Below are 63,899 nucleotides of genomic sequence, written 5' to 3' on the forward strand. Positions count from 1 at the left end.
TAGATACACAGAAGAAAAAGGAGACCCTCGTTGGTCGTTTAGAACGAGGGCGGTAGAGACTCTCCGTCTATCGGGCGCCAGCGACGGGCTATTAGAAATAACAGGCGCATCCGTGTATGTGTGTGTACCTGTAAAGTGGAGGATGAATGGGATGAAAATGGGTGATGAAAAGTTGGACGACTAGATTGGTTAAATTAGGGGAGGCAACAGATTTGTAGAACTTCCCCGGGGTGAATGACAGGTGATTTCTTCAGCCTACGCGGGGAAAAAGTTGGAGAAAAATTACTAAACAAATCAAGTAAGCGTGGAGCGGAATCCATTTCTGCACTGAGAAAAAAATGTTTCAAAAATTAGTGTGCTACTGACAAATGCTGGGACATAACAGGGGGTCATCGAAAAATTCGAATGTGGCACCCCAATTTTTAAAGGGACTTGCGCCACTACTTCGCGCGATGCCCGTAAAACTTAGCGTGCCACAGACGAATTCTCTGGTGACCCCCTGTTATGTCCCAGTATTAGTGAGTGGCACACTAATTTTTGGAGGGACTCTCATGGAATTATGATGTATTTTTCTCTCCGTGTAGGTCTTTTTCACCCTATATCGAAGCAAAAAGTGCGAGGCGAATAGTGAATTTTTCCCCTCCGTATGGAGTAATCCTTCACACATGTGTAGGAGTTTTTTTGTGACAGATAACTATTTTTCTGTACTGTTTCTCACGATTCCCCGTGCGAGAATTGGTATTGCATACTTCCCAAACTCGAAAACTTGAAAATCACTACAAAAAAATCTTGTCCCGGGTTGTTACGATCGGGTTTTTTTACTCTTGTGGTTGGCCAGTCCTCGCCTTTGGTTCGGTCGCCAACATAACACGAGTAAAAAACCCCATCTCAACAGCCCGGAAAAATGCTATTTTCTACCCAACGCGCGGTAGGGTGAACAGGCCCATTGCTGGACGGTTAAGGGAAATTCGAGTTTCGTGGTAGGATCTAAAATAAAAGAATCACCTAAATGGGGATATGATGGCTTCCATACCTTCACGAATGTTTTAATTAGCAGAAAAAGATTGTTTGACGTGAAAATAATAAAACAAAGAATATTTAAATTAAGGAATAGTTGAACGCAGCCGAAACCCCTAATTCCTGGACAACTGAGCCACATTTCTTTTTATCTATTAAATGTCGATCAGTAGAAAAAATAGTTGATCACATGATTATACACGAGTAATATTATTGAAAAGTGAAATAATCAGTATAATTTTCATTCCCAGAAACTAACCCCCGTCCAGAAATTGATCTGTTTACCCCATACGGCAAAATTTCACTTTCGTCCGTCCAATCGGACGTCCTTCATATCGGAGCCCGGAAGAAATATCCTGACGGTGCGAAAAATTTTACTGCATAGGGAACAATAATTTTTGCATCGCTAGATGGTTTTATTTACCGAAGGAATCATAAAATATCGTCCGCAAAAAGTATTTTTTATTGAATTGCAATTTTCCTCCGCAATTACCCGTCGTAAGGTAAAATTTACCGGGATTTTCTAAATAATTTTTATCCAAATTTACTCTCCGTATACGGACCATCGTCATAAGGATGAAACGGCCCCAGACATTATCATTGCTCAGATACACCCCCTTGAGACGAGGATGACTAAACCATATCGATTTCGCCCAAGCATCGTAGAAAATATAGCACCCTTATTCGCATTGGCCTCCTCCTTCGAGTCCCGGATGGCGCCGGAGTCGAAGGAGAAGAATACGCATTTCTTTTATGGATCGTATCTCCTCTCAACCATTTTATTATTCTCTATTCAGTAACGAATTCATATTTTTTCATTCTCGTTCTTTATCTAAAGATAGAAGGAGGAATCCATTGAACAACAAACAAACGCATCGTTCTCACTTCAATTTTTTTATCCACACTTCAGCACGTGCATAAATCGAAAGATAACTACATATTGTGCAGTCGGATTTAGTGAAGGATAGAGAGAGGAGTGAGGTAAAAAATAAAGGAACCGGAGGGAAACAAAAAGAAAAAAATGGGAACGGTTTAATTATCATCCTCGGGCGAACATATTTGCGCTCATACGACAGTACAGCGAGGAATTTTCTCTTCCACCTTCTCCTACACCCCTGGATAACGTGCGCACGCAGCCCGGCAGAATGATGACGTAATAGTCTTCTATGGCCATAAGGGAAGAATATGAGATGGGGAGAGAGGCGAGCTTTCATTGCGCATACTCCATTTACAGTTTCCAGGTCTGACGTCATTGAATCGTCACCGTAACCCAGGAGGGGTCGATCGTATAACAGGGGTGGATGGTACTGGGCCGGTGGGTTATTGCAATGTCAAATTCGATAATAGTAATAAGTAAAAAAAAAGGTAATAACAATCGACAGGTGTTATTAAGTAATGTTTGTTATCAAATTTTATTGTAGGAATACTGACACAGGAATGTTGTTCTATTCAGGGGAATGAAAGCAGTTGCTCAATAGGAATTCAAGCGAAACGAAACCTAACATTTCAGAGGTGTTAGGTTAATAATTGAGTTGAATTATCAAAATATTATGACAAGTCCCACGGAGTCACTGAAATTGCACATTTTCATGAGGAATTCCTAAACAGATGTTTTCACACTCGGTCTGTGTCGTACAAAAATAAATATTGAGAATAAGTGTGGTATCTATTTTTACAAGAGGTATTTACAACAGTTTGAATGATCTCTCTAATGGGAATTGGATTTAGCACTAGAAACCCCTAAAAGTTAAATCTATTGACACGCCTGAAAATTAACCCAGCACCGATAATCCACGCAATCGTTCTCACAATATTTCCCTCTTTATGATGTAATAAAATACAGTGGATTTGAAAAATCAATAGAAATCGTTGAAAGGTAATTGAAAAAACGTGAAACAATTAAATGCCTGTGGCACCTTCGCTCCTATATCGATAGCTCCTCCATTGAACGGCGGGAAAATTCGTACAAAAGATTTCAACTTGTGAATCCACAATGTTGATGTTTCCATAATTAGCTTTCGCTCGATAGCCAGCCTCAGGTGCTGTCACGCGCATGTACCAGTCCCGAAGGCGCGCACGTGGCGGCTCACTCACTCGTTTGTCTCACTCCGACACACGCGTTTCTTCGGAGCCGACGCGCACGACTCCGTCGTCCATATAACTCTTAAATCACGTTCATCGATCGACTCTGCGAGCCGATCGCATTCAGAAGGGGAAAATTCCCAAAAAGCAAGGCACCAAACGTCTAGCGAATTCACGGGGAGAAAAATGCCTCGCCCATACCCGCACCTCGAACCTCTTTTCACACATTTCATACTCTCGCAGTGGTTCTAGCGCCTCTTCTGCTAACCTATCTATCCATCCATCATCTTTCAATGTGTCTGCGAGGGCATGTGCACGGATGTACATATATCGGTCAGGGGCGCGGTTTTCAACTCTTATCGAGATACGCGGCAGCGTATCGGCCAAGAAAAGTTTTGACTCCGATTGTACAAAACATCAGGCCGATCGCTGCCGTGTATCTATACACGAAGCAACTACCCCCTCCACTACCTCCGAATCATATCCATTAAATAAAATACAAACGTGACGAGCTACATGAAAAATACTCTTAGTTACATTATATAAATTGGCCACAAGCTTCTCATTGATGTAACTATTTTTTTGTTCGAAGCAATATTTAAAAAAATACGCGCATAGCAACGGGTTCATATGCACATTCTCGCATTTCACATCAACTCCTGTCATTTTTTTGTTACGGAGTTGGTAGCAGTGCAATACAACCACACGCACCAAGGAGGGAAGCCCGGGAATTTACAAATTGAATATGGTGCACGAATGATGAATTCCACAGATATTTTTCATTCGAGTTTCGTGCACAAATGAATTCTCGAAGAAGCAAATTCAGTCGGAAAATCTTGAATAAATAATTAAAAGTCGGTGCAAATAACGACTGTGGAATAGAACTATTTGTTTTACTTCGATTGTTAATTGGAAAGATGATTTATCGTGTGAAAAATAAATGAGCCGAATTGAATTGAAAATGAAAAAATTTACAGGATATAAAAACGATTCCTTGTTTATTTTGAAAAAAAATTATGAAATCTCCCTAAAAAAACAAAAACACATGTTTTTGTAAAAAAACTGCGCCAAGAAAAAGTTTTGTTTGGTTCTTACTGGAAAGTAGAAATTTTTGAAAAATACAAAGGAATGAAAAAGAAAGCCAAGTCAGCAATGTCGAATAAACGAAAATAATGCACAATCAGATTTCTATAAGAGAAATAGTTTCAAATCGAATGAGGATTTAAAAAAAATTCTTGATGAAATAAAAAATTAGTAGAAGGAGGACCAACGTTCTTGGCGCGGAGTTTTTCAACTCATTATCTAGTATCAATCTAATTCTCCATCTTCTGATCCGCGCCAAGGACGTTGGTCCTCCTACTAATTTTTTATTTCATCAAGAATTTTTTTAAACCCTCATTCGATTTGAAACTATTTCTCTTATAGAAATCTGATTGTGCATTATTTTCGTTTATTCGACATTGCTGACTTGGCTTGCTTTTTCATTCCTTTGTATTTTTCAAAAATCACACTTCTTACTCTCCAATGGTGAAAAAATACGTTTGCACTTGTTATTTTTTAATCTCGTTTTTCTTGTTTCCTTTTGATTCATTTGGCATTTTCTTTTCTTTCAACTCGTTTAGCCGGCTCTCACCGTCTTCCTTTTATTTTTCCTCGCCTGCCTGGGTAATTTCGAATTGACAGGAGAGACAAATGACTTCTTCCCTCGTTGAGGCAGATAAGCGGTCCAATGGCCTATTTTATTTTCAGAATCGATTTTGACGTCATCGACCGTCCGATTGCACAAATGCTTGGGTAATGTGAATTCCCTCGACGATGATATTACGAGGAATGGGTTATTGTGTGGATGAATAATACTGTAGCCTTTCACTTGATACACAGACAGGAATAATTATCAAATTTTCAATGCGTCACTTTTGAGAGTGAGATAACGCTTGGTCCTTCTCGGTTTTTCATTTATTATTTACGGTATACTGTTGAAAATTACCAACCCATTTTCAGGTTTTTATAGGAAATTTATTGGAATGGAACTGAATTTGCCAGAGCCATTGAATATTCATGCTCAACTGTTCAAGGAACTGAACTCTCCCGCTATTTTGCGACATTAGTTACCTGGAAGAATGAGTATTGACGCTGAATATTTTAAAAGATCGGGAAAATCCATTCATCAAGGGTATAAATATTATATCCTGTTCTTAGAATTGAGTATGAAAGAATGAAGTAATGAAATCATCGAAAAACTTGGTATTCGAGGAACAATTGAGCTCTAACTTGGTAACCTTATAACAGAATCGCCGGAAGGACATTTTCATTTCATAATGACTATTAAATAGTACGCGTGACAGATCTACATACAAATAACGCTACACGACTCTAGTTCTACCCATACACTGATAGAACGGATTAGTTATTGTTAACGAATGGGTTTTGGTTGGAGGTTAAGGTCTATTCGGTCTCACCAAATGTTCATTCGTTAATAGTTAACGAATCTCGTTTAGAATAAATGAATCATTCTATCAGTGTACAGTCGTCAATATAATTGCTGTTATACTAGCATTAACTGAGTAGGGTTTGTCATTGCAGCTGAGAGTTTTGCTAAATTGTCACTGGTCATAATTCCCGATTCTGTTAAAACTATTGAGTAGAATAGAAATTATAATAAATGAAAGAGCGTGAAATTTTGAGTCGAAAGTTTCTGTTTAACTTGTGCCGTTGGACAAAAAACTGTTGAAAATCTTTGGCGAAAATTTCTACCACATTATAGTTACAATCAAATTTTATGAGAAAATCAATGGAAAGTATAAATTTCAGTTCAATTACCATCATAATTAATAGGAATCAAGAAAATTCAGGTAAACATATTGAAATCAGGTAAATATACTGAATATTCATTTTTTGATTGGAAATTGGAGTAAGCAGGGAAATTTTTCTCTTCATGCTGCTCAAAAATATGAAATTTCATTAAATTTTCAATCAAATCTGAAATTTAATCATTTTTGTTTCCGCATGGAAGTCTTGTTTTTGACCGATTTTTCAATTTTTTAATTTTGATTGCAAATGGTCTAGAATGTTATGAAACATGAAGAAATGATGTTTTTAGTGTCATGTCTGTATGAATGTATCCGACAACGTGGGTTTTTGGTGATTGATTTTTCGAAAATTCGACATAAATTCGGTGGAATTTGTAGATAAAAATCTAAAATTTGGGCGCATTGTAGCTATTACTGAGCTCAACTTTGGGGCGCTGTTTCAGCCCGATCGGTCCAGTAGTTCCAGAAATGTAACAACTTGTTTAAATTTCGCTTTTCCTCAATATCTTAAAAACCACAGCGCCGATTAAAAGTTTTTTTTTTTCAAAATACTTGTCTCGATGGCCTCTATGTACATCAATCAGAATATATAAACTCTTTAATACACAGTTTGAAGATATTGCGGTTTTTCCGTTTTTCATGAAATATTTGTACGTACGATAGCTTCAGAAAAACAGGAAATAGCAAGTTGAAATTTGGAACAGTCCTAGCTCTTATAATACTAGAACTTGGTATTTTGGATGAGCACAATCGGCCGAGGGGTTCCTGATATACACGAAGAGAAAAGTCGAGGAAAAATTCTAGATCAGCACGGAAATTTGGCTGTAACTTAATCAATTTTTGCAAAGAAGCACGAGAAAAATTCTAGACCTGGCACTAGAAAATTTCCCGGTGTGTCAATTTTGTGGGGAATTTCCGTAGAAAATTGTGGGAAAAACTTGATTAATTCTTGGTAACATTAGAAATTTTATTGTGCAGTTGGAGAATTTTTCTAGTGCTAGCACTGGAATTTTTGCCATTCTTCCTATACTCGTACGTGTCCGCGCGACATCTGCAACGTTCAGCTCGCCGAAGTGAGTCGAACAGCTGCACTCGGGAGTCCCGAGTGGAGACTTATAAATGGCGTCTTCAACGTCGGGTAACGTTAGCGCGTGTTCTGTAGAGTTATGTGACAATCAGGGATTATCGGGCTTATTTTTCTCTGAATGTGTGATTAACCATATCAAATTTATGGGAAAAAAGTGTGAAACAACCGGTCGTAGAAATTGTTGAAAATTACTGACATTATTCAGTGATGACGTTTTAAGATAATGTAATTCCCTGTAATCGTGCAACAAATGCAATAAACAAAATCTATAAAAATAATTCGTTGGCTTAAGGCTCATTTTTGTTGATACTGTAGTACATTAATTTGAATAACGTTGATGTTATTAATGAATAATTAAGGGGAAAAAAAATTGTGGCCGGGGAAATTTTTTTTGTCTGTCGAGTAATTTTTCGTTTGCCGATAAAGAAGATTTCGTGATGAAACGTCAAATTTTCTAGTACCGAAGGGGAAATTTTCATGTGCTGGCACATTGCGCCTCAATTCTAGTTCAGCACTAGAATTTTTCCCGGAATTTCCCCACAAAAATTCTCTGGCTTTTCTCTCCGTGTATGCAACCTTTTGTGTAAATATGTTTCTTCAAATATCTTACGAACTACTTGACGGATGGCAATTTTTTTTTCAAAATACTCGTCTCGCCAGCTTCCATCTAGAACAATTAAAAAATATATATATGGAACTTTCCATGTCAACTCAGCCACCCTGAATTTTTTTGGCTCTCAGAATCCTGAATTGACATGCTCACAGTCAGTCATCAGACATGCTCACAGTCAATTTTTGTTCCTTCAACATCAATTGTTTGTTTTACAATATGTGTCAAAAGTTCAAATTTTTTTAAAATCATATCTCGCGAACTAATTGACGTATTTTAATTAATAAAGAACGATTTTTTTCGTTTTTTCATCTACTATTCGAAAAAAATAGGCCAGTACTGTGAGGACAAGTAATGACCCTTTTTCGGAGGTTTTAATTTTTCAAATTCCACTGTTACACAGGGGCCAGTCGAAAATCAATTGATTCTCTTTTTTCTTGATAAATAATAATAATCCCCAATTTTTTCGCGACATTTTGAAATGTGATATGGATATAGAAATGAGAAAAAAAAATTTTTGCATAAAAAAAATTTTTTTTCGACATTAACGGCTATAATTAGTAAAATCACATTGTCAATTCATCACTTATACTTGTATGGTGAATCATCCACATAACCAATGATATAATTACGTTGCAGGCCTAAAAATAGGAGGAGCATAATTGTTTTAACATTATTTTGAATAATGAACATTGAGTTTGGGGAAGAATGCTATCCAAAACCCATAAATTTTCTCATCAGATCCCTACTCTGTTAGAGAAAAAAATGAAATTTCAGGTTTCACTGAAAATTCAGTGAAATTCCAGAATTTTAACCACCACAAAGACGAAAATTCCTGAATTTATTTGAAATTTCATGATTTTTTCCCCATAAATCGCATTCAGTGTTAATGTCCTGAAAATTCATGTATATATTTACCGGAATTTCCTGATTTGCCACTCATTTTCAGGGGAAAATGCAATTGAAATTCATAGTTTACAGAAATTCCTTGAAATTTCAGTTAAAATTAAATTTGCTAAAAATTTTGGGAAAGTATATCGGAAATTTCAGATAGAAATTTTTAATAGTGATGTTAGCGATGTTAATAATTAAATACCGATGTTGATAAATTCTTAAGTCGTTATGAAGATGTCATAGAAATCGAAACCCTGCAATAGCTCAGTCAACAGGGCGAAGAACTCGCAATTCGTTCAGTCGGGTTCGACTGAACGTGTGTCCAATTTTTCCACTGTACTATGGATTCAGCCAGCGTCAACTCTCGCCCTTGATGAGCGTAAAGAAATGAAAAATAATACGACACGCAGCCAGGAAAATTAAACGTCTGATTGTTCTTGGAAGAAGACTTTGTATTTGTCGTACACTTTCAATCGGATTGCGATATTTCACAAATTATCAATACAATATAATTCGCTGTCATGAGGGATGAAAGGGGGAGGAGCAGGTAAGCGGTCTGAAAAAGTACAGATTTCGTGGAATTGTGTTTCCATACAACCTCCAAGGGTTACAATGAGTACGAATCTAATTAGTTGTCCTGAGACTCTTACTCCTGCAACATCATCCCTCATTCTCAGTTCAGTGTGTTAAATTTCCTCTAGAAACTGAATGAATCGTTATTCTCCTTCAGTTGTTCGTCAGTTTGGATCGAGGTATGTAATCTGTCTGTCTGTAATGTGCCAGTGGAGAAGTTATAAAATAGGAGGAGTTCATATTTATTTTTCAATGGATAATAAATAATCATACTCACAAGTACATTCATGAAAGAATGTGTACATACAATCGTTGTTGTGGACTTGTTGAGCGCTTAATATAGAGTCACCACATGTTCGTCTGAAATCACTCCCTTCTGAAATAAATGGACTATTTATGAGAATGTCGGAATAGATTCAATGGTCTTCATTACTAATTCCATATTGATGGCTTCATTAATCTAATATTAATCTATCCATAGGACTGATCAACTCATTTTGTTCATAAGATGCCCCATGCCGAAAGATGTGCTAATCCAATGCGCGCCCCTGGAGAGAGAGAGGTCATTTCGGAATACTTACGGAAAAAATTTTCATCCTTGCCGGCGAATGCACGACTGTATATCAACTGTACAAAGCTGCCACTTATATTCCTAGCCCATTCCCCCCCTAATTTTCATCCACACATCGAAGCCTTCCCTCCGATATCTGATTCAACAGTGGCTGGAAGCTCCGATGATTCTTCCGGGTAATCTTCAAATCTTACACCATTCGTGGCGGACATTTCTATCGGTAACATCACAAACAGTTCATTTAGATCTGGTAATTCTTTCCATTCAGTTGATCCTAATAATAATGGATTCAACGAAGCGTTCGATGACCCAATGGAAATCGACGATTTCTCAGTAGATGAAGATTCAGACAATGAAGTGAGCAGCAGAACAGTAGAACATTCACGTTCTCCTCGAGAAGTTGAGCTGGAAGAAATGTTGAATGGCCTGAAAGAAAAATTAAAGAGTACGGAGGGATACGCTGAACGTCCACAAATTTTGACAGTCACTTCATTATCATTGAATACTCGGAAAGTGAGTGAAGAATTTGGAGCCACGAGACACATAGCTCAGAGAGCGAAAAAATTGAGAGAAATGAGGAGTATTGTCTTCGGCCATCGCGAAAACAGGAAAATAATTACCCGATGAAACTATTGAGCAAGTCCACACGTTTTACGAGAATAACAGTCGAATTATGCCAAGAATCAAAGATAAAGTATCCGTTAGAATCAACGACGAGAAGAAAATTATGCAGAAAAGGCTGGTATTTGAAAATGTGGCAGATCTGCACCAACAATATGAAACTTCTCATCCGGAATCTCCTGTGGGATTCAGTAAGTTTGCGGAGTTGAGACCGACACATTGTGTATTGGTAGGAACGAGTGGTACGCACGTTGTCTGCGTCTGTACGTACCACCAAAACTGCAAATTGATGTTGGATGCCATCAATATTTCCACTCTCACAGAAGATTCAATTTCTCCTCTTACGAACTACAAAGATTGTCTCACGAAGCTCATGTGTTCCAATCCAATGCCTGCGTGCTATTTAGATGAATGCCAAAACTGTCCGGAAGTTGATGTGCTATCACTTGAATTGAAAAAATTACTTTGTAACTACACTGGTAGAACGGATTAGTTATTGTTAACGAATGGATTTTGGTTGGAGGTTAGGGTCTATTCGGTCCCACCAAATGTTCATTCGTTAATAGTTAACGAATGTACTAACGAATGTACATTTGAGGAGCCTTGTTTGACTCACACCTAGTGGTCGGTTTCGCTGGGCGAAAGATCACTTCAAAGATCTTGATGTTTTTTTTTTTGAGCGATCGGCTATGAAAATCGAAGATTTTCAAGTCGTTTTTTCTTTCTCGAAATCGATGTTTATCAATTTAAGTGGTATTAAAACTATTATATTCTACTTATTTAAATTTGACAATGGAGTTACGTTATCCATTGAGTAAAAATATATGATACAGGAGTAAGTGGTGAGTTTCATATATGATTTGCATAATTATAGCCGTTAATGTAAAAAAAAAAGAATTTTTTATGAAAAAATTTTTTTTTCTCATCTCTATATCGATATCACATTTCAAAATATCCCGAAAAAATTGGGAATTATTATTATCTATTGAGAAAAAAAGAATTAATTGATTTTCGACTGGCCCCTGCGTAACAGTGGAATTTGAAAAATTCAAACCTCTGAAAATAGATTATTACTTGCCCTCGCAGTACTGGTGTATTTTTTTCATATAGTACATGAGAAAACGAAAAAAATCGTTTTTTATTTATTAAAATCCGTCAATTTGTTCGTGAGATATGATTTTTCAAAAATCTGAGCTTTTGACACATGTTGTAGACAAGCAATTTATATTAAAGAAATGAAAATTTAGGGAAAGCATGTACTTATCTAGTACTTGACTGCGAGCATGTCAATTCAGGATTCTGAGAACCCGGAGAATTCAGGGTGGCTGAGTTGACATGGAATGTCCCATATACAGGGTGTCCCATTTGAAACAATGCACCCAAATATCTTCTAAGGGGGGTAAGTGACAGGAAATTTTCAGGGACATAAGTTGTAGAGTTCCGAGGAGGACATTTGATGCATGCATTTTTTTGAGCTTTCACGATCATACTTGCAAGCTGCAAGCACAAGCTTTTTCTTAAATGGCAATCGCATTTTTTACCCTGATGAAACTTGTTCTCCTTGATAAGTAGTTTTCAAATACCTCATCATTCATGTGAACTCCTTCGATTTTACTCGGAGAATGCGACGAAAATGAGTTCTGTTATCAAACTGAAGATTCACACACCCTTGACGCGTCTTGGCGGAGATAATTGTTCTGCTAATCCATTTACCAACCGTAGTTATGGAATGTAAACAATAACAAAGAATTCCCCATTACCTCGAGGATTCTGCTATTCGAAACAGTTTCAATTCAACCAGAATCGAGTTAGTATCCCCTGTAATTTCATTGAACACATCACGATGTATTCAGCGAGTGAAATTGTCGATATTTTACTCGTATTAGGAGAGTGCCGCGGAGTCTATCGAGCCGCTGCCCAGACATATCGAGAACGGTACCCTAATCGCCGACGTCATCCCACAGATGCAGTAATTCGGAACATTGAAAGGAATTGTAGGAGAGGACGAACTTTTCGACGACAACAACCACAACAACAAGGTATTAATCCTGATGATCCACGAGCTGTTGCCATTCTCGCTATGATTCACATGAATTAACACATCAGTTTGAGAGAAATTGACCGAGATTTAGGTGTACCACGGAGCACAGTACAAAGAATTCTGCGATCTGGCCGCTACCATCCGTATCACATAACGTTGACTGAAGCATTGTCCGCGCAAGACAGACGGAATCGTGTTGACTTTTGTAACTGGGACTTGCAAAGACTGAATGAAGATCCGAATTTTTTCCAGTACGTTCTTTTCAGTGACGAGGCAACCTTCCAGAGTAGTGCTTCGTTCAATCGACACAATTGTCATTGTTGGTCGAGAGAAAATCCTCACTGGACTCAACACATTGATCATCAGCATCGTTGGAAAGTGAACGTGTGGTGCGGTGTGGTGCAAGTGATACTTGCTCCATACTTTTTTTATGGTAATGTTACCGGACAAAGCTACCTGGAATTCTTGCGTAATCAGTTGCCAGCGCTGATGGAGAACGTGAACTTGCAGACAAGACAGAGAATGTGGTTTCAGCAGGATGGCGCTCCCCTAGTGGAAAAACCTAAGGCAGAGGCGTAACACAGCTGATCAGAATTTCGGATCGGACTTGATCAGTTTCTGATCAAGACCTGAACAGAATTTCCACTCGGGTATGAGTCAATTTGAGAGTGAAATTCGTAAGTGTCCTGGTAGCTCAGATGGTAAGAGCACCCGACGCGACATTGGGAGGTCCCGGGTTCGATTCCCGGCTAGGAAGTTACTNGTATCAGGGAGGCTATTGCAAGCATTACGCCCCAAGTTCTTCGAAGGGTTGTTGGAAATTTCCGCCGCCGAATTGAGTTGTGCTTGCAAGTTAACGGTGGGAACATTGAACAACTCATGAACTCATGAGCGCATGAACTTCCACACATGTTTGCGCTATTTTTCCTCCTTTTTTTTAGCGCAAGGGATGCGAGCAGACTTTACCTCCACGTGGTACATCCTGGGTCACGCTAAAAAAGTCTGAATCTTTAGTTTGATAACAAAACTCATTTTCGTCGCATTCTCCGAGTAAAATTGAAGGAGTTCACATGAATGATGAGGTATTTGAAAACAACTCATCAAGGAAAACAAGTTTCATTGGGGTAAAAAATGCGATTGCCATTTAAAAAAAAGCTCCTTATGCTTGCAGCTTGCAAAAATGCATGCATCAAATGTCCTCCTCGGAACCCTACAACTTATGTCCCTGAAAATTTCCTGTCACTTGCCCCCCTTAGAAAATATTTGGGTGCATTGTTTCAAATGGGACACCCTGTATATCCATTTATACAAAGCTTCTGAGATATTCCCCTTTTTTTGTTTTTAAAATTGTTTCTTATACGCACGATATTTTCAGAAAAAATGAAAATAGCAAATTGAAATTTGGTATCATCATAGCTCTTACAGTGTTGAAGGTTGGTATTCTAGATGGACTCAATCGGCCGAGCTGTTTCGGAGATATTTAATTTTTTGTATAAATCTATTTCATTAAAAGATTGAATATCTTCTTGTAGACACGCTGTAGCATGTGGTTACGGTTGTATGCCTGACATAAGAACAGGGAATTGCTACGAATCCATTCGGAAACCTACTATCAATGGAATTGGTAGAAAAAAAAAAGAAATAGACTAATAACGCAAAAAGTAACGGTTACATGCCTTTTGTCGGATAGGCTCGAACCCCTGCTTGTTCTGCTTCCGAATGGAAGTATTGTATTCATCAAATCCAAAAGTTCTAAATTCTTGTGGCAGGATAAGTAATTTTGCCCTCAGGAGTTCGAATATGTGTGCGTAACTGATCGTTTTTCAATAATAACTTTAAAAATAATTTTGTTAATAAATTCAATTGTAATTAAAAATATTCTTCCCTATGTCGTCTTGACTGAGTTCGGTCGTAGGATTGATTGCATCATCTTTTGTTGAAAATTTTTATTTTGAAACCAATATTCAGGGAAAAGTAAAAAAATTTAACGTTGGGACAATGTTGGCTGCCAACGTTGGGGCTATGTTGAATTCAATGAATTATTGAATTCAATTTCAAATACGCCGTCATAGCGATTCCATTCGGAAGTAAATTGCTAATTTATTATCACAAATTTACGGACTATCTAGTGACGAAAGGAATTTCCCACTTGTTTTCCTATTAAATTGAATTCAATGTCATTCTCCCCAAAATTATTAATCAACTGTTCACCAAATATCAATTTCTTTCTAACAGTGTAGTTAGTAAAGGTAATTGTAGATCGCTTTTCAAGAACGTCATCAGCGTCTTGATTAAATCTATTGTTACAATCAAACTCATTTTCGCAATAATTCAAATTTTATACCAAAGAAGGATGATGGCGAGGGGAAGGGGAGGAAGGGATTGGTTCCGACCTATTTAGCCGATCTCAATCAACTCGAAAGGTGCTGACATCCATTTCGGAAGAACCTCCCCCCCCCCAAACGTTCCTGTTCCTGTCTTCCAATCTCTACTCCTTTGCATTTCTGGTCTAACGTCACTGTCATCTTCTAACTTCATCAATTAATAACTCGTCAACTACTTTCAATTCAGAATTTCACCCCTTTCCATCCCTCCGAATTTCTATCAAGAGTTTTGGGACGCTCCGTATAATACAGTGGACTCTCCTTTATTTTCCCATTCCATAATTCCCACTCTACTCCCCTCGAGGCCTGCTTCTCCTCAAAATCCTTCCCCCACTACTCATTTATCGTTTATTCTCCTCTGTGACGTCATGCGGTGCAGAGTGCGCAGTAGGTCACAGAAGGTTATGTTGGTTTCCTCCCACTGCCACGATCCTCCCATTATTCCCAGCTTTCCCTTCTCTAATGTCGCCTAAACTGGCAGAATGGGGGTCTCTCCTTTACTCGCATGTCGCATGAAATGGTTTCAAGGACATCCCCCGAGCTGTATAGAGGTAAGGCTACAGTTTTTATTTGACAACCTATGTACACTGAGAAACAATTACTATTGACAAAAATTAGATTAATTCCCACCGCTCCAATTATCATTAATACATCGCCACCGGGCCATTATACGGTCAATATCAGCAATATTAATATAATAAGGTGAACAAAGGAGAAAAACCCTCATTTTTTCAACCCTTATTTTCCGTTATATCTGCGCGGAAAGTTCGATTTTCCTCCCCAAATGACGGGTAGAAAGTGGCTTTTTTCATTCCTCGTCTTTCTACTGCTTTAGAAGATCCTCGAAATGACATAACCCACAATCCTCCCTTTCATTTACAGAGCAAAATCGAACATAACCGTGCAGTTATGACGGAAAATATCGTGTGCACCGAGGAAGGAAAATAACCGTGTTTACCGCGAAATGTCCTGTTTTCCTCCCTTGCAAGGGAGCAAAACACCATGGTGCACAAAATATTCTCTTGTGAATTTATAGAATCATGAAATCTCCTGGTATAATATATTGTGCACTAAGCGCGGAAAATCATGTTTTGTTTTCACCTGAGGGGCACATGCTATTTCTTAACACGCCTGCAAAAAAAAGTTTGTATTTTGCTTTCGGATTAGCGGGAGGAAAGTGAATACTTTCCGCTGAAGCAACATTCCACTCTAGAACGGAAAGTACTCACTTTCCGCCCGCTTATCAGGGATTAAAGTACGATCTTTCTGTGCAGGTGTGTGAAAAAATGATTTTGTGCTCATACTGAGAGAAGGAAGTCTTTCAAGAGGATGAGATACTTTTCTCCCGAAAAAATTTGCGTTATATCTCAAATTTAATGGATTTTGAGAATTCACATTTCCCCGATCTCATCACACATCATCTCCAACTGAGGAATTCTTGTTTTGATTGGACGACGAACACTTTTACTATCAATTCAAGTGTATAGAAAATTGATTTCAAGTGTTGTGCTCTTCCTGCAAGATTATATATAATCAAAGTCCTCATGAAAAAAAAATTCTAGATATAACGCAAACTACGTGAATTTATGGAAAGGGCATCATTTTCAATCTTGAGAACGTTTAAAAATGTTCTCGGGACGAGAGAATCTCAGCCTTTTGGAAATCTCCTCTCAGTCTGAGAACGAAATTATTTATCAGAAAATTTCACGATTCTTAAAATTAACAAGAAAATATTTTTCACCGTGGCTATTCGCAGTACCATGCCGAGTCGAAATTTTACCGGGTCTCCCAACGTAGTTTCAAGGTCCACTGGTGGGTTTAGGACGTTGAAAATATGTTGTCCAGTGTACAGGCTCAAATGCACCGATTCAACCTACTTTCGACGTAAATACCGTCTCTTTTTTCCATTTTTTCCAGATTGCACGTTGAAATTAGGTTGAAACTAAACGTATCAATGTTCCTCCACCGTACATTCTTTCCTTCCTTCCTCCTCCCTACCCTCTTCACACTACTAGTTCCAATCTAACATCGATTAATTGATAAAATTTTGCATAAATTAATCGGTGGAAGAATAGCAAAAATATAAATATTATTAACTCGGTGATACAAAAATGGGAAAAAAAGAAAAAAACGGATCGGTCTATTGGTTCTCGCGAGGGGCCATTCATTTGTGAAATCAGTGTGTCACTTAGGACTGAAATCGTATGAAATCAGTTGAAATCACGTGAAATCAGTGAAACCCTGTGATTTCATCGATGTCAGGGGATTTCAATTGAAATCACTTGCAATCGGTGAAATCTCATGAAATGAGCAACTCATGAATCCCTTTCGAATATGTAAAAGAAAAAGAAATTTTCGACTCATTTGTGACGTATTCTTCTACGTATGCCAATTTACGTGTATTATTTTTAGATAAAATTTCTCGAACTACAATCAATGACTATTCATGATTGTGTAGCCATTGGTCACTATCGCCAAATAATTTTCTCCCTGTGGTTACCAAGAAAGATTTAGAAATGATTGAAAAGATATATAAAGAAGTTATCAAATGTTTCTAATTGCAAAGTCCGTTCATTACTAATCATAGTGGAGACTTCATTTCGTTTAGTTGAATGTATAAAATTTACGTTGTTCTCTATTTTATTGAATAAATAGATAATTTATCGAATGAATGAAAAAATAATTATTTGATGCTTATGACTTCAGCTTGATGGTTTCGTTCCTACATTCAGCCTCTTTTTAACTTTCATGCTTAAGCTTTCTTGCATTAATATGATGCATTTATTTCCCTGAGGGTTCTATCTTTAGTCCCACTTACTCCACTAAATAGATGAAGTCAAAAATTTGAAATCACTTGAAATCGTCTGAAATCGCGAAATCACGTGAAATCAGCAATCACTGTGTCATCGGATTTCCAAATGAAAGGCCCCTTGGGTTCTCGAGATATTCCTGCTTGTAGTTCTGCCGTGTTCCCTTTCGGTCACCCATCCTTTTTCTGGTTTTACTCGCTACTGCTCAAGCTCAGTGATTGCAGAATATCCCGGTATGCTTCTGAGCTGTACAGTTGCTTGTGGCGAGTTGTATTTTTTTCGGGTTTGTAAGCAACTGATAAGAAGAAAAAAAGGAAAAAACGGAAAGAAAGTAGGCAATAGAGTAATACAGGAAATTAAGAGGAAAGGAGCAGGGGGAGGAGATGAGAGGGATTAGAGTCCATATAGGTCTAAGCGTCTAAGGGTCGGACCCTTCATATAAAAGTCAGTGAGTGTAAAGATCCGATAAGTGTAAGAGTTAGTTGAGTCTGAAGGATCACGCGAATCTAAGGGTCAGTTGAACCTAAGGGTCAAAAGATTACGAAGGGTCAGGTGAATGTAAGGGTCAGTTCAGTAAGGGTCAGATAAGTAAAAGGCTCAGTTGAGTTTAAGGATCAGTTGTGTTCAAGTGTCAGTTGAGTTTAAGGGTCAATTGAGTTTAAGGGTCAAATGAATCTAAGGGTCAGATGAGTATAAGGATCAGATGAGTATGAGGGCCAGATGGGTTTTTTTTTATCAATAAGCGTAAAACCTTCAGCATAGAACCAGATGGATATAAGGGTCAGACGAGTCCGAAGAATCACACGAATCTGAGGGTCAAAAGGGTACGAAGGGTCAGGTGAATATAAGGGTCAGTTGAGTATGGGTCAGAAAAGTAGAAGTCTCAGTTGAGTTTAAAGGTTAGATGCGACTCAGTGATAGTTGAATTTAAGCGAATATTTTTTTGTATCAAGTAAACCTTCTTTGTCACAAGTAGTTTTTTTTCTCAGTGTACATATTAAGAGATTACATGCCCAGGTCTATAAAGTATTTGTGGACGTCCGCATGAAAAGGGACCACTTTGTCGATATGGAGTTATGTATACTCTGATAATATTTATAACATTCCGCACATTTTGAGCCCAAAATTATCCTCATAGGGTGAAAAATGCCGTCGCCGGAGCAGATGAAAAAAACACTTTAACATGAGTGTAAATGGGAGTTGCTGAGACAAAAACGTGAATATCTCGGAAACTAGAATTGACAAAGTGGTCCCTTTTCATGTGGACGTCCACATTTAACGAAAAATGCGACTCTAATCCTAACCGAATGCGAGGAATAGTCATATGAATTGTAAATTGTACATTTACCAACGAGTGGGTTGGAATATTTCACTTTTAACGATATCAGGAAGTTCGGGAATGATTTTTTTCGTCCTTAGATAAATCTCTCATTGGGTATTTTTAGAACCCCACAAAACCCCTAATTTATTGTAGAATATTTGAATTTCTAATTTGTATTGACTTTGTTCGTGTTTTTATTCCACGTAATGATGGTACTACAAAAATTCTGAAGAATGAATCAAGTTTCTTCTTGACAGGTCCTAGTAATGCCTAGATGAAAAAAGTTGCGGAAAAAGTACCCTGGAAATACATAAAAATTACGGTATTTGACGTAATGCTTGGTAGAAATCACTGTTCTCCACGCTAATTTTTATGGAGTGTTACGTCAAAATTATGTTTCGATCCATAAAAGTTCCTGAAAAGAGATAATTCATTCTTCGCTCCACATTTTCTCCGTGTTTTTAAGTAAAAATTTCCGAAAGAGAAATTCTCCTCACTGTACGTTTTTTCACGTATTTTTCGCTGAAGTTTTTTCTGACTGTGCTTTATCGTATGGATTTTTTCCATGATTATATTGAAATTGATGAGCCTGATTGTGGAGGGAGTTAGGATCCACGTGAATATTCACTGCATCATAAAAATTTCCTCCAATTTTTTGGTTATCCCAAGTAAATATTATGAAGATGAGACTAGCTTAATATTCGCCAGTAAAAGATTCAATTTAAGGGATTTTTAAGGGTGTGGAAGTCAACTAATAGTCTGTACGAGTGTTTTTCGAGTGTGAAAAAGTTTGTACTTGACTTAAAACTATTTGTACACCCCTAGATTCGCCTAAATCGAAGCTTCCACTAGTTTCAGCTTCATGTAAAAACTTTTTCTTGAGATCGTCAAGGGAACCGACATCGGCATAATCATAAATTTTAAATAAAATGAAATATTAACTTTGTTAAAAACACGCCCCTCTCCCTATCTAAGGGTTTTTTTACAATAGAATTAAATTTTAATTGAAATTTTTAATAAGTCAATTGTTAATATTACTAATAAATTTTTTAATTAATCATCAATTCAGTACCGAAGCGGTAAAACGGTTTATGTCAACTTTAGCTATTTGCCAGTTTTCGATGAATATCTCAGAATCTAAGAGAGATACCATTGACCATTTCTATAGCACGCAATTCGCTCTACAAAAAAGGTCATTGCAAAAATTTCGTTATCTCCCTTAGATTTGGAGATGTTGCTGAACAACTCAGATGAGAACTCACTCGATTTAAACCATTTTACCGCTTTGTTACGAAATTAAATATTGGACTTCCGAATTATTTTATCAATCAATAATTGAGTTCGGAAGATTGACGATTACTTGGCTAATCGAAAATCCCTCTTATGAAATTTAGCAATATTTACTCAATAGTCAATTGACAATTCCATATTGTCAATTATTCAATTCGTAGTCAATTGAAAATTTTAATTATCAATTATTTTGTAATGTTTCGAATTTAATTATTGTAAGCTGTAACTTCCCATAATATTACTAAACTAATGATTGATGCCAATCCATGCAAGGGGATTTCTCCTTTACATATCATCCTAAAACCATCAGATAAAATTCGAAAAAAACGAGTAAATAAATAAACGCGAGAGTGAAAATGGGCTTAAGCCCTCCTCAAGTCTTGGTGACCATGGGACGGATTCTGTGGTTTGCGACCTCTTTCTGAACGCGGTTTACCGCCTCCTCGCGAACCTCTGACCTACATCCATTTTAACTCTGACGGAAAGAATACATCGATCCATAGTTCTCCAACGGTGTCATTATTTCTTCTAGTTTTCAATGAATTCGACTAAATTAAAAATCCAGGAGCCTGTGACGCATTCGCACCCTCCCACATTCTCCCCAACCCTCTGCTGTTTGCTCATACTCTCCCGGTACCATTCAAGTTGAGAGGTCACGAGAGGAGGTGATATTCGAGTAGACAAGGTGAAAAATTCAAAAGTCAGGAACTACAGGAGTCAAGAGACCACAGGGTTAATGACGAAAACTTGACTGATTGGTGGACCAGAACTCAGCAACTTGCACGAGTCTTTCCACTCTCCAACCCATCTCTAATTACTTCCTGAAATTTGTTTATTACCACTGGGTAGAGGATGAATTCAGTACTAATCTCGTTGTCATCGGATATATATTGGCAAAACGCTGGGGATCATTCTCCCCTCCCCTCAATTTTTTTTCTTTTTTCTCATCGCTCTTCTCCATTCTTCATTCCGCTGACTCACGAGGTAAACATCACCACCACTATTAATGTTTTTTCTACCCTCACGACGATTTGAAATCCCCAGGGGCCGCAACCCAATGATACTCCCCTCGCCAATAAACAAAATATGAGATAAGAGTAGTACGGTCAGAATAATAACAAAATAATTCTAGTACATTATAAAACGTACTAGAATTATTAAATTGCTTGCCTTTCGTCAACGTCGACCGTGAGAATTTTTATTCTATTTTCAACCTCCACTGGCCTCGGAAATGGGGCGCGAAGGGGCAACGGCTAATTAGAACGGCAGGATAGAAATCCAATATGCCGAAGAGAGCGCCCTCTGACGCATAACGTTTAGTTAATCCAATATCTGTAAATGGCAGCAGCGTCGGTGGTTTCCCCTCTCATGTATTTTATGATATCTTTTATTTGCACTATCAGGGTGAGTTTTCGCTCGTAGCGGACAGTCCGCAAATGACAGCGACTCGTCCGCTAAATTCAGCTACATACTCGAGCGGAAGGCGCCAAAATTCGAACATTGCTTTGTTTATCATGAACATCAGTAGACATTTCCTCCCAAAACCCCAAATTTTCAGCATAATTGAATATGCACTCCGCCTAGTCTGTAATTTCTCATTGAATGTGGGTCCAATTATTGAACTTACATTGATGAATTATCCAATTTTCAAATTTTGGCGCCTTTCGGTTAGATGTGTCTCGCTTTAGCAAATCGCGTCGCTGTCATTTGCGAGGACTGTCCGCTAAAGTCAGCGAGACACATCTAACCGAAAGGCGCCAAAATTTGAAAATTGGATAATTCATCAATGTGAGCTCAATAATTGGACCCACATTCAATGAGAAATTACAGACTAGGCGGAGTGCATNAATTCGAACATTGCTTTGTTTATCATGAACATCAGTAGACATTTCCTCCCAAAACCCCAAATTTTCAGCATAATTGAATATGCACTCCGCCTAGTCTGTAATTTCTCATTGAATGTGGGTCCAATTATTGAACTTACATTGATGAATTATCCAATTTTCAAATTTTGGCGCCTTTCGGTTAGATGTGTCTCGCTTTAGCAAATCGCGTCGCTGTCATTTGCGAGGACTGTCCGCTAAAGTCAGCGAGACACATCTAACCGAAAGGCGCCAAAATTTGAAAATTGGATAATTCATCAATGTGAGCTCAATAATTGGATCCAAATTCAATGAGAAATTACAGACTAGGCGGAGTGCATTTTCAATTATGCTGAAAATTTGGGGTTTTGGGATGAAATGTCTACTGATGTTCATGATAAACAAAGCAATGTTCGAATTTTGGCGCCTTCCGTTCGAGTATGTCGCTAAATTTAGCGGACGAGTCGCTGCCATTTGCGGACTGTCCGCTACGAGTGAAAACCCACCCTCAGTCTGTCATCCCCCTGTTACGATCTTACATTTCCGAAGATATTTTATATGCAATGTAACCGGAGGGTGTAAAAGCACGAACGAGAAAAAAGATTTCGCATTGAGCAGTTATGGTGCATTAGCCTGAGGTGGAAAAAAATCTGAAGAGAATGACTGATAAATAAAAACAAAAAATCCACCTCGAGAGGTGGAGAGAAAGGAAAAACACGTGGAATTACGAGAGCACTCGGTTCGTCAATGATACCCGGGAGGCAGCACTCCAACCCCTGATACCACAGACGAGCTGCTGGTGAAACCACAAATGCCAGAAACTTTTTTTCCTCTATTCATTGAAAATACATAGAATTCCTTCGACTCTTCAACCAATTTTCATTGATCTGTCGTAATTAGTTCATCTTGTCTATCTCGTGACCTTGATGATGAGTTTATTTCCACTTGAACTGACACATTACAACTCTGTGAAGAGTGCGAACGTGTTGAGAGGAGAACAAAAGGGGAAGATAGAGGAACAGAAAATGCCTAAAAAAATGAAGAGGAGAGGATGCATAACGAAGGGCGTTTAAGTGCACATAGGAAGTTTAAACTCTGCAGAAAAGGGTATGGACATTGATGGGCTCATGAGTGCGGCCGCCGGGGGGAGAGGTTGAAGGCGACCTTGTGGTGTGTGTCAACGGGCATAAGCAACAACCACCTTATGTCTACGGTACAGGGAAATCACTGTTTAATAATTTGTTGGTTAGATCGATCGTTTCCACGGTCACGGTCAACTATTTCCGTAACTACGGTATTTCCGACGATGATTCTTCACTCTTTCATCTTCGCCCCTCCATTTATTTTTTCTTCTCATCTGGTTAAACCGACACCCTCACGAACAACGAGACAAGTGACTTGGTGGAATTAAAGCCAAGTCATGAATTCGAAATGTTGAATTACAGTGAAAGTAACAAGCGACAAGTTTACAGAGGTGGGTTTATACCGCCATGAGAGTGTTATGAAACACGAGTGTTTCCTCGGTGATTCATTATGTAAGGTATCATGTAGGCATAAGTAAGGAAACCTGGATGATTAACCTGAACTAACATGCACTGTTCACCACGATATTAATGGATAAATTTATACTAGGTGAAATAAATAATTGATTGTTTAGATTATTCTTGACAGCGTTGTAATTCACTTCTTGTATGATCGTAAAAAAGTATTCCATTATCATTTTGTTGATTCACCTAACGAACAATTGGCCTCTATCAATTTCATCATTTTTTCGAAGTAATTAAGACTCATATTTTACGATTAGAGTGCAAACAATTGTGAATGGTACTTCGGACTCCCAAGAATGAAGACTAATATCTCTGCGTACTGAACTTTATCTGCCCCTGGACTGTCTCTACCCCGGGGTTGTCCCCTCCCCCTCGCTCGTTGCTACTAGTGGAAATAGGAAAATCAGTCACACAGATACACCAGTGTTATGCGGCCCAAAAGTTTCTAACGGCCGGCAGCGATGACGGAGGCTAGCTAAAAATAGAGATAGGCACATAACAGTGCACAGAAGGCATTGAAGCACCGGCCAGCAGATATTCCTTTTTTCTTCTTTTATCATAAAAAAACAACAACACCACCACCACCAGCCAACGCCAGTTGCTCATGCTCGATGGATTTTCGAAAGAAATTGATCCCACCAGACACGCCCATGTGTTTATCTGACGTGTATTTTTATTACATTATTTTCTTTTCATCTTTTTTTCTCTTCTTTATTGGCATGCACATGTGAAAATGTATCAGTAGACAGAAACGAGAATAGCACAATCCCGTTACACTATACGTGAATATTTCGTTTGATGCACCGGCTCGACTAACACGTGTCTACCCGTGCCTTCGCCCGATCCCACAATTACTTTTTCTACTGGTTTCCCTCGACCTTATTCTCTCTCTTGTAACTCTTTCGTTGGAGAAGGAAAAAAACGAGGCAAAGGGCAAAAATTTATGACACGAATTTATTCGCTACAACACGAGTTATCTCCCTCTCGCCGTTGAAAATCTCCTAAAGGATGAAAAAAGAACTAAAACGTCGATAATGTTGAAAGATGAAAGATGAAAAGAGGGAAATAGGGGAATTGTAAATTCAAAGTCAAGGTCACCTCTTTCTGAACGAATAAAATACCAAAATAGGGCAGAAAGGAGAGGAAGAAAATTGATAAAAATCCAACAATTACCAAAATCCCCCCATATTTGTTGCTCCTCTAGGGTGTTGCGTGCAGCTTATCATCAGCCAACTGAAATAATATTAATTTTTTTCTTCTCTTTTTCTTCAAGAGGTCAAACCCCACATGATAACAACCCGTAATCAGTCTTGTACAAGTGACCAGGTTGGCAGACATAGTAGACCAAACTGTTTGATAACACATTGTGGAATAAGATTGAAATAATAAAAGAAAAATGTAATGAGCTCGGCGGGAAAATTCAAATGGTAGATTGAGTGGGCACGGGGGGATAAAGGGATGATAATTTGACCACTGGAGTGTAAAATACTTGTAGTAATTTTTAGTATCCTTACGAAGCGTGCGCTCTAGTTCGGGGGGTGTGTGTTTGTAAAGGCAAAGGGCATACACAACACTTTGCGTGGTGGTCGTGGTGGTATTGATCGGGATAAGCACAGAGTGGCAAAATGGGAACTAGCTACTAGCCGGGTTGCCGCTATAGATATGGTTCAAAAGGAGGAGTGAGAGAGGGAAAAAGAGAGGATGGAAGGGGTAGAGGATATGTGTGCAGGAGCTGAAGGTGCCTCGGTTTTTGTACGTGTGTGTGTGTGTGTGTGTGTGACGAGTTGGCAAAGGGAGGGGCAAAGAGGGGGAGGAAATGAAAACGGAACAGGATAAATGTAACAAACACAGTAACGACAGTGGCAGCACAGGCTACAGTGGGACGTTGAGCAAAAATTTCAACACATATGCATGAAAATTTTTGAGATAAAGTATGTGTATGTCGATGGGTGGAAAAAATCGGTGGATTGTATTCGATGGAAGAGGCAAAGAGGAAGGAGAAGGTATTGCTGCGCATGCGGGAACATGCTATTTAGCGTGCGCTTAGTGCCAAATCCCATTCCCGCTAGCTAACGACGGTCTTCCCGGCTACTTGGGCTGTTTTTTTTTGTACTCTGTTCCAGGGACATTGACATGTCAATAGTCGGGGGCGAGTCGAGGGTTCCATGTCGATTGATGTAGGATTGCACTTATGCGGTTTCGGGGGTCATTGAGGCATTCGATTTCATTTGAGTTTGGGAGGATTTACTTACGGTGACAATGCACAGACACCTGCCGGTTACATCCACAATGGTCCAACTCCTGTAATCTTCGTACTCTCGACGACAGCCGGTGGTAACCGCTTCTGGGACACTGGTGCGCCGTCTCAGGTGATGAAATAATAATTCAACGATCAGCTTTAAGCGCCCTGAGTTTAATGGTTTGCGAAAAGCATGGCACTTTTTCTTGGGTTGGAATTTAAGTACCAGTGACAGGGGTGGATGAATGATTCAAGTGGAAACTTCACGTTTTTCTTCTCTGTTTTTTTTTGAATTTTATTCCCCGAATTTTTGTTTTTACCCTCTTTTGCTCCCTTTAATTTCCACCCCTGCGGCTGACCCGGTCACGCGCACCCGCGCCCACTCCCCCGAGGTATTTCCACCAGGACGACGTAACTTGGCACTTCCGAGTGTCGCGCCCGTTTTTCCAGATACTAAATTTATCGTTAAAATAAATGTAATTGGGGGAAGAATTGGATGATGTTGAACAACTTCTTTTTATAATGCGGCATAAATACTTGGCTATTGTTGATAGTGATAATCTCCACGCCGGGTCAATAATCACCGAGCACAACTTAATTTTACACACTGCCAAATCACCGGCAGTCATAGATATCCCCGTCGTTGCACTAAACACACACGCCCTGACTTTTCCTATTACAATTAATAAGTGATTATCATTACACTGATGATCATTATTTTAACTATAATTACAATCCATCAAACGTCGCACTAGTTTGAATGATTAATTAGAAATGTGCGAAACGATGATTATTAGCCAGTTCCCACTGTAAATTTATTTAAAATACAATCACCGCCACAAACTCGGTCCGCAGTCTCCCTCTGGCCTCGTGCGCACTCTCCTCATTGAGAATAGACACTGAGGTAGAATATAGACTGCGGAGAGCCGAACGTCACTGGAGTATGGATGGCACGAGGAGGGCTAGATGGTTAACGGGAGTGAAGAGGAAGGGGTTGAGTTGGGAGCGACGAGCGAGGCCAGGCGAGGCGCTCACTCCAAAAGCTAGGATTGAATGTTCAAATATCTGTAAGATGGCGGTGCAAACGTATTCACGATTATTTTTTGCTCAAATGTAGAGAATCGTGGGTAGTGAGCTCACGGGTATTGGTAGCCCATATTTATTGACCCTCATGACAGAAACTACCCTTTTCCCACTCGTCTGAGCCAACAGCAAAGACAAAATCCTACTGTATACACGGCTTTTTCTATTCAGTATTCACTACATAGCCTGGCATTTTCTCCTCTGATAGACCTCTTCTCTTGGCTTTCGTAGAAAATTTCTATTTCTACCCTCATTTTCTCGTCTGTTGCATTTGCGGATCTTCTCATATCGACGAAATCCCACCTCGACCCCGATTTCACGCGCGACAGCCTGGGCTAATCCACACGCGTATTCATATATACTTGTAGCGTGAATACAAGCGTGTTTTCGTTATATAACTCATGATTGGGAGGGTTTTTTTTCAATCCGTGTGTTTATTTCTTGGGAATCTTTTTGAGATCATTTTTAGGCGGGCGTAAATCATTGATTCTTTTCAATTTGGAAGACCTAGAGACTGACGTGGGATGGGGCAGATAAAAAAGTTACATTTGCTGGATGTTTCGGTGTTTATAGCTCGTCTTCATTTAGATTTCTTTTCTCCGTGATTTAGGTTTTTTTTTCCGTAGCATGACGCGTTCGTCTTGGTGTACGATGACGTGTAGGTAATCATCATCAGTGGACTAATACGGTTAGAGATGACGAAACGATGGACTTTATTTTGTTTGTGGAATGGTAATTGCGTCCCATAGGGACTGATATCATTTTCAAAAGGAGATTATTCCAAAGGAGAAGGGGATAGTAGGTGAAATGTGAGAATTAGAATTAGAGAGTATAGGTTGAAAAAGAACGTTCACTCATCATATTCAATATTGTACAGAAGCAACAAAAGAATATAAGATTTTTATATAAAATATACCGCCACTGTCTTTTATTTTTCCTACCATTTTCTCTACTTCCTTCAGTATGACAGAATTGTGAGAACGATCGTATTGCGCGATCTTCATTAATCCCGAAACCGTACGATAGAGACTCTTCCTGTTTTTTTTTTATTATACCACTGAATCTCATGAATTTATCGAATGTTTCTGTTTCCAGATTTAATGATCCGTTCCTGTGTGTACTACTGGGCCTTTTCAAAGCTTTTAAATACAGTTAAATTTAACAATAGCGTTCAACTGCCCCATGAATCACTGAACAAAATTGTACAGTGTTGCAAGCACGTGAGGCGGATTATTTACATGTCGATTGTGTTGATTATATTCTGGTATATTCCATCCATAACAGAATATATGATGAATTCAACGCAGGAATTAGCAATGCGGATTATTAGTGTAACTGTGGATTTCAAAATATCCAGAATAAATTCATCACATATGAACATTATCACCCACTGCCCAGTAGTAGTAATACCTATGGAGCTTCATCACGGTATTTCACACAAATAGAATGATTTTTTTCAATCGAACAACACAGAGAAAAAAAGTTTCTACCTGCCTAACCCACCCACGGTACTGAATCCAAGAAACTCGTGGTTCCAGAAGGCATGATAGGGTAAACAGGTCAATTTCCTGACGGGGGTTAGTTTCTGAACAATGTCAACTTCTATTGAATATTCCATAAATAATAAAATGAAAATTGTACTGATTATTTCATCTTTTAATAACATTACTCGTGTATAATCATTTAATCAATTATTCTTTCTATTGATCGACATTTAATGAATAAAAAAAATACGGCCCTGTCGTCCAGAAATTAGGGGTTTCGGCTGCATTCGACTATTTCTTAGTTTAATTATTCTTTGTTTTGTTACTCTCACATCGAATAATTTTTTTCTGCTAATTAAAACATTCTTGAAGGTATGGAAGCCATTATATGCCTATTTAGATGATTGTTTTATTTCAGATCCTAACACGAAACTTGAATTTCCCTTAACCGTCCAGCAATTGGCCTGTTCACTCTACTGAGATTCAGAAACTGTTTACTTTCAGTGAGAAACGTCCTTAAAGCCAGACCCGTTGGGTACACTGACTTCGAGTATTTTGGGGTTTTGGAAATAAGAACCTTGGGGCATTTAGATTTACATCTTTATATTTTCCAATTATCTTCATTAATTATGGTGTGATATCACAACTTAGACAACGCCCTCCTCTTTTTAATTGCATAACGTAACATCATAATAGAGTCATCTTTCCAACGGTTCTTATTTCAAAAACCCACAGTACTGGATTTCAGAACCAAGAGTGCCTGGAAACAAGAGAAATGTGCCTTAATTCAAAATGACTGAGAACTAGAGCATTTTTCTCCGACTCTCAGGAAGAATTCTTTTAAAATAAAGGAGAATTTCACTGAAATCCAGAACTTTTATTCCCTAGATGTTAGTATCACAGAGTAGTGAAATCCAGCAATTGTTTCTGATAACCAGAAAGTTTTTCTCTAAGCGAGAGTGGGGCAAAATGAAACAGTTAAAAAAAAAATGACGCAATTCAAGAAAAAAATTTTTTTTTTATTAAATACTTTTTTTCTGTTAACTTTCCTTTATTTTTGGGAGTACTGATGAGAACAATAATTTTCCATTCAGTAGAATGGAAATTTTTTTAGAAGTTTTGATGGGCGAAGATTTTGTCAATGGATTATTCGATTGAAATTTAGCATTACATTTTCATTTTTGCCCCTCTGGGTCTCCCCCTGGGCCTTGCTATGGACTTGGGATTTTGTTGTTTCATTTTCTTCTCAATTAATCCATTGACAAAATCTTTGCCCGTCAAAATTTCTCAATAGTTTTTCACTCTATTAAATGGAAAATTATTATTCTCATCAGAACTCCCAAGAACAAAAAAAAGTTGATAAAAAAAATTTACAAAAAAAATATTTTTTGCTTGAGTTGCATCAAACAGTTGCTTTTTTGACTGTTTCATTTTGCCCCACTTTCCCCTAATGTGAATAAAGTAATGAAACATTCGATCCTCTGGGATTATTTCATCCCAATTCAAGCGGAAAAAAAGGATGAAAATTCTAATAATAGAGAACGGGGGGAAAGGGGAATGGATGTAACGACCGGCGTAAATATTGTCGGCAATACGATAATCCAAAGTATATCGTAAAATTTGTTTCATCAATCATTTCTATCTGATTTGTTCTCCTCCTATTGCACTTAACTAATACTTAGTTTTGTTTGTTCTAAGCTTACAGAGGATCATTTCTGGTGTCGAATTACGAGGGACATCTACCCTCGAGTTTCTCTCATCACTCTCATACAATTCGTACTTTGAATCGTTAAAAAAAGCCCTTATGATACACTGTTACTTTCCACTTGAACTTGTTCGTGTTTTTTAGTTAGATTATATGTTTAACTGTTTGAAATAGGATCTGCAGTACAGAGTCATTGCGGTCGGGGCTGCATCAGTGCTACGTAATTTCCCCTCGTATTCGGCTAGATTCTCCAAGGCGGTCGTATATTGACGATCAAATACACCTGTGAAATGAATCAAATTCTTTTGAAAATTATGAATTAATCATATTTTATTGTGTAATTGAGATAATGAACACAAATAAAAATTTTCCAAAGAAGGATCGTTCTGAAACTTGAAATTCTGCACTGAGAAAAAAATTTATTCCTTCCAAGAAAATGTTATTGGTGATATCTTTTTCATACTCTTAGTAGAAGAAAATATCTCTTTTGGAACGTATTTCTCCAGGCCAGTCATTTCCAGGTGCTCCGAAATCAGTTCCAAGCGTGAGAATTATGGTGATCTATAAGAATATTCTTCTGCATATGACCTCGAAGAAACTCCAATAATAATTATTAACATTTGGAATTATTCCAATTTTCTTTACCTGAGAAAATCGCCAATTTGTAAAATCCGGAAGATATCGGAGAACATTTTGTCAAGGTCATATGTAGCATAATAATCAGATTGTTCAACATCACTGTAATTTTTGAGGATAGACTTGGGCTCTCTGAAAATGACTGTCCTGGAAAAATTCGTTCTGAAAAAATATTATCTTCTGACGAGAATATCAATCCTTGGCAGGAATAATTTTTTCTCTCAGTGTGTGGTGGCTAAATTTTTGGTGGACCACAATTTTCATCCGATTTGTACTTTTTTTCCAATCAAAGTTGATTGGACTCGAAAGAATAAAATTGGGTAATTGTTTTCTTGAATTTTTAATAGATCATGAAAGAATCTGTTTTTTTTCTTTTCTTTTTTTTGCTCCACCGTTTATACTGCCTAAAAGAAGGTTGCTTTTAGTAATTGAGAAGTTTGTATCCACGGTTTATTTGACTAAATATCTTCAATGTACCATTACAAACTTCAATCACTCAAAACAAACTGTTTTCAAACATGAAAAACCGAGAAAAAATATTGGTATTATTATTATAGTAGGGGAGAGTGAGGCAAAATGAAACAGCCGAAAAACGACTATTTGACGCAATTTAAGTGAAAAAAAAAACAATTTTTTTCATCAACTTTTGTATATCAACTTTTTTTTATTACTGAGAGTACTGATGAGAATAATAATTTTCTATTTGGTAGAAAAGAACATGCGGTGCGAAAAAATTACTGATATTCGAAACCCCTATATAGCGTAGTGACTACCTTCACAGATGAATCCCACTCCCCTGTTAGATCTCGATCTCAACGTGCACTAGTCAGCTTGTCCCCTGACTCTCTAGTAACCAAACTAAGAACTCGTCATCGCTGAGTCTATGTTCTCTCCTCATTTGAAACTCCCAAAGATTTTTCAGAGATTTCTTATATCGAGACGACAATATTTGTTCTGTCGCAGAAGGACTTTTTCAATTATTCATTTATTTATTTTTTTACAACTATGTTAAATTCACCGTTCCCGGGAATTACCCATTCTAAATTTCCTTACAATTCTATTTCTCGTCGCGTAAATCGTTTTATTACGGATGTTCGGTGAAATATTTGTATTCCCTCGTCTTTTGCTAATAATGATGAAAATTTTCCCGTCTTTTGTTACTATTAGTACAGCTGAAATTACTTTCCAACAAAGATTTTTATTACGGTTGAAATATTCCCAAATATTTTATTACGGTCGATATTTTCCCGAATTTCGGAAATTTCAATCATCGCTGGCCGATATTAAGTATTAATACTAATCCCTCCACTCCACTCAGAACAGTTGGCACGTTTGAGTCAGTTTATGACTACAGACACAAAGGTCTGGACGAACTAGCTGTTCGATTATTGTCCTTAACAGTTACTAATGGCTCAGTTTTCGCAGCCCTCATTGAATTTCAAGGATTAGTCATTTCCCGTACCCTCACTTCAGGCTTCCACGTGGACTCAATGCCCCTCCAACGCGTCCCTCGGGCCCACGCCGCCGAACGAATAGAAACGTGGCATTTCCATCGTCGAAAAACTTGGAACCCCGAACTACTTAATAATCTCCCTTCATGGTCCGTGTCCCACTACAGAAACCGTAGCTTCTCCCATTTTCAAGTTAATTGTTTTTCCGAGTTTTAGTTTCAGTGTTTCAATTCATTCAAAACGTTTTGCTCAAAGAATAGAGGAATTATACCGCGTTTCGGTTGAATCCAACATACGTGTTTCGACATAAACGGTTTGTCTTTCGGTCCTCGCAGAATGTTTATGAATTATCAAGAACTGGACAGGCTTCCCCTCGATACCTCTAAATTAATTCTCGTCGTTTGATATCCATTGAATTATTAGTTTTCATTTTCATTTCGATAAACATTATTCTTTCATCAGTTTGTAAATAAGTGTAGTGATTAAATTATAAACATTTCTATTAAACAAACTCTTGATTATTTACCATTAAAAACTTTCCCACAATCGCCTCCTCAGTATCTTGACATTGTGCGAGTGAACAATATTAATAATTTTTACTAATTTTATCCACAGTTCTCTTTTCAAGTAATATGAAATATTTCATCTATGATTCAATTGATTAGGTAAGGGCGATTACACTTTTCTTTTTTCGTTCAATTGACATTTAGCATCCCATTTTCTTTTTTCCTCTGGATCTCCCCCTAGGCCCTCCTCTAGACTTTGGATTTTGCTGTTTGATTCTCTTTTCAATTAATCCATTGGCAAAATCTTATTCCGCCAAAACTTCTCAATAATGTTCGATTCCACTCAATGAAAAAATTATTATTCTCATCAGTACTCACAATAATAAAAACAAGTGGAAAATTGCCAATGTATAGCATATAGTATAGATTTTTTTGCTAATAAATTAGCAATATGCTTCCGAATAGTCATGTTGCATTTTTTTTTCTTCCGTATATGATTTATATTTTACTTTATTTCATTAAATTGAATAAGTTTCTTTTCAATCGTGTCAAATTTTCACTTCAGTTGAATTTTATAATTATTATTATTCTTATTATCATTTTCTGTTATAGAACTTTTTATTTATTCATTTTTTTTTTCATTATTCTTTCATCCACTCTCATTGTTACTTTGTAGCATTCATTTTATAAGCTACATTTCATGTTTTCATTTCGCTTTTATATTTTCATTGAATCGTTTTTTAGCTATTACAATTGGATTCTTTCGAAGCTCTGCATTTAACAGGTTTGTCGTTTCCATAAGCCACGTGTAGGTTATGGCTGTCGATTATTATGAATATATCAGTTTATTTTTAAATTATATTTTAGTTGCTCATAACAGGTTTGCATGAATCCTTAAAATTATTAAATAAATAGATTAACCATAAATGAATTTGCACCGTTTTTCTTTCATTCAAATAATCAACGAAAGTGTATTTTCCACAATCATGGAAAGGCAACAAATTTTCGAATACCATAAGCGATTCCTGAAATCCGGGCATAAATCAAATGAAAGAATAATACTATTTTATGTCTGTACCTTCGGCTTGACCCTTCGGAGATGACCTTACGTGTCCTTCACATGTATGTGTGCCTAGAACCCCCCGTGAGAGCCCTCTACATGGGGAAAAGGGTATTTCGAACTGGGCTTCTAAGTGTCGGCTAGCTCGCGCGCGGTGATCGCGGAGACTCCTCAGTACGCTTTCGTTTTCCGAAGCGTGTATGTGTGTCTAAACGTTGTTGTAACGTTCGTTATTTTATAAGCACCTGAGGTGCGTTATCCTGTTGAGAGTCTAAATATAAACTGAGGTAGGTAACCCTTGTTCTTTTAGGTTCTTTTTCAGGTGGATTAGGGTACTGGCGGTGTTGGATTTTTGCCGAGTTCGACGGAAAAAAATTGGGACGTAAGCGTCGCCATTCACAGCGTCCACCGTCATGTTGGCGGAGGGGCGGCAGCAGCGGCACCCGCAGCCGAGAAGGCTGAGGAGCCGCAGGTTTCACCTCGTTCCTAACCTATCATACAGCTCGCACTTGTCAATGATGAACCGCAGGTTTCACCTCGGTCTCTAGTATTGTCAGTGCTCGCAGACATTCTCTCGAGCACACATACACCGGTCTCTGGGGTGATACTGGCTTTTTCTGGGTTTCAGATGACCGAGGAGGCATCCTTCGTCACACTGGAGGAGCTGATGGGCGTAGCAGCAGAGACAGAAGAGGAGGACGAGGTGTTGGACAGATTGAAGACTCTAGCCTCAGAATCTCTCCCTGCTGGCTGGCAGGAGGGCAAAGTTCTTAACCTCCCTAGAGAGGCTTTCTTTGAAGACGAGGACAATATCGATCCTCAGATCTTCAATAAAATAAGATTCGCATTCCCCACATGTGGGATTGCAAGAGCTTTTAAGCCTGATGCGTGCGGTCTGAGTGAGAAGGTCTGGAGGCATATGAAAGTCTGCATGTTAAACTGGCCATTCTGCAGAGCACTGATCACCAGTCCTCCAGGAATCGTCAACAAGATTCGAGGCTCGAGGGTTCAGGCAGATTTGTTTCTGCATTCTTTAAAACCAGTGAAATCTATGTTCAAATCTCGTGCTGAGGCCGCTGAGGAGTTGAAACGAGAGGCAGGTCTTCCGACAAATGATTCTGAGTTGGAGGAACCTAACCCCAAACGGGCACGTCTTGATGACGAGTTTAAAGTGCAGGTTAACACCATGTTGGAGATACTGTCTGATAAGATTGATGCCATACAATCTAATAAACGACATTCCCGCAACGCGAAAGTGGAATTTGACTCACAATCAGACAAGGAAAGCAATTCCTCTGAGGAGTCTTTCGCGACCGATTCAGAGTCCGAAGAGATCGCATGGGCAGCCCCAGAGCTAGGTCTTCACAATTCCACGGAGGAAAGGGACTTGAACTGGTACTTGACCCCAGTGGTAATGGAATGTGAGCCTCAGATTGCTGAACCGAGTTCGATGATGAGGGAGCAGAGGATCACTTGTCAGAAACTAGGTAGCACAGGATGGAATAAAATAAAATACAAAGACGTCCAGAAAAAGCTACAGGCATCACCAGTGTTTGACACTCTCAAGGTAAACAGTCAGTTAGGGGCTATTGTTCCAAAGTCCTTCAGTCAAACCATCCTAGCTAGATCTGATTCATTGACTGGCACAATTACTCATGGGCTTTTATTACAAAGACAAAAGCACCCAGAGATCACTGAAGAGGTTAAAAAGTCCTTCTTTGGAGTGGACTCGGTTAAGTCAATTTCTGATGATTTACTTCACTTTACTTGTGCTCGAAGGGCGGAGGTTATTGAAATGAGGAGAAATTCCTTCAAGTCTAGGGAGCTTCATCAAACAGCAGCGCTGGCAGACATTCCCCCTTCTGCATCTCATTTATTTGATGAAGGATTACTGACAGAGTTTTTGAAGCAGGAGGGTGGGACCCAGAAGGTGTTTTTTCCGGAGAAGAAGCTTTTTCAGTTCAAACAGCCCAGTAACTTTCGTCCCAAACCACGAGGTATCACCGGAAGCTCCTCTAAACCACATCAGCCGAGGATCAAGACTTCATCTTCCTCATCTTCTCGGAGTCAGGAGTCGAACTCCTCAAGAGGCCACTCCAAGTGAAGTTTTCCGAAGAAGAGAGGAGAGCGCCATTCCAGAAAATCATGACTATCTGTTCGAAGGAGGGCAGCTCAGTCGTTTGATCCCTCGGTGGGTGGAGATGGTGGCTCCAAAGCACATTCTAAGCATTTTAGAAGGTTATTCGATTCCTTTCATAAGGGAATCCCCAACAATTCCACTCAGCAGGGAAAACAGAAAAGTATTCTACCAAAGTATCTCTTCAAATGTCAAAAGAAATGGATATAATGTTTCAACAAGGTGTGATCGAAAGGGCAGATTGGAAAACAGGATTCATATCACCAATGTTCCTGATTCCAAAAGCAAATGGAGGATTTCGACAGATCTTCAACCTTCGTTGCCTGAACGATGACTTACACCCGCCAAAGTTTCGTCTTATAAACCAAAGAAAAGTCCCTTCATTTCTCCAAAGAAACGACTTCCTAGCCAAAATAGATCTTTCGCAAGCATATCTCCATGTTCCCATCAAGCGAAGTCATCGAAGATACCTTTGTCTTTCGTATCAAAGTCAACTATACAACATAACCTGTCTTCCTTTCAGCTTGTCAACGGCACCTTTGGCGTTTTCCAGAATAAGCAGCTGGATAGCGGATATTCTTCGTCAGAAAGGAATACGGGTAGTGGTGTACCTGGACGATTTTCTTTTGGCACATCAGAACGCCAACGAACTTCATAATCAGATTTCACTGGTTTTGGACCTCCTTCGTTCTCTGGGTTGGGTGGTGAACATACAGAAATCTGTAGTCTGTCCAACGCACAAACTCGAGTTTTTGGGCATCATATGGGACACCCAGCACAACGAAAAGACCCTACCCGACGACAAGAAGGATCGAATCCTAAGCATCATAGAAGAGTTGATACGCTCGGGGACCTGGAACTGGAGGTAAGGAAAGTCTCTCCTGGGAATGTTGAATTTTGCAGTGATCGTCACACCTCTAGGGCGCATCTTCTCACGACAACTACAACGAGGGAGTCGTCGGTTATCAAAGGAATCGCCAAAGAAAAAGTTCCCCCTCTTCGAGATGAGCCACTTGGATTGCTTATGGTGGAGAACAAACATTCATCAGACAAGCTCGATCTTCCAGGCGGATCCAGACATCTTCTTGACGACAGATGCCTCACAGATCGGTTGGGGTTTTCACTTAAACAACGTGTACCAAGCGGGAACGTGGGCTACAGACCAAGTAGAATGGCATATCAATCACAAAGAGCTCTACACAGTGTGGCTGGCGATTCAGATGTTCAAGGATCAACTTCGAGGCAGTTCGATCATGCTCCAAGCCGACAGCAAAACGGTGGTGGCTTACATCAGGAATCAAGGAGGGACTCGGTCTCAGGTTTTATTGACCCTGACCAAGAAACTCTTATTGTTGTTGGACCAGTACAGGATTCGCCTGCTTCCCTTCTTTCTCCCAGGAATATACAACACCCTAGCGAACAGACTCTCCAGAAACCTCTCACTCCCAGATTGGCATCTGAGCACAGAGATCCTGAGCAGGATTTTCGAGAAATCTGGAACGCCATCTCAATCCAAAGTGGTGCCAGCGTATGTGTCGTTGGAGGCGAACGACCAGGAGGCTATGTTCATAAATGCCTTCAGCAAGACGTGGCACGTAAACTTGGCCTGGGTGTTTCCACCACCCCCACTGATCCCGAAGGTTCTACATCACCTGAACACGGCGAAGGGAATTTTCCTAGTAGTGGCTCCGAGGTGGGAGAAGACTTTTTGGAGGGGGGAACTGAAGAACAGGAGTCTGGCGGCTCCTTTCCAACTTCTGAATCTCGAGAACCACCTGGTGAACATGACAACGGGTCTTCCTCCACAGAGGGTCAAGGACCTCGTTTTAGAGGTTTGGAAGGTACGAGGTGGGGCAAACACGTAGAGGGGTTATCTGAATTGGAAATAAGTCTACTGAGCTCAGCTTGGAAAGATTCTTCCTGGAGAACTTACTCATCAGTTTGGAAACAGTGGTGGACTTGGTGCAAGGCCAGGGGTGTACCATCAGATGAGCCCAGTGCTCAGCACCTGGTCACATACCTCAGCTTCTTATATTACGAAAAGAATCTAGCCTACAGCTCCATTCTAACCCAGAAATCAGTGATTTGTTCATTGAATAATCCGGAAGGCGAGAAGAGCTTGAGTTCAAGACCATTGGTGAGATCTCTGCTGAAGGCTATTGGTATCCAAAGAGCGAAGAACGCAAAGCCTTCTAAAACTACCGTATGTAATGTAGAAATTCTAACAGATTGGCTGTCAAATCATCCGCCTGAGGAGAAAAGTCTCTTTGAGGTATCTCGTTTCACGGCGCTTCTCCTACTCGTAGCATCCGGGAGAAGGATTCATGACCTGACTCTTCTCTCGATCAGCTCAGAGAGTTGTTCTGTCGACAAAGACGAGATTGTCTTTTGGCCAGAGTTTGGCCCGAAAACAGACAGGCCTGATTGTCGTCAATCAGGCTGGAAGATTACCAGATCGGAAGATCCGGTGTTTGACATGGTTCGGTGGATCGAAATACTGATCTCCTTATCAGCTGAGAGACGCAAAGCTCGTCAGAATTTGTCGCATCTGTTCATATCAACAAGAGGAACGGTGGGAGCAGCTTCAAGGGCGATGATTGCTGGTTGGATTCAAACTGCGTTCGAAGCAGCAGGAATTCGAGCGAGTCCAGGGTCAGTGAGGTCAGCGGTGGCATCTCATAATTATCAAAACATGATGCCAATGGACGAGTACTGAAGAGGGGTAACTGGGAAGGGGCAAATAATTTCTTCAAACATTACTTCAAGGAAGTAGATGATTCCAAAGTTCCTGGTCCAAAAAGTTCTCTCATTAAGAGTTTTACACCAGTTTGAAACTGTGATTATTACTTTGTTTATTACTTGGGTTACTGTCTAGTTTGTATTCAAGATTTTTCTTTATATGAAATAAAGTTTATCTGTGGAAATCTTGAAGTCACAGTACACTTTCTAGTGCCGGCAGATTATAAACAGCTCTCCGAAGGGTCAAGCCGCAGGCACAGAGATAAAATAGAATCGTTTTCCACCCCGAAGGGAAGAAAACGTATATTTTAGGTCTTGCCGAGGCTTGACCCGAGTAAGGGCTTGCCGTCATTCTCCGCGATCACCGCGCGCGAGCTAGCCGACCCTTAGAAGCCCAATTCGAAGTACCCTTTTCCCCATGTAGAAGGCTCCCACGGGGGTTTCTAGGCACACATACATGTGAAGGACACGTAAGGTAATCTCCGAAGGGTCAAGCCTCGGCAAGACCTAAAATATACGTTTTTTTCCCTTCGGGGTGGAAAACGAGTCTATTTATATCATAACAAAATTTCAACAGAATATCATTGAAAAAAATTTAGGGGTGGGGCAAAATGGAACGGCGGGGCAAAATGGAACGGTAGAAAAAAATGAAAATAGAGCGAAATTTAGACAACTTTTTTTTTTCATCTAATGTGAGGTCAAAAATGATATTTCGGGGTTGAGTCAGTCATATCAGTCTACTATATAGTTTTCCTTATTTGGTAATCTAAAGGAGATAGAAAAAATTTGATGAGAACCTTTTTTATAGACAATTTCAAGGGCTATAAGAAAGGTTATTATAAGAATTTTGCCATCTTGATTATAAAATAATTCGAGGTTAAGTCAGTGACAACAGTCCATTTTGCAGTTTTTGGCTATTATTTCGTAATCTAAGGGGGATAGAAGAATTTGAATGGGAACCTTATTCGTAGAAAATCTCAAGGGCTACAAAAAAAGTTTTAGAAAGTTTTATAACTGTCCTGAATTTGTTTAAAAATTCGAGAAACTTGAAGAATTTTCTCGAAATTTCCACAAGTTTCTTGCAATTATTCGAAATTTCTAAAAACTTGGAGAATTTCTAACAAATTTCTAACAAAATGACATTCTCGTCAGAGGTTTTTATCTTGAGATTATTCGGTTTTTTATTTTTCATTTTTCAGTGAGTTTAATTCAAAACTTTTGTCGGGGATTTTTAGCTGTTAACTGCTTATTACACGGCGGTGGCATGAAATAACTTCCCTTATCGGGGAGCTAAAAAAGGTCCTATAGGTTTTCCTAAACAAAATTCATTACTGTTCTATTTTGTCATGCCGTTCCATTTTGCCCCGCCATTCCATTTTGCTCCATTCTCCCCTATGAAATATATGAGCGGGAATATTTGAAATATAATTATATTACAGTATATTTGCTCAGAACTGCTCCAAAACAATACCAATGATGAGACAAAATTTCATATTTTAAGCCTCACCTTCACCTTCACCTTTTCCTTCGTAGATTTATAAAAATTTATCGAAAAATCCCAGAANAGCAAAATTCATTACTGTTCCATTTTGCCATACCGTTCCATTTTTCCCCCCCCTCCCTTTTGCCCCGCGTTCCATTTTGCCCCGCCGTTCCATTTTGCCCCACCGTTCCATTTTGCGCCATTCTCCCCTATTTATTCATAATTGATTGAGTTTGAAAAATCACATTTGAAGAAACCATGAAAAAGTTAATTTTGGGGGAAACTGATGAAAAATTTGAAATTTCTGAAAATTATTATTAAAAAATTAAATCAACGGAGGCAGTTATCGTAACCATCGTTCAGCTTCCACTTAAGGGCATCAATACAAACATATCAAGCCATGATACAATTCATTCGAAGCCAGAAATCCAAAGATATCTGCGGAATTCTGATTTTCAAAAAAAAAAAAATGTTTGCAAATTTTGACAAAAATCACAGTAACGATTACTGATATCGTCTTCATCTTCAAACTCGGTCGAAAGGGCATCTCAACAAATTTTTTAAGTTGTTATTTAATGAATTTGAAACATTTCTTTTTTAGCTACCATAAAAAAACAGATTTTTGAAAAAATTCGAAAATGTAAAAAATGCGTTAATGAATTGAATTTCAATTAATGGCAGTGGATGGGGCTCAGTAAGACCTACATTTGAGAACAAAAAAAGATTGAATTCCATTGTTGAACTGGCGAATAATGGAAGAAAAAGTTTGTTACATACGTACATATCTACGTACACACGTACAGACGCGGTCTAAAAATTGCATTTTCGGACTTTTTGGATCATAATGGGTTGATATAACAGAAAAAATCGAAAACTTAAATTTGGTCGATTACAATGCTTCCATTCGGAAGCAAAAATAAACAAAAGTTAATGAAGAAAAATAGTTAATAATGAAATGTTTTTGCTTGAATTGCGTCAAACAGTTTCATTTTGCGCTACTCTCTCCTATTATTATTTATTATTCAACCTTTTCCCGTATAGCCGATTAGGTTTTGTATGGACCCATCCCAGCCGTACTCTTTTGCGGCTACACCGGCCAATTTTTCCCTCAACCACGTCGCATTCACCCCAGGAGCTGCACTTCATGTGCTGTCCTGGTGACAGGGGTAAACGACGGGAAAACCGGGCTGACATGGGCGTCCGTCGACCGGGGACCATCGGAGAATGTTTTCCAAACATTCAATCCCCATGATGAGGCTATTGAAAAAACTTCGCTCAAACCCAGACTCGGACCCGAGCCAAGCGACGTTTTAATCATTTTGGCCACCTTCGTCGATTGTAAAAAAAAAATACTCTCATGATCTATTCAAAATTGAAAAAAAAACGGATATCCAATTCTATTCGTTGGTATCTAACGAATATAAAAACCAAATTCGAAACAGATAAAAATTGTGGTTTGTGAAGCTTTTTTATGGTACCAACCTGAAAAATGGGGCAACATGGGTTGAATTCTGAATGTTCTCTACTTCTTGGGTGTCCCATTTGATATGAAAAGTCTCTCGATAAGTCTATGCAGCTTCCACAGACTTTCAAGTTTTAGAGAAATTCTCCGAATTTGACAAAATAATTTTCGTAACAAATTGTGTAGAATATTTCTCAATTTTGAACAAAAAAAGTTCTTTCCCAATTCTCAGTGTTTTGTCATATTCAATAAGTAACTATTTCATTCTCCGGACTGCTTACCCTGATCAATATTTCCCCTTCCAAGTACTGTAAAGGCCAAAAACAAAATATCTCTGTATATAGAAAATGGTGTTAGTTCCGCCGCCTCGGCTTTACTCCTCTCTAAGGCCACACGTTTGATTGGGTCTGTCAAGTTATTACGACGAACATTGTCAATGACGTTTTTCATCAGTCTGAAAAATCCACGAATATGACATTAAAATGGCGGTTTTGATAGCAGTTATGATATACAGAAAAAAATTCACAAAACTCCGGACCGAAATTGTAAGGAATGAAAGAGGGTCAAATTATGAGTCGTAAATTCCTCTGACTTTTGTTTGCAGGTGATGGCCAACGAGTTATTAATTGATCATCTTTAGGAATGATGGTGGCGTAAAATGTTAGAGAACTACAGAAATTTCAAACAAATAATTTTGAAATTTTTAACGACTAATTCACATAAAAAACTGACAAATCAGTTAATTCCATGAATATTCAACGAATTTGTGCTTTTTAGGTCAATATGACAATGAAAATTCAGGGAACTATTATGTTTAATTTTTAGTCTGCTGTAATTAATGATCACAGAATATAGAAAAATCAATTTCATTAACATTCCACAATGAACGCTTTCATTCCAGAATGAATTCAACTTCACAGCATTGAGAATTCAGATACTCAAATTTCAAAGAATTTCTAATAGTGTAAGGGTAAAGACAAACAGTGCAAAGGAATAGAGTAAGACAAACCGTGCAATAGGAATAGTTTCTCCGAAACGATTCCTTCCCGCCCCTCCCTGTACTCTTCTTTGATATAGAAATTAAATTGTTATGAGAATAATTGGGATGGTAACGACGAATTCAAGCAAAATATTAATGAAGTTCTTTAAAAAGTGCTCTACCAGTGCCTACGTCGTAGCAATTACAGTCCGTAACTCTTTCATTGGTCAATTCTATTATCCTGTCATGAACGGGGCCGTTTTGTTTCCAAGGATGGTACACTCAATACAACTAGAATTAGATGACTTCTAATCAATGGAAAATTATGAAACCGACACGTAATTGAAGCTACAGTATTCCGCTTTTCGATGTTATTTTTCTGGTTCAGTTACTTTCAATAGCTTCGGAAATAGTAAATTTTCAAAAGAGTCATTCACATTTTCATAGCTCGATGCCATGTATCGACCCCATATATGAGGGGTTAATTAATCAACTAAAGTTATTATTAAAGTCGTATAAGAGGAGAAAAAAAAGAAAATCTGGTAAGTGAGAAGACGTTGGCTTCAATACCCACCAGAGTCCAAATCCCGCCGCACCCAGTTTTTTCGCCTCTTATACATCTTTAATAATAACTTTAGTTGATTATTGATGATACCTGTGAGTAGCCGAATATCATAAGTATCGCCGAGGGGGATGGGGAGTCAGACCGCAAAATGCAGCCTCCCTCACTTTGCTTTAACTCATTAACTATCACTCCGAGACAAAAACCGAAGAGAAACTTTCGACTCAGGTTTCACCCTCTTTCATGCCTTCAAATTTCCATCAAGAGTTTTGGCAAGCTCTGTATTGGAGCAAAAATGCGATAAGAACGATGAAATAGCGTACGTTCTGTCTTCGGTGCACTGCCTCCACTGTAGATACATTGGTAAACGATTCATGTGCAGTTTCTCATTGTCCCACAGCGTTCTTACACCCACTAAACTCGAATTGCTGGATAAATCCTTGACTCTGTCATTGTTCAACCACAACTCGGGCAGATGGCTGTTGAGATTTATCCTCTCGAAATACCAGATCAAATTCCAATAGACTATTAAATGTTCTTCTATGAATCCGTGCTTTGTCAAGCAAGTATCACCTTCTTGACTCAACACATTTTCCAATTCTTTTCGTAGTACAAGAGGATTCAGGTAAGGGACAGTTATGGGTTCTGCTAGTTCTTTTGGCTGATCAAGGAGCTCAACCAGGGCACCGGTCAGAGGATCGTTGATCTTTTCTCCCTCATTGCATCTGAACAAAGAATATTCATGGAATATGATACAACAGTATTTCAATCGGATATAAATGGGCTCCTTCACTGGAGTAATGGATTCAGGACTGCCAGTTGTACAGAGATGTAACTATTTGCAGAGTCACCTTTTATTTGACATGAATAACTAATGCAAGAGAGCAGTGGTCAAATGGAATAGATCAAATTCATTTTGAGATTTGTTTGTCGAAAATTTCTCGGAATTCGAGGGAGATTTAGAAAATTTTATGCAGATTTTTTTTGATTGAAATATCATCTCGCTTCATCATTTCTCTCTTACATAATAAATGTCATGTATTTCTTCTTCCTCTTCTTCTTTATTGAAGAAGACTGAATTAAAATAATTAAAATCTTTGAGATTATTTAAAACAGAATATTTTATTGAAAAAACTACTTAAGGCGAGACTACTATGAGTTTTTAAAGTCGCGAGTTATTGGAATGAGATTTCTCATACATTGAAGATCGATTATATATGCCTAAAAGTGAATAATTAGTGCAAAAAAAAATTGTTCATTGTTTGTTTACCCCGCAAACGCTTAAAATGTTGAAAATAGTCCACGGTTTTCGATTTTTGAACTACAAAGGTTTTTTTTTCAAAATTTTTGAAAAAATGTGTGCAATAACAATTACGAATTAATTTTTTGAAATCCAACTCCAACACAGATAATTTCGTTGTTTTTAATAAAAAATTGCACCAGTCATGTAAAATAGCCCAAAAAAATGTTTCTGAAAGAATCGAGAATATATTTTAAATATTTTAAGGACAATTTCCTCAATTCTGATTTTGACCAATCAGAGTACAGTATTCGGAGTCACGTGACGCGTTTCACACTGATAATTTCCCCGACTGCAGGGAAATTATCAGACTGATTAGCAGCCTGATCGGCCAAAATCAGAATTGAAGAAATTGTCCTCCGAATACCCCTCGACCTTCAAAATTCATCGGATATTTCCCTCAAGTTTACCTGCATATCAACGATCGGGATCAGCTTTGCAGTAAAATCCCTCGCGCTACGCGCTCGTGATTTTAATCTGCACAACTGATCCCTCTCGTTGCTATGCAACAAAACATTCGAGAAATATCCGATAATTTTGAAGGTCTTGGGGTATTATAGCTGATAATTTTTCTGCCTATTTTACATGAATGGCGCAAATTTTTATACTAAACAAAACGAAATTACCTGTGTTTGAGTCGAATTTCAAGAAACTAATTCGTAACTGTTATTGTACACATTTTTTCAAAAATTTTGAAAAAAAAAAAAAATTTGTAGCTTAAAAACTGGAGGCCCTGGAATATTTTTAACATTTTAAGCGTTTTCGGGGTAAACGAACAATAAACAATTATTTTTTTGCACTAATTATTCATTTTTAGACATATATAAACGATCTTTCATGTATGAGAAATCTCAATCCAATAGCCCACGACTTTTATAGTATGTTTGGTCATTAGGCCGAAAAAAAAATTTCTGGCGAATATGAATTTGCAGCCCGAGCCGAAAGCGAGGGTTGCAATCATATGAGCTACAAAAGTTTTTCAGGCCGTATGTCGAATGATATTTTTTGGCATAACGCTACGCGTTCGTAAATCGCTACTTACAGCCGGAATGACGAAAAAATTCATAGTAGTCTCCCCTTAAAAAAATGAAGATAAAAGTTTAACATAAGATAGGATTCACATATCGATGATTGTCATCACATGTAATCATTTTATTCTTTAAGTATTTTATATACCATTCGTCATGAATATTTTGTCTGTAATTGGTTTTGTGGCGTTAGGTATTGATAAAATAAAAAATGAAGAATGGAAAAATCACCTGTAATCGAAAATCGTGACTGTGAGAAGAGGAACTGTGGCTTTTCCACAAAACTGACAGATAGTATTCAAATTCGAGTCTTCAGGCTTCCACCCAGCCATTATCTCCTCATCATAGAGTATGGCCATACAATGATGACACCTGCTGGCACTAGAGATTACAAGTTCTACCGCTGGACGTTCATCGAATTCTCGAGATTCTTTTGGATACATGCAGTCTGCCAATTCATATAGAGAACCCAAGCCGTCAATGCCAGAGTCCCCAGACATTCTCGCCGTAATTTCGTTGCGATCCTGCTGAGATCCATCGGTCAATGAATCTAGAGATTCGTGGGATACACCATAACCCAGACGTTGGTCACGATCCTTCGATTTTACCGGGGTGCTGGTCACTGATATCGCCTCTTTTATTTCATCGAATTTCTTTACGACTGTTGTTGCTGCTGATTTCAGACTGTTCAAGCCCCCCAGGATTATTTCGTTGGATTTCTTGCCAGTGAGACTCGAGGGACTGCAAAATTTTTCTTCATGTATTTTTCAGGATTTTTGTAACATACGAGTACACTGAGAGAAAAAAGAATATTTTCTCAAATAAGTGTTGTTTGAACCAAAACAAGTGGCTCATTGAACAAGTCTAAATCAAGTATAGTATTTTTGCTAAAAATTAGCAATATTCTTCCGAATGGGTTAATCGAATTAAAACAAAAAAGTGCATATTCGATTTCTTGTCGTTAATTTCAGATTAGTAGGCATCCTTCCTCAAGTTTAACCTCAGGAAAATTCAATAGTTTTTTTTTACAATTTGAGATAAAATTTTTTAGTGAACTGAATTTAATTTAAATTAGACAATTTAAGTGAAAACAAAATGAATGTAAAATTTGATATCACAAGAGTTCATGCTCTTGATACATCAATGTTGATCTCTCCTCGGTCGTCAGTAAATTATTTAAGTTCTATTTTTCTCCTGAATAGTTTTCCTTAAAGTGGACTTGAGACCAGTATGACTTTTTTGCTAATGAATTAGCAATTTGCTTCTTCATGGTAAATTGGGGAAGAAGATATATCAGCCATGAAACTTCAATATGATTCCTAAATATCCCAAATGTCTAACATGAGCTCCACATGCCCTGGTTGAACATCTAACAGACACTGACTAAATTAAAATTAAACTGGTTCAAATTTCCACTGAATATTGATTGAACCTTGATGAAACCTTGGTGCAACCCTGATTAAGGATGTTTATCAAAAATCGCAAGTATTTGAAAAAAAATTAATTTTTTTAAAACTGAGAGATGAAGATATTCCCTTCACTTTGATATAAATTTCAATCCATCAACCCATGTTCATTATTCAGAAATTAAATAGACAAAATGCACCAAATGCGCTAACATGCGCTTATATGGGATAGAATCATTCAAATATTCCCTCTTTTTGCCCTGGTACCCCAGATGTTTCTCTGGCCATTGGATTCAGTATGATTTTACACATTACCTTCTATTTTTATTTCTATTTTTAGAGCCTTCTAGTAGGTGAATTATCAATTTTAACATAAATTTCATGAGAGCCCGTGTATAAGGAAAAATTAGTTTATTCGTTTTTGCTGAGACTATTGCGTTTAATTTTTTTTAACGTTCGAAAAGTTAGTTTTACATGTTCTTCTGTCAGCCGAAAAAATTACAGAATTTTCCTTGACCATAAAAAAAACACATTTACCGATAATTGGCCGACACTGGCTAAACATCCTTAACCTCCGACTAAATCCTGACTAAACTCCGACTAAATCATAATTAAACCTCGATTAAAGGCTATAATTTCAAAGCAAATGATGCGATCGCCACTATCTTCGAACACAACCGACATAACATCCAAACGAATATTTTCAGTCATAATTGAAAATATTTCAAAGATTATTTTTTGAATGATCGTCGAAAAACAAAATTTGAAACAAAAATTTACATACATACGTACATACGGACATGATCTAAAAACAGCATATTTGAACTGCTGAGACCAAAATTAGTCATAGTCACCCAAAAAAATGAAAATTTCCGATTTGATGAATACAATGCTTCCATTCGGAAGCAACAATCTAAAGTTGAAAATGATCGAAAATAGAAAATCTAGTGCTGATCATTTGGACACTGTCCTGAAATGATTTTCTTTTTCACAAAACTTAATTTAGTTATTTCCAAAATTTGTTATTTTCTGGGAAAGGAAGAAAGCTCATTTTTCTCATTCTGTCCATAAGGCAACGCTCTAACTCCTATCATCCGGATTTTTTTTTCGGCATGGTTTGATACGGTAACAGTAGAGTTGGGCGAAATACTATTTGAAATCATCCATCTAATATATATGTATATATATATATATATATACATATAAATACTATTTCATTTTTTATTCCGCTAAAAAAAATGATTTTATTTCAATTTCATAATATGATAGGCCGAAATAGTCAACTTCAAATATCTATTCCAAACAGTATTTCATTGTGCCAAACTAGTTGGAATAGTATTTATATTTCATTTTCATAAAATAGAGCCCAACTTTGGATAACAGCCTCCAGACTCAATATGATCCGTATTTCGCTCGTGGAGAAAAGTTAGATATATAAAAACACGGGAGAGTAATTTTTCGTTTCGGCTATTCAATAATCGAAGATAAGAAATTAATTCCTAATTAGAATAATAATAATGATATGAACAAAATATTTCTTGATAAACTGCCCATTATAAGGGCTATTTTTATCATGAAAAGGCACCATCTCGTGTGAATGGTCCACCTCTTGAGCCAAATATTTTAATGCTATTGGAAGCAGAGCGATTACTCATGTTTCAGACTATCAAATTCAAATGAACCAATTTCTTTTTTGGCAATTTTTAACTTGTGATTTTTTTGGTTCGACAAGACGTCTTTGAGGACCTGTTTGTTTTTCTCTCATTGTAAGGGTAGGAAGAAAATATTTTCAACATTTGTGCGTGCTCAATGAATTATTTCTCAAGCAAGTGAATGAGAAGAGCAAAATAAATTACAAACCTTATGTAATTGGAGAGATTAAGGGACTCACTAAAGTTTTGGGTTATTAAATCCTTATTTTTAGCAAACGCCAGACCTCCAGCTGAGTATCGTCTAGATTAATGTGCAGAACAAAAATAACAAAAAAAAAACTCAATCATAAATTAAAACAAAAATAATAAATACAAGACAGTGGAATAAGTCGTACAGGTAATTGTTTAAAGTAAACTAAAAATCCTAGGATTGTGGATAATTGTGCAGTTGTGTGGGATTAAACAGATTAGAGCCATACCCGAAACTGAGCTTTAAACTGGAGCCTAGACTTGATAAGCTAGAAGTGACACTGTCTTTGTTGGACCAGAGGCTGCTGATTTCCAGTCTGTCTCGTTCTTTCTCCTGTTCACCTTGTTGTGCAACAGAATGGGGCATTGTTTCACTTCTCTGGAGTTGACTGCTGACTGCAGCGGGAGAGTCATCGACTGCCTGATGAAATGTGGCGCTTCTCTGCATGGCATTGCTGTGAAAACCATGTAGATAAACCGTCATAAGTTATTGTGATTTACGAAGAAGTTCACAATGGTGATGTGATAAATGAAGATATATGGAAACTAATTTGAATATTGTTTCAAAAATATTTTTAGATTGCAGAGGTCTGAGAGAGGTGTTTCAAGATCATTAGAATACAACTTTTCATGAAAATACAAAAGAGTTCTCCTGATTTTTCAAATATAATTAATGAATAATCTGCGTCAAACTATTAGGCTCTATTCTTGTTCTTTTCTCTAGATGATAATTACCTTCCAAATCATCTTTCAAAAGTCTTGACAAGGTAGGTTTGGAAATAGTACATTATGCAACTAGTGCGGAAAGCAGGCGGTTACTCACGAGGGCGGCGCAGCCGCCCGAGTGATACCGCCTGCTGTCCGCACGTGTTGCGTATACTATTTTATATGATAAGTGCGTGATGAAGTCTGGGGGCGGAGGGGGGGGGNACTGAAGAAAAAAGATCACATTTATTTAAAAAAATAATTATAAAAAAGTGTGATTTAAAAATTATGCGGAACTTCTGAAGAAAAAATTAATTATATTCATTAAATATGTAGTTCAAAAAACTTGTAAAGTATTTTTAATTGAAAAAAATTAATTATAATAATTACAAAATACAATTTTTAAAAATCATTAAGAATTCGCAAAAAAAAGAAAGTTATAATTATAAAAAAATATGATACAAAACGTAATTGAAAAATCGGAGAATATTGTATTTCCATTTTCTTCAAATGTCACATCACCAATAAACTCCTCCTCATCAGTAAATAAATTCTCCTCACTGCCTAACTCTTCATCACTATCAGGAATTAAACGATTTTGGCTCATTTTATCTGCTTCGAAAATCACCTTTTCATTTTTCAGTCATTCCATGTATTCACTATTCGGGGGTTAGATTTCCTTCCTTGTTATTCTCTTTTAATAAGTGATGCGCATGCCGTCATGCGTTATTTCGGGTTTCAGTTGACTATAGTCAACTATAGCCATGCGGTTACACGCACGTATCATATAAAAAGATGTTCTGACATTTCTTCTGTGACGTATTGGGATCGATCAATACGTCGATTTAGTTAATAATTATATAAAATAATAATATAATGCTGGATGGTGGGAACGAGAAATATGATTTCTCTTTCCTGTCATCCAGACACTGGTCAGCAATCCCACGGTGTCATTTGGACATCTTGATGAGCAGTCCCACCGTTAGGAAGAGTCTAGTTCAGGTGTACTGAACTGTTTGACTGTTTTCGTCCATGTCAATGACGACATAAAGTAGTATTGGTAAAGCTAACCGTGAGACTGCTTAGCTAAGCAACTTGGGCCCTTGACGAGCTTTGACGAATTTCGGGGACTCTGAAAGAAGCAGAGTACGATCAGGAGTGAAACAGAGCGGATCTCTGAGCTCAGGCCTTAAGCCCAAGAATCGAGTCGAAGTTCTAAGTTCAAGTCGAATCAATTTAGCAACGTGTATATCAATCCAACTAGAAGCAATAGCGTGTACCATTATCGTTTCAATATATCGTCCTTTTATATTAAACACGCGAGTGGTTATTGAGAACTTATCCCTTCATATCCTTCACATCCCTCCGAGTGAGCGAATCCCCCGTGAGCTCACCGCCGAAGCTAGTCGAGGTCGGAGTGACAACCAAGGATAAAAGGATTACACCGCACGAATAAAAATAGTGAAAAAGAACTTTCATTGCGTTTTACCTCCGGCTAAAACGTCCAAACGTTACACTTCTAAACCTACAAGTTCTAAAGATATTGCAAGGCTGATTTCTATAAAAAACATTTGACTCAACTTGTATTCTATTCTTCAGTAGGGAACACGGAGAGAAATTTTCTAGAAAAATTTTAGTACAAGTACTGGAAAAAATCACAATCCACCGGCTATGAGAAATTCTAGTGCTGTTAAGGTAAAATTTCTTGGTATTTCTGGTAAAATTTCGGGGATTTCTGTGAAATTTTCACAGAGATACGGGGAAAAAATCACATTTTCCCCAATAAAATTTCTAGTGCCGGCACTGGAATTTTTTCCTGGCCGTCACTTTGAACAGAAGAAAAACTCCGTGAAGAGTGGGGCAAAATGAAGCAGTCGAATAACAATTGTTTGACGCAATTCAAGCAAAAAAATTTTTTTTTATTCTTGAAAGTACTGATGAGAATAATAATTTTCTATTAAATAGAATGGAAAATTATTAAAAGTTTTGCCTGGAGAAAATTTTGTCAATGGATTGATTGAAAAGAAAATAAAACAGGAAAATCCAAAGTCCAGAGCAAGGCCCAGGGGGAGACCCGGAAGGGGAAACAGGAAAAGGTGATGCTGAATTTCAATCGAATGAAAAAATAAAAGTATAATCGGCCTAATCTAAAAAATTGAATTATGATCAATTGAATCATAGGACGAATAGAAAATTATTATTCTCATCAGTACTCCCAATAATAAAAGAAGTTGATGAACAAAAGTTGATAACATTTTTTTTTTTGCTCGAATTGGGTCAAATAGTTGTTTTTCGGCTGTTTCATTTTGCCCGACTCTCCCCTAGATAATACCTCACAGTATTTCAACGAATATCTTCGAAAAGCCACAATCCACAAGAATTTAATCGAGATCTTCTTTGTAAAAAACTTTATGGATTACATTAAAAGACCTCACCATTTCCCTTTAAACTTTTTAGTTCTGGAGATATTTACAAAATAATTTATATCGACGGTTTCGACTCAGCCTCTGTGCTATTCTGTAGCAGATATTCCTCTCAGATAATTTTAGGAATAATTTCGAAAAGAAGAGGTTTAGAAGGATCTAATTCAAAGCTTTATCGCACTAAAGTTATGGATTATAAGAAAAAGAGCTTTCAACATTCTTCTTCAAATCTACTAGTTCGAGATAGTTATTTTCATCACAAGGTCCACAAAGTATTTTCTGACAAATGTGGCTTTATTGGCCGAGCCGAAGGCGAGGCCTATAATCACATTCGTCAGAAAATACTTTGTGGACCTTGTGATGAATGCAACCGAGCGAAGCAAGGTTAGAATCGCGGTTTACCGGGCCTTGTGACGAAAAATATTTTTAAAATAATCTATAGCAAAGGGTTCGACTAAACCTCTGGTCTATTCTATAGTAGATCTTGCTCTCACATAATTTCCGAAATATCTTAGAAAAGCAGGGGTTTAGACTTCTAATCAAAACCTTCATCTCAAAAAATATTATGGAAGGTAAAAAATATCTCTTAACATTCTTCTTCAAACGTAAAAGTTCGATAAATATTTACGAAATGATCTGTATCAAGATATCAAACCCAACTTCAATTCTATCCTTTACAACTTCGCTTCAGTCTAAGCACAATTCTCAATGATACCTCCGAAATAGAAGAGGCCCACCGGGTCTTTCACCGATCGTATTATTAACAACAGTCAGTGTACTCGTTGAGCAATTCGAGTCATTCTCTTCGGACGGCGATACAATGGGTGTCTCGTCGTTCATCAATGCCCCAAGTGGATCATTCTCGGTAACCGGAGTTCGAACGGGACTCTTAAGAGGAGATTCAGGACTGTGTGTTGATCTATTAAATCGTTCAACCAGTGATGAATTATCGGTATTATAGAGATCGTCAGTAATGCCACAAATGTGAAAACAATGCTCAATAATTTACCTCGAGTCTGTCGGTGACTCATCCAGCGCCTCAGGCTGCGATGCACTTAGCATTCCAGTGTCTTTAACGATACTATCCTGGCGGCGGAATTTATTCCTCATCTCCAGTAATCCGAAATTCGGTAGGTCCGGCACTGAGCTGCCTTTCAATGCTACTAGAATGAAGAAGGTCGAAGTATTGCATAAATGAAACTATATGCTTTTACAAATTCAAGAGAGTAGAATGAATTGCCCACTATTTGAACTCTTTCATTTGACGTATTTATTCTAGAAGAATTTATTAATAATATAATTCTCATCAATCGCTGAGTACAGGGGACGGATTGTCAAATAAGGCGGATTCTAGGATGAAAATGTCGCGTAAAGGGCAATTTAAGAAGAAATATTTTGGTTCGAAGTTACAGGATTGCTATCATATCATCATGATAATTTAATTTAATCCTCTACAAAGAAGTCTTGTTTCACCCAAAGAAATGCTAAAAGTTACCAAAAAAGAAATAGTTGCATTAGAATTTGAAAGTTTCAAACATGAATAATCGTTGAAATTTCAGCAACATTGAAATATTCAGCTCAAGAGGCGGATCACTCAAGTTGGTACCTTTGTAGAATAAAAATATCTCTCCTAAAGGTAAGTTTATCAATAAATATTTCGATTATTAAATAGCTGAAATGAACAGTTACTCTCCCTTCTTTCGCCCAAAAGGAAAATTTTTCGGGAACAAAATACGTATGGCAGTACAGAATAATATATATACGGTACTAGAAATGAAATTTCTGACTTGTGCAGAAAATAACGATTTTTTGGAACAACTAAATTTATTTTTGCGATAACCGTTTTCCAGCTCAGTACATCTTCAACTGATCAGCACTGGCTTTTCTTTTATAAGTAATTTTCAACTTACGATTTTTTTCGTCCAAATAAAACCTGTTTGACAACCTGTTTGTTGTTCTCTCACTGATCAATGAGGATTTGTTTCTATTCAATTTGTTTCGAATCTTATTCCTTGCATTATTCGAAAATTCATCCTATAAATAAGAATTAATCAGAAAATTACAGTCATTATTCAGCGCCTCTTGATCATGTGAGTGTGTACTATCGAGACTAGATCTGGACGTGGCCAAGTGTTCCATCCCCTGGTGTTTGAGACCATCGATACTAAGTACTTCGGGATTGGAACTCAATCTCCTCCTGGCACTTTTTTTCCCTGCCCTCTTGAACAAGGCGGCGCCCACGATAACATTACGCAGTTTGTTCCACATTAGCTGGCTGGAGTTGGTCATGTCTGAAGGCCACGTGGCTTCAAGGACAGCCTATTTTCAAAATTAAATATTTCTCTTAAGCACGAGTGCTCTCATGGTAGTAAAACGTGTCGTATAAAATTATTATACCTTATTGTAAAATCCATAAGTGAGGGCGTTTGGTTGCACCCCGCTGCGTTTCATGTGGAAGAGTAATTTCACTGCCAATACTGGCTGTCCATAAACACCACATAGCTGCATCATTGCTCTATAGCAAACCTAAGGTGTGAAATTCACGAGGAATTTTTATTCCAATAATGTCATCTTTCAATGAACCTTTGAATGGCTATGAAAATGGGCGACAGACTATTTTGTCAATAGCGTTGTAAAAACACGGAAAGAGAGGAAGTTTAAATTATCTGAAGTTTACAACACGGAAAGGAAGGAAGTTTAGATTTGACGGTCGATACAGTAAAATTTTGCACATGGATTTTGCATTTTTTTTACTCATTCCTAAAAAATTAAGATTTAAGTTTTAAGGAGCAAATATTAACTCACAGGGGAGTTTTGCACTTTTCAAGTTAAAAAATACCAATAATATCATCTCTCAATGAACTTTTGAATTGCAATGAAAATTGGCGACAGACTATTTTGTCAATATCTTTATGAAAACATGGAAGGAAAGGAGGTTTAAATTATCTCTGTCCATACAGTAAAATTTTTCACATGCATTTTGTAATGTTTTGTTACTCATTCCTAGAAAATAATGGTTTAACTTTTATTAAGGCACGAATATCAACTCACAGGGGAGTTTTGCAACTTGGAAGTTGAAAAATACGGCAATCTGTCGAAATCTTTGAGGTAAGTGACAGATAATTTACTGTACGGTGTCCAAAAAAAAATTAACCAACCTTACATAAAAATTCCCTGGCGCAATAATTTTTGCAATTCTAAAAAAAATTTACCATTTCGGGAGGAATTAGATACAGTAAACTTTCTGGAGCAAAAGAATACTAAAGAGAGTAAAAAAGTACGTGGAAATTCCACTCCACGATTACTGGACTTTTAAGGGGAGACTACTGTGAGTTTTAAAAGTCGCGGGTGATTTGGGTGAAATTTCTCATGCATTATCGAAGATCGATTATGTATGTCAAAAAATGAATAATTAGTGCAAAAAAAAATATTGTTTACTGTTTGTTTGCCCCGCACACGCTTAAAATGTTAAAAGTAGGCTAGGGCCTCCAATCCCCCCCCCTGCCTTCCAAAAGAATCTTTTTGGCCACTTTTTTTTAGCTTCAGAAAAGGGGTTGATATCTCGATTTTTGCAAAAGCTAGCATGATTATAAAGTTTTTTTAAATGAGAAACAGAAAAAAGGGAATATCTCGAAAACTTTGTATGAACTTTGTATCGAAACGAATATTAAAAAAAAAAGTAATCGGTTGCGTAGTTTTGAAGATATTGCCTCTAAAAGAGTTTCAGAAAAAGTCGAATATCTCGGAAACTACTAATGCGTTCGAACCCATCTCCAATAAGAACCGTTATTATCATAAGAGGATTCTGTCCAAATTTCAAATTGATAACTCGATTTTTGCACAAGCTAGAGTGATTACAATGTTTTTTTTTATGAAAAACGGAAAAACGGGTATATCTCGAAAACTTTGTATGAACGAGTGTATATATTTCAATTTATTTAGATAGAAGGCATCGAAATGAATATTTTGAAAACAAAAAAAATCGAAATCGGTCCACTAGTTTTGAAGATATTTGCGGAAAACGATTTAAGAGCGAATCGCTTTTTCTCCAAAACTATTAGATCGATCGGGCTGAAATTTTGCACAGAGTTAATTCTCATTGAGACCTATAATCTGACAGAATTTCAGATTTTTTTGAATTATCTTAATCACTTAATTACTCCATTTTCTAAAAATTGACCACCAGAAGTGGTCGTCAAACTTCGTATTTTTACGTTTCAAACCATTCTACATCATTTCCAATAAAAATTAGAGAATGTGAAATATGGATGATTACAATGCTTCCATTCGGAAGCAAAAATCGAAATATCTCCTTCTAGTTCATAAAATGTTATCAAAGAAAGTTTTGTGATAAATTTTCTTAAACCCCCTCCTTTCAAAGACATACTGCTCTTGTTACTGAATTACAAAAATAATCTTGATTCTAAGACAATCTTCATTGAACGATTCGTTTTTCTCCCTGCATTCCAACAAGAATCAATTACCTCTTCCATTGGATCCAATCTGAGCTTTTGCATTTTCACGAGCAACTCATAAGCCTGATGAAGAATAGCAGCAGGTTGGCTAGACACCTGAAGCATCCCTGGTAGATGTAAGAACCATAGACTATAGCAGGTTCCCAGAAGACATCTGCCCCATCTCTCTGGCAGACCAGCCTAAAAAAAGATTCATCAACCATACCCCAAAATACAATAATAACCATTTTACGAGCAATCAATGTCACTCACCTGTTTACGAGCCATTTTCTGGGCGACTTTGATCTCATGTTTTGTTCTACGAGCCATTGGACTTCCGGGTGTTATGCCAAAACAACTCACAGCTGGATTTTTCAAGCTGAGATTCTTCTGTGGCCTCATCAAATCCGGATTCAATTGAAATGTCTTATAAACAAGGGGCTCCTGATTGGGGCCTGGATCAGGTGGTGGTATGAATACAGTTCTCTCACTGTGTTGAGATTCATCGAGTTCCAAGAATGTCACGTTCTCCTCTTCAATTCTCTCCGTGCATTCATCAAAGAAGGCCAAACCTGCCATATCCATGTCCGAAACAAAGCTGCTCTCCTCAATGAACCTTATAAACATTTGTGTTCTCACAAGCATGCTGTAGAACTTGGCATGCGCCTTGTCTCGACTCCTGAGGAACGCTTGAATATTAAAAAGACTAGTGGGATCAGTAGATCCAACTGTCGGTGCTTTCGTTATTGGTAACAGGTAACTTCGATAGCCGTTCAAAATCAACGCCATAAATCTTAGAAAACTATTCTGTATTTCGAGTTCTAGTCCCTGTTCCCTCCTTTTCTGTTGAAACTCCTTATCAACACTAAAATCCTCACTCGCATTTTCTCGCTGGGACGACTGCGTTTTCGCCAATGAATTCAATTTTGCATAGCTCTTGTCTAAATCACCCTTCAATATTCTACCAGCTTTTTTCGGTAGCAATTTAGTATTCAAGTGTCTCTTATCCTCACATAGTACAATATTATTAGTGTCTAGATTCACACAATTAACATCGGACGGTGGATCGTATAAATCAAAAAAACGTGAATCAACGCCAATTAGGAATGGCAACGGTGCATGAAGTACCTCGGCTAGGCCAAGTGGACAGAGAGGTATGTAAGGACATTGCCACTTAAATGGAAACAGTATCATTGCGATAGCCTCACTCACTGATGTAAGCACATCTGGTCTCAGTGAATGGACAAGTATCTTTTGTTCAGTTAATATCAGCAGTAGTATCAGCATACAATTGTCAGGGCCAAGATTCATGAGCAATTGACGAAAACTAGCACCGGATCTTGGTAGAGCTAGGTCCTCTGGTTGAGTGAGAATTAGTCTGTCTATGCTGCTGAGTTGGACGAAAATTCTAGGCCTTTGGGGGCTAGGAAATGGTATGTCACAGAGAAAATAGGAAATGTACTTTTCGATGGGTATACTCTGAGCTTTACCATCAGTGAGGCTGTGAAGAAATCCAAGGAATTTTTCGAAAGTATCGAAGAACGGCCAGTGGGAGAGGATGCAGATGGATTTGCTGATGTTCAAAGATTGAGTCTCTGGGTCTGTATACTGGAGTTTCTCCAATTGTGCTAAATTCAATCTCTTCAGAACACCAAATTTCTTGAATATCTTCATCTTCACTTGGGGCTTGTTCTCTGTGATATTCTCACCATCTGTTTTATCAGATTTCTCTAGTATTTCGAGGGGCTCTGTATTGTTTGAGCCATTGGAGTCTGGCACTACTTCCTCGTAGAAGGTTATCGCTGAGCCGTAAATCTTCTGGGCAGCATCAGCAACAGTGAGAACAAAAGTTGAGAAAACTGGTTTAGGCTTGTAGGCAACCTTTGGCCAACACTCAATGGTTGCACCCATGGGCAAACAGAACATGGCAACTGAATTGGGAAATCCAAAACTATTGTAATCAGTGACTGGATATTTGTAGAGTATCGCTGGCTTGAAGGATATGAGATTGGCTCGATCCATTGATTTCTTGTAGCAAAGAAAAACGTCACTACCCAACATTCCTTTGTTAAGATTCTTGTTTATGGTGCAGAAGGCCTGGGGCGCTGTTTCACCTTTATTTGTCAATATTACACAAATATCGGTTACTACTAATGAGTTGCATGGCATCTTGCGACTTGCACGTCTGTATGTTACGAATATTTTCGATGTAGAATTGTTGATATTTGCTATATGACCTGAAGGGGTTTTCTCGATCATTTTGGCATCTACCATTATGCGTTCTTTTCCTTCGTAAATGACACCTGGAATAAAATAGTTCCGCAATTAATCTCAATCAATGAATGCCAATTGTTCTTTTAAGGGGAGACTACTAGGAGTTCCAAATACCATCGCTTATTAAAATGACGATCTCCATATATTTTCCTTGCATTCCATGTTTGCAAGAACTGATAATTGCTTCCCTTAGCCATGCTACGATAATAAAAATGAAAACACGATCTAGAGTCGTCAATTTTTTAAATAGACAACTTTTTTTCCCCTAAAATTTCCCATAAAAATAACTACAATGAAGTTTTTTGATGTTCGAAATCTAAATCAGTAGAAATATCTATATACTTTATAGTTGAATTATTTCCCACATTCCGTGATTTTTTTTGTATAAAAACATTAATTAAGTGAGTCATAATTATTGATCTGCACATTTTCTGTAAAATTTTGAGGAAAGAAAAAATGTTCCATCTAAAAAATTCAAGACACTGCTCCTTGTTTCCGATTATATTATGTTAGGCTTTTGTATGGCTAATGGACAATAAATAATGATTTTTTTTCATGCTAAATACCAGTTTTTGCACACATAGAGATCCTCACTTCAATATGATGTGATGTTTGAAACTGACAGTAGCCCTTTTTTAATTAATGTTTGGAATCAAATGATTACCAATATCGACAAGAGGGGGTTTGTCCCTTCCCCTCCGATAACACAAATAACACTCATTAGTCCTTAAACTTCCATGATTGAGGTCAGCTGGAAATCCAGAGACAGTTTGCTCCAAGCATATAAAGCCCTCAGGGCACTTTTCCCCTAATGATGTAAATATCACTGCCAAATCAGTGATAGGTGCCTGCATATGCATATCCTTGAGGTGTGTCCCCTCTTGACACCAATTCTCAAGTTTCTCAGTTGATTCATTCTCCTTATCACTGTCATCATTCGCACCAGGTAGACCAGCAACAACAAAATAATCCGCAACTCTCCTCTCGTCCATCATGATATCCACCGTATACTTATACTTAATTAAAAATGTTTATTTATAAATCTTTGAGAGTACAACAAGGTCAAATGCATCAAGTATTTGCTACAAAAAACACTAGATTCTGATGGACGTCAACTCTTTGCAAAACACTGTAATCCTTGTATCTCCGCTGATGGTTCTTGATGATTATTGACAAAATGATAAAATAAAAATGTTTTCTGGAGTTGGAAACAACTTGATAATGAGTAATGTCCATCAATTGAAATGTTATGATTCAGTTAAGGAATTTACTGGTATTCCAATCACTAGTAAAAACAACAGCCAGTATTTACTACATGCACCCAGTTGATAGTATGAAAATTGCAGCATTTTTTTCTCTGTTTTTCTCGTACGAAGGTTAGAATTATGCGTCTAATGTTTTAAAGTAACGTAATGATGCACATGCAAATGCATGGTCAGACACTGAACGACGTTTTGAGAGCGAATGAGTAGGAGTTAGAATGCATATATATACACGTTTCATATATATGGAATTAATCTATGAGGCACTGATTCGTGAGTTTGGACAAGTTTTGACGGTAATTGTCGTAGTTTGATTCAATTTATATTTTTTAATTGATATTTGGGAGGGAATACAGCGGATATTATGTGGAAATTGTACTATTACCACAGGAGTAAACGAAATTTGAGGTTAGATGTCACACACGACAGAGTTTTGAATGATTTCTTTCGAGAATTAAATGTGGATTAATCATTGAATTCATTTGTTTCAATGGAATATTCACTATTATTCATTGTTTAACACACTTAACAAACACTTGTTCAACACTTGAGACACTAAACCGATTAGATTTTACGGTAAAAATAAGAGTAAAACCCGTGTTTCTTGGACGGCCATCTTTCCTGAGTGGCAAAATGGTTGACCAGAATAGGTTGGATTTTTTGTTTTTGTTCTAAATCATCAATGTCGATACGTAGTTGTGTGTCTTATATCTCTGGGATGCATTTCCTTTTTAGTGAAATAAAAAGAAGGAGAAATTCTCAATGAAACTGAAGGAGTATTGTTGGAACTGTTGGGGAACGAGTATTTTTGTCTTCATACCGCGTTTAATGGTCGTTTGACACACCGATTGGTAGGGGGGTTTCGATGTATTCAGTGTTGTGCAACAGATCGAATGTAATTTTATGAGTTTGTATCGTTGAGGTATCGGTTTCATCGGTAATCACCGTAAATAAATATTGATGCAGACGTGATTCAGTGCAATAGTATTGTTTATCTTTTTCCCTCTCTACATTAGTAATCGACTTATCATTCATGTGAGATTTAGTCATGTTCCTCAATTACTTTTACTAGCATTATAAAGCGCGCTTCGCGCGCTCGGCACTTAGTGTCTGCGTCTTCAATCCCATTGTTGAAGAAATTAATCATTAGATTAATATGAACATAATATTTGATATAATTCTCAGATGCAATTGCATAATTTATCATCACAATTTCACGCGGTTGATTATCAATGAAGTGGATCTGAATATATAATCTCCATAGTTTTGTCTTATAATTAGTCTTCGTCTTATAATTGTCAGGAGAATCTTTCGATTCCGAGTTCTCATTCACAAGATACCACTCACTACATGGCCCGTATATATTTATTATATATATTTGGCCCATATATATATATATATATATATATATATATATTTTTTTTTTTTCATTTGAAATGGAAAGGTGTTGGCCTGTGCGGTCGTTAATTTTAAATAAACGTTGATTTTGCAGAGTCTCACGAAGATATATCGGCAATAGATCGCGTTTTTCCTGAACACTGAATGAGTCATAATTAAATTAATGAGAATTTTTTTCCATATAAAAAATACGCACAGTGATATCTTTCCTGTCTAAAGGAATGTGATCTTCTGCTATCCTTTCTTTGATTATGTCACCATTCCTAGCGCGCAATTGTTGCTGCGCTCTAACTTGGTGTCGTTTTACAGTGAAATTGTGTTCCATGAGTATTGCAACTGATGGATATTAATCTTAGGCCCCTTTGACCTTCTCCGAATTTTGCTGTCGAATTGAGTGGGAAAGCATTAGCGGAATTCGTCAGCGATTATTGCCTGCATTAGTAGTGTTTTGCTCAAAATTTGTTGGAAAATGGCCATTGGGGCGGTGCTACAGTTCATTGTTATACTTAAATTGGACTTCTCAAATGTGCGAACCATATCCATCGTATATTACAAGTATTTTATTATATACCTATGCCACCCCGTGAAACTTAATGATCAGATGGTAACTTTCCCAATTTAAGTTATTTTTATACGCGGATTTTTATAAAAAATCAAGCATATCGGTGTAATTATCAGCAGTAACCATTTTCGACCTAGCATCAACATATTTTAGATTTTGATACCATCCTCCTTCACCAAGAGAATAAAATAATAAATTAATCGATGGTTCGAGTCTCTTCTAGAAACTGTCTTCGTTTTAATGAAAAAAAAGCGATGATGAGACTTCCTTAGAGAACCAATTGTTTCCAACTTTCTAAGATCTAAAATACGTTTGTGGAATATCCCCATCTATTGTAGTGGAAGAAATAACTATACCAGTCCATTAGACTGTTTTGCATTATAACGATCGTGATCCAAGTCAGATCTTGAGCGGAATGTCAAGAATAATTCCGATCAGGATTCTCCCTCATTGAAATCTGTCATTTGATTCTTTTGTGCCTAAGCTTCTTCATGCATCGTTTCATATGATTCAAAATGAACAGTTTTCCTTTCCGCATACACTGTTAGAAAAGTACCCATGAAATTTCACGTAGAACATCTTGAAGGGTTGAACAACGACCATTTTATATTAAGTTTTCCTACATATTGGTAGTGAAAAATTTCTCCATTACCTAATATTCAATGGAATTCTCATTTTAAAGTTCACACGATAATGAAAATTATTGAAAGTCGGCCACAAAGAGGATAGACCCAGAGATAATAGGAGAGATTGCTCAGGCTTATGGGACCTGTTCGAACAGAGTTACATAGCGGTGGCGCGCATGAACTAATCGAGAGGCCGTCTCTGTGGGTAAAGAAATTTTCATCTATTACCATGGAAACAGTCGATAACAGGGATGCGTTCCCAATCTTAAATCCAACATGAAACCTCCTTTGCATTCGCTCATCCGCTTGATTATCCCATTTTCGTTCATACAACTTCTTATTGTCTTAATTTGTAAATTAGTTGATCATAAAGGAGAGGGAGAGAAGGAATTATGAAGTCTTGAGCGAAAGAGGATCATTTATTTGAATTTCTATACAACTAGATCTTTAATAAAAAAAAAAATACGTGCAATTAATCTTATTCACATTTATTACATATTTTGTCAGTGATACAAAGGTAATGAATGAATTTCAAATTATTTTGATGAGAAATATATTCAATATTTGTGAGAGATTATATCTCAACAAATCTCATACACATAATGGGATTAAATCAATAATAATAGATTAACGAATGAGACTTTTCGCAGATTATTGCGAGATTTAAATGAATGGTTTGCATTCTTCAGTGACCATAAAAAATTGTCTCCAATCGACAATATCTCCCGATGGAATGGAACGATGTGAATTAATCAATTGATACTTAAGTATCAATTTGAATCTTTAAAAAATTAATCGAGAGTGAAAAAAAATCAGGGAATTTAACTCTGCCATTATGGAGTTTTTGACGAGTGAAGTTTATTCACTGTACTCTGACATTTCTCTATTGTCTGTATTTACTGAGAAANATGAATGAATCAATTAATACTTAAGTATCAATTTGAATCATTAAAAAATTAATCGAGAGTGAAAAAAAATCAGGGAATTTAACTCTGCCATTATGGAGTTTTTGACGAGTGAAGTTTATTCACTGTACTCTGACATTTCTCTATTGTCTGTATTTACCGAGAAAAAAAAACGTTGTTCCTAGGAATCGATGTGTCTTTTTTAGGCAGCTGCATTTCTGAAATGCAATGAGCAAGCAATGTTAAAATTAAGTCATTTTGTAAAAAATTTCTAGTGACATGATCCTGAAAATCAAAGGAATGTCTTGAAATCAGGAATGATGTCTGTAAGTTTCAGTAATATTTTCGCAGAAATTCCGGGAACTTATTGGGAATTTTTATAGCGTTGCCGTAATACGGAAATTTCAAGGAATTTCGTCATTGCAAATTAAAAATTTCTATAAATTTCAGTCCAATTATATGTGTACGTCCACGTGAAAAGGGCCCACTTTGTCGCATCTAATTTCCGAGATATTCACGTTTTTCTCTCCTCTCCATTTATCCCAAAGTTAAATTGTTTCTTTGATCTTCTATACGGACGTCACACGGAGAAAAATAAATCGGTAAAAG

At 37.6% G+C, this 63,899-nt stretch overlaps 1 protein-coding gene across 4 annotated transcripts; it reads right to left on the reverse strand.

Moving 5' to 3' along the window:
- Positions 1-29,653: 29,653 nt before the first annotated feature.
- Positions 29,654-60,670, reverse strand: LOC107046712 (DENN domain-containing protein Crag). Of its 4 annotated transcripts, none has more exons than XM_015269387.2 (13): positions 59,202-60,670; positions 56,537-58,566; positions 56,294-56,464; positions 54,207-54,335; positions 53,873-54,128; positions 52,819-52,969; positions 52,525-52,728; positions 48,912-49,136; positions 48,641-48,733; positions 45,606-46,115; positions 43,370-43,771; positions 41,787-41,959; positions 29,654-30,314 (listed from the first exon to the last, which is right to left on the reverse strand). In XM_015269387.2, the coding sequence occupies exons 1-13, from the start codon at positions 59,530-59,532 to the stop codon at positions 30,181-30,183; spliced, it is 4,809 nt and encodes a 1,602-aa protein (XP_015124873.1). In that variant the 5' UTR covers positions 59,533-60,670; the 3' UTR covers positions 29,654-30,180. The 4 variants fall into 4 exon arrangements, with proteins under 4 accessions (XP_015124873.1, XP_015124872.1, XP_028982535.1 ...); XM_015269386.2 differs by having other exon boundaries at positions 52,819-52,972; positions 59,202-60,669; XM_029126702.1 differs by lacking the exon at positions 48,641-48,733.
- Positions 60,671-63,899: the final 3,229 nt, after the last annotated feature.

This window comes from Diachasma alloeum, unplaced genomic scaffold (genome assembly GCF_001412515.2).
Source record: "Diachasma alloeum isolate Michigan unplaced genomic scaffold, Dall2.0 Dall_scaffold_01761, whole genome shotgun sequence".
NCBI lineage: Eukaryota > Metazoa > Arthropoda > Insecta > Hymenoptera > Braconidae > Diachasma > Diachasma alloeum.

Coding starts and splice junctions, on each gene's coding strand:
- LOC107046712 (XM_015269386.2), bottom strand. CDS start 59,532: ATGATGGACGAGAGGAGAGTTGCGGATTATTTTGTTGTTGCTGGTCTA. Junction 49,137..52,524: donor GGGCCTCTTCTATTTCGGAG/GTATCATTGAGA, acceptor TGGTTTTCACAG/CAATGCCATGCAGAGAAGCG. Junction 46,116..48,640: donor AATCTCTCCAATTACATAAG/GTTTGTAATTTA, acceptor AAAATTTTGCAG/TCCCTCGAGTCTCACTGGCA.